Source organism: Sinohyriopsis cumingii, chromosome 2 (assembly GCF_028554795.1).
Source record: "Sinohyriopsis cumingii isolate HCF-2022 chromosome 2, ASM2855479v2, whole genome shotgun sequence".
Classification (NCBI taxonomy): domain Eukaryota; kingdom Metazoa; phylum Mollusca; class Bivalvia; order Unionida; family Unionidae; genus Sinohyriopsis; species Sinohyriopsis cumingii.
Genome location: NC_142962.1, coordinates 3,383,945 through 3,456,033, shown reverse-complemented (window position 1 = coordinate 3,456,033; position 72,089 = coordinate 3,383,945). Strand labels below are relative to the sequence as shown.

Sequence of the window (72,089 nt, the reverse complement as noted above, 5' to 3'; positions counted from 1 at the left end):
CCAAAAAGAGTCTCGTCCGAATTAACAACTCTCATGACCAGATGTGTTTAGCCCGTGCCATCGTGGTGGGACGAACCTATGCCGACAAGAACGACACGGTAGAATGGAAAAGAACCTGGAACACTATTCAACGTTCCCATCTAGCCAAACAACGAAACGAAGCAGAACTCCTGTTACAACAAGCCGGACTGTCCAAAGACACACTCTGTGGCATTCCTGAGATGCAAAAATTGCAAGATACCCTAGCTCCACGCTACACCTTGAAAGTGCACCCTCAAGAAGTACGCGGACCTCTGTTGTTTCGAGGCCAAGACTTTAAGGACGGAAAATACATTCATCTTTATCATCACGATGAACATTTCGATACCATTACCAGTATCACCGGATTCCTGAAATACGGTTATTACTGTGAGAAATGTGACCATGGTTATAACAATCGAGAGCAACACAAGCATTGTGGATCGAAATGCACAGGATGTTTGGCCTCTTCACCCTGTCTGAGCGAAGAACCAGTGCCTTGTTCCACTTGTCTGCGCACGTTTGTCAGCCCTACCTGTTACCAACAACATCTGAAAACGCAAGGTTCACAGCAGAAATGCGCTTGTCAACTGCTGAGATTGTGCTCTACGTGTGAACAAGTCATACGTACCAATAATACCAAGGCACACGTATGTCGAGGAAAGAAAAAATGTCACATTTGTCACCACATCGTGGACTTGGAACACCAATGTTACGTGCAAAAATATCAACCCCCACCAGAGAAAGAGGACGGTCACAAGAAGAAAGGCAATTTCATCTTTTTCGATTTCGAATGCATGCAAGAAACCGGCATTCACATTCCTAATTTCTGCGTGGCTCATCGAGCGTGCGAGAAGTGCATTCAAGAACCTATTTTCAGTCATTGCCCTCACTGCAGCAAGATACCCGGAGGGCGTGAAAAAATCTTTCGGGGACCGAACACGTTAGCCGATTTTGCCCAATGGGTCTTAGACCCCGTCGACAAGACGTGGAGCCAAGAGGACATCGAACGTTACCGAGATTGTCATCGCCATGCCACAGTGATGGCTCACAATTTCTCTGGATACGATGGACAGTTTCTTCTCAGATATTATACGGAACAAGGCACCGAGCGTCCTAAAGTGACTTTGAACGGAGCCAAAATCATTTTCATGCAAGTGGGACAAGTACAGTTTAAAGATTCGATGAGCTATTTGGCCATGCCTTTGAGTCGAATGCCTAAAACGTTTGGAATGACAGAAATGGCTAAAGGGTACTTTCCACACTTTTTCAATACGGAAGCCAATCAACACGCCGTTCTACCCCATTTACCTGAGGCTCACTATTACGACCCCGACAACATGCGTACCGAACAACGAGAAGCTTTCTACGCTTGGTACCAGATTCACGCCTCGGACCCTTTCGACTTTCAGGAAGAAATGCTAAAGTATTGTCGTTCCGACGTGGACATTTTACGGCGTTGCTGTGGAAAATTTCGAGAACTGTTCATGGAACACGGAGGGGTCGATCCTTTGAAAGAAGCTTGCACCATTGCCAAAGCGTGTTCCTTAGTGTATCGACAACGATTCATGCCTGAAAACACCGTGGCTGTCATCAGTCCTCAAACGACCCACTTTGTCAAACGTCAATACTCGGTCAAAGCCCTACGCTGGTTACATTACTTGTGCGACAAGGAAGACAAGTGGATTCAGCATGCTCGCAACGGAGGGGGCGAAAAGACCATCGGAACGTATTCGGTCGATGGCTGGGACTTAGAAAACCCCAAGATCGTGTACGAGTTTAACGGTTGCTTATTTCACGGATGTCCCGTCTGTTACCCTGACCGTGGCACTAAAAATCAGTTTTTACAACGAACCATGGAAGACTTGTACCAGGACACTTGTCAGCGACGCCTAAAGTTAGAACAGCAAGGATACCAAGTGGTGGAAATGTGGGAACACGAGTACGATCACCGTATGAAAACCGATCCCGAGTTTAAACGCCTCGTGGAAAGTTACCAGTTCATGGACCCGCTGAACCCGAGGGATAGTTTGTACGGAGGAAGGACCAATGCCACCTGTTTGCTGTACCAAGCCGACGAAGAGAAAGGAGAAGAAATCAAATACTTGGACGTGTGTTCGCTGTATCCCTACGTGTGCAAATATTGTCGCTTTCCTGTAGGGCACCCGCAATTGCTGACGGAACACATCGACCTGAAAAACATTCGACAATACGAAGGCTTGATCAAGTGCAAAGTTTTGCCTCCCACGAACCTATACCATCCCGTCTTACCTCACCATTGTCAAGGCAAACTGATGTTTCCCTTGTGCCGTACTTGTGCCGAAACGTGCAACCAGGACCAACCTTGCCATCACAGCCAGGAAGAACGGTCCTTGACGGGAACCTGGGTCAGCGTGGAATTGTTCAAAGCTCTGGACATGGGATACCAACTGTTAGAAGTGTACGAAATTTGCCACTTTCCCAAGACACAACAGTACCGCAAGGGTGACCCCACGCAGAAAGGCATTTTCGCCGACTACGTGGATGCCTTTTTGAAACTGAAGCAAGAAGCCAGCGGCTATCCTTCCTGGTGTCACACTCCCGAAGACCAAATACAATTCAAAGAGAAATACTACGAACAAGAAGGCATCACTTTAGACCACATCGAGAAAAACGAAGGCAGGCGATCGTTTGCCAAAGTGATGTTAAATTGCTTGTGGGGTAAAATGGCACAACGACCGTGTTTACCCAAGACGGAATATTTGACAGAACCTTCCCGCTACTTCCAGATGATTCACGACAAAACCAAATACATGAAACACGTGGACGTCGTTCGAGAGAATTTGATCTTGGTCAATTACGAAGAAGATCTGGACTTTGTACAAGACGACCCTTTTGGAAATGTCATCATTGCGGCTTACGTGACAGCCCATGCTCGCTTAAAATTGTACGAAGCTTTAGAACTGTTAGAAGAACGCGTCCTGTACTTTGACACGGACAGTTGCATTTACATCCATCACCCGATTCAACATCACCCTAACATCGAAGGAGACCGTTTAGGAGCCTGGACAGACGAGCATCCCGACGACAAGATTCTAAGTTTCGTCAGTGGCGGTCCCAAAAATTACGGCTACGAATACCGGGACAAACAAGGAGAAGTGCACACGACGTGCAAAGTGAAAGGACTGACTCTGAATTATCGTACCAGTCGAGTGGTCAACTTTGGAGTATTGAAAGAAGCCTTGCAATCGGGAGAGGATGGAAACTTTAAAGTGACCACTCACCAACCGAACAAGATTGTACGTTTACCCACTCACCACATCGTCAGTCGACCCTTGGAAAAAGTCTATCAAATCGTGTACCAGAAGCGAGTTCGACTTCCCAATCATTTCACCTTACCGTACGGTCACGTCGGTATTGGTCTGTATATAAAAAAGGAACCCTAGGCAAGACCGATAGTTCATTGTGACTACCAAGACCGAGCGAACAAGATGAATACTTTGAAAAAGACATCGTTCCAGTTTGGGGATTGTAAAAAAGTTGTATCTTCCTCTAGTGTGACTAATACTGGATGGATAAGACCCAGACATTGCGACGGAAAATGTCCGGAAGGAAACTGCGATTGTCCATGTGGTTACCATTGTAATTGCGTAACGGAGTTTGCAGACGAGTGCGATTGTGAGCCTTACGATGGGACCGATGCTGTACGTTGTGACCTGAGCGATGCCGTAAAGCATCATGGGAACTTTGTTCTCACTGCCCCTGTCATGGAAAGTGATGCTGTGCGTGTCAAACCTGAGGGATGCGAAAGCGATGCTGCTCGTCCTCTTGGACATTTTACTGGGTTTCGTTTTAAAGGGGAATGTCGACCTTCACGTTTACCTCCCTACGGATGTCATCCAGCCCTGAGCAAACTCCTGCCCATTTCACTCAACCCTCATCGAAACGAACCTGTGAAAAACGAATATTCGTTTCCTGTGCGTTCGTCGGAATACTGCGACTTTGAAAATCGTCTTCAATCGTTCAAAGGAAAATGGCCAAAGTATCTGGGAGGACCGACCCCCGAAGAATTAGCCAGAGCCGGATTTTTCTACTTGGGCGAAGGAGATAAAGTCAAGTGCTTCAGTTGCGGTGTGTCACTTCACCACTGGGAACCGCAAGATTCGGCCTACGTTGAACATGCTCGATGGTCACCGAATTGTCATTACTTACCTTTAGTGGGACCGAGACATTGAAGTAACTTTTTACCATAATCATCTGTTCATGGATACTTTACAAGAGAACATTCGTGCTTTGCCTGTGGAGTTGAGAGAACGCATTTACCGAGAGCTGGTCAAAATACAAGTGAAACGTAAAGAACAATTGCATCCGTTACGTCACCGGTGTTTGAACCACTGGTACCTGAAGGCTATACAAGGACTGATTCAATTGAAAGTGTTCCATTGGACAGACATTGATCAACGATCCTCTAGTTTTAAAAAGGATTGGTTTGGTATGAACGATTGTAGTTACATCATTGTAAACGTACTGCATCGAATTCCAGAGGAAGAGTTAACGAATTACCAACATTTTGAACACAATGTCAACTTAGTGAAAGAGGAAACTTCTGAACGAATTGTAATGTGTAGATTAGTGACTCAACGATTTAAATTCGACACTGAAGTGAAACCATGTTTGTGCAAAGAGTACATTTCTTGTGTCAGACCAAAGAGGATTTAGTATGACCTATTCATGGATACTTTACAAGAGAACATTCGTGCTTTGCCTGTGGAGTTGAGAGAACGCATTTACCGAGAGCTGGTGAAAATACAAGTCAAACGTAAAGAACAATTGCATCCGTTACGCCACCAGATCTTTAACCACTGGTACCTGAATGGTATAAGAGAACTGATTCGTCAGAAATTGTTTCAGTGGTCAGACCTTGTTCAACACTTTGAGTTAGTGAATGATCGAAATGTTCATTATTTTGGTTACTTTGAGATTCACCTACAGCAATACATTGAGGAAGACAAGTTAAAGGATTATCAACATATTTTACGTGGAATCTACTTAGAGGAAGAGGAAACTTCTAAACGAACTCTGAAGTTTCGGTTACAGTATGCAAGATTTAGATTCCCTACTGGAGAACGAAGATCTCTGGCTAGAAAGTACGTGTATTGTTTCCGAAACAAAGAGACTATAAAAACAGGCTGCCATGCCACGACTTATGTCACATGTCATCCAACAGATTCCGTGGAAGGAACTCAATGACCATATTCAAACCGTGGATCATTACCATCGATTATTACAAGAACTGTATCCATTCAATTTGGGACGACAAGTGGTGTGTGTCTTAGTGACTTGTTTTTTGGGATTTCGTTTACCAGCCGATTCTTTGTGGACTCTTTACGATCAGTACTTACCACCTCCATGGCCTTAAATGGTCACGAAAAACTCCTTTTGCTCAAAGCCTTGCGTTTTAATCTGGATACTTCTCGACCTCAACAGAAAAAAAAGATTCGTCAACTTTTAGCGACCCAAGACGTGTATGACGATGTGTGTGTAGCTTGTGACTTACACCCTCATTGGACAGATGTTCGTGATTGGAAAAAGGGGGGTTTTGAGGCTTGGACCCAAGAAGTGGCCCAGTATGCACAAGAGTTGTTCAAGGAAAAAAGTTACTTTTCAACCCGTGTTAGTGACGGTGCCAGAAGAACCCGTCACCGAGAACAACCACTCGCTTCAGGACAGGACTGTCATGGACATGCCTGAAAGGTCATTCCGGGAGGACACTTGTGTGACAATACCTCATGTAGAGACTGTAAGAACATTACACACGGTCCCTAGGACATCTTGGTTACCCAAAACATGTTGTACAGACACTTGTTTATATTTCACTTTGATCGCTTTGCTGTGTTTTATATTCCTGTACATCACTATTTGGGTTGTATGTATTTTTGTCTTTCGTGTTCATATTTGAAAAAAAAAAACATTCAATAAACGTGTTCTGAAAAAGTATATAAACTCTTGTCTTGTTTGTTTTTTCGTGTCACAAGTGACATTTCTCATACCATGGCTACCTCTGCTGTCTCTGCTCCCTCTTCCTCTACTGTCAAAGTCATCGACGAACGCTTAGATCGTGCCAGTTGGGAGGCTTTGTATCTTCGCCATCCCTTTAACATGCTCATTGCTGGACCTAGCGGTTCAGGCAAAACCGAATTCGTCAAACGTTTGATCGAACATAAACATCATTTGATCGATCGGCCCCCTCAACGAATCGTGTGGTGTTACAAAGAGTGGCAATCGGCGTACAGCCTCTTGCGTGAAAGTCAAGGCGATTCCATCGTGTTTGTGGAAGGCATTCCTAAAGAAGACGACGGCATCGTCTCTGACTCCCGTCTAACCCATTTGGTCATTTTCGACGACATGTTAGGAGAAGACGAAGAAGAAATTAAATTGTGGTTTACGCGCAAAGGGCATCACCGTAATGCCAGTGTCGTTTACATCACCCAAAATTTGTTTCAACAAAGTAAAGCCCATCGCACCATCAGTCTCAATGCGCATTACGTGGTCTTGTTTAAAAGCCCTCGAGATAAATCGCAAGTGCAAGTCTTAGCCAAACAGTTAGGAACGCCTTGGCTGACTCAGGCGTACGACGATGCCACTCAAACGCCACACGCCTATTTACTCGTCGATTTGAAACCTACGACCCCCGAGGATTTGCGATTTCGTACCCACTTGTTTCACCACTGGTGCCAAGACGGAGGGCCTGTCCTGTACACGTCTCCGTCCTCGACTTCATTTCACTCCTCCCATGAAAAAAATCTATAAAAACCTCAGACCCTTTTTCGTCTGTCTCACACAGTGTGAACATGACGTCCCTTCAGTCGCATCTTCCCGTCAAATTGATTCGTGCCTTGTATGGCATCAGTCGAGAAAAAGATCCACAAACACGAGCTCGTGTCTTAGAAGCTAGTCTCAAAGAAGTCTTACGATGGTTCACGGTGACGGCACGTCAAATACTCCAAGGAATCATTCAGATTCCTCATCAAACCCAACGCTTTTTCGATCGAAACAAAGTCGCTTTGGTCCAACTGGCCGATCCCCGCATCGACACTCAAACCAAAAAACAAATCATTTTGAAACCTGGAGGGAGCGGTACTCTAGGAGGGGTCATCATTCGCTCACTCTTAAGATGGGATCCTAATGCCCCCAAAGTTATCCCCAAGACAAAAGTTCAACGAAGCCCCAAGAAGAAAAAGAAAAAGACCAGGTCCCCAAGAAGAATAACTTCTCCAGTGGCGGGACCCTCCTCTTACCAGACACCACCCCAGAAAAAGAAAAGAAGCCCCCAGAAAAAGAAACAGAGAAAAAGTCCCCAGAAAAAGAAAAGTCCACAGAAGAAGAAAACTAGTCGCAAGAGAGGCACTTCGGCCAGGACGCAACCTTACACTCGCAAGCCACGACCTGCCACAGCGGTGACTGCGTCTCCGGCAGACTCACGTTTGTCCACTTCTCTGTTGATGTCACCAGGAACTGAAGAGTACTTGGAGACGTTGATCACACCAAGAACTTCTCCTTTGATGACCCCCAAAAGAACTTCCCCAGTGGCAGGACCTTCCCATTTAGCGGCAGTGGCTGCTGCTCACAAAGTACCTTCTCCCAAAATCAAAGTTCAAGAAAGATCGGGCATGTTACAAAGTTTACTGGATTTGTCCAAGCAAGAACTGGCTCGATTTAGTCCGTTACGTACCCCTGCACGACGTGTCATGCCTGTCCTCAAACTGATAAAACGTAAAGACAATCAGTGGCGACGCGTTCCAGTATAAAAAAGGCCTGTGACCGAGTAGGGTATCAGTGTTTTTAGGTGCTCCTAAAGACTCAAAGATGTCACCCTCCAGAAAACCCCAAGGAAAGAAAAGGAAAGGACTACCACCACGTTTAGCCAAACATGGGGACCTGTTATCTGTCCTGTCCAAAGCTTCTCCACCCCTACGAAAAAAACTCATTCAAACGGCCTCCAAAGAGGTCATCGATACCGTGTGCGAATGTTGTTTGAACGTTTTGAAAGGCACGATCCCTTTGTCCAAACACCAGAAACAATGCTTAGGCAAACATCGTCACGTTCTTCGGAAAATGGTTCAAAAGAAAATTCCCATTCGTCAAAAAAAGAAGATGTTGATCCAACGTGGAGGCATTTTACCTCTCTTGTTAGGCCCCATACTGAAAGGAGTCTTGGGAACCATGTTGGGAGGACTGGTGGGAGCAAGATAAAAAGGCCTTCGGAAGTCCCAAGATCTCAGAATTCACCCCTGACAACCCCATGGAAGGACGAAAACTAGCTTTAGTGCCTTACAAACGATGGATGGAATACCATCGGTGGCAAGAACAACGCACCCCGCATTTACCTCCCAATCCCAATTTGAGCGAGATGTCCCAGTTACAACACGAATTGCAATCCTTGCTGGATCGCCAAGATTTGTCCGAAACAGAAAAATCGCAAAAGTACGGTCAACTCTTGCAACGACTGCAACTCTTTCACCAGAAAGCTTTAGACGAAACAGCTTTACCCACTCTGAAAGATTTTAAGACCTTGATGAAAAGTCCAGCACCATCATCATCATTACCCCCACCACCACTACCATCCCCAAGGGTCACCAGAGATGCTACCCCACAAAGACCTGAGGAAGAAGAGATGCGCGAAGTGTTTCAAACACCGTCAGCAGCTCCCATTTCGAGTAAGATTTCAGCATCCTTGTTGACCCCGTCCCCCACACCCCAACGAGAAGAAATGAAAGCTTGGGTTAAAAAGATGATGTCCACGCCTCCTTCGACAGAAGTGAAAAAGAAAGAAGGGAAACCAGAAGCGAAAAAAGAAAAGAAAACCAAAGCCATTCCATTGCCACCTCCACCACCACTACCTTCTACTTCTACTCCCGTAGCCCATCGGACACGTAAATCCGTTTCCAAACCACCCTTTCGACCCACCCAAAGTAGCATCACCGAAGAGTGGGTGACTTATTAACACAGCAAAAAAATGGAAAAAGTCTTAGCTAGCATTTACTACGATCCCTCGCATCCTGCAGGTTACGCAGGAGTTCAAAAATTGTATCGTGCTGCCAAAACGCGACTGAAAAGTCTCCGTTTACCTCAAGTGCAACGATGGTTACAAGAACAAGCTACCTACACTTTACACAAACCCATTCGACGCAAGTTTGCCAGAAGTCGCACCCGAGTGGAAGGCATCGATCATCAATGGCAAGCCGATTTAGCCGATGTCTCTCATTTGGCCAGCTACAATCGTGGTTACAAATATTTGTTTTGTGTCATCAACGTCTTTTCCAAATTTGCCTGGGTCGTGCCTTTGACTTCCAAATCCAGCAGCGAGTTAGTGCGAGCCCTGCAACGGGTGTTGAAACAAAGCGGTCGTCGCCCTCTTCGATGGCAAACGGACAAAGGCACCGAATTTCTGAACCAAGCTTTCCAAAAAGAATTAAATAAACGTGACATTCATTTTTTTACCACCGAGAATCCCGAAACCAAAGCCAGCATCGTGGAACGTTTTCAACGCACTTTGAAAGAACGCATGTGGAAATATTTTACGCATCACCACACTCTGAAGTACATCGACATCTTACCGCACCTGGTGCAAGCGTACAACCAATCTTACCATCGAAGCATCGGACGTGCCCCGCAAGACGTGACTCCCGACAACGAAGTGCTGGTGTTCGAGCGCCTGTTCGGTACGTCCCCGACGAGGGCTGTCCCCAAGAAAAGTGGAGAGTTGACAATAGGAGATTGGGTGCGCATTGGCAAAACCAAACGCACTTTCGACAAAGGTTACTTACCTAACTGGACGACCGAATTGTTTCGCGTCACTGGACGAGTGCATGGCCGTCATCCTGCCGTCTATAAATTGGAAGACATGAACGGAGAAGTACTCAAAGGAACGTTTTATTTGCCCGAGTTACAACGTGTGACCAAAAAAGAAGACGACGTGTACGACATCGAAAGCATTCTCGAACGCAGAACCCGTAAAGTGGGCAAACGACGTGTCAAAGTACGTTGGAAAGGATATCCACCCAGTTTCGATTCTTGGATCGACGCTTCTCAAGTCATCGACTATAAAAAGAAGAAGTGACCATCATGCCCTTTCACACAGCAGACGCAGCTACGTCGACCAGTCCTTCTTCCCCTAGTTCTTCTGTGCAAGATTTACAAAAACAACCCTTGTGGGTGTGGTGTGGAGAACGTGTGCCTAAAACGCAAATCGTCTTTTTCTGCCAAATCTTCGTGGTGTATTGTGTCATCGGGGCAGCCATCGCCAATTTGAGTTTGCAACAAGGAGACAAACAATTGTGGACCATTTTATTGAGCAGTTGCATCGGTTACCTGCTTCCCAATCCCTCCCTGAAATTCTCCTCGAACGGGAACGTTGTGTCCAGTGCCAGTGCCAGTCACCACTCCAACAACAACAACCACAACCAGAACCCCATTTTGGGCGGAGACACGCCTCTGACATCCACTAACCCCTCGGACAGCCACAGAACTCTGGAATTATGAGTCACCAAAACCAATTTTACTTAACTTTACCCAGTGACAGTTCCATGGAGGTGTTTCCCAACAACACGTTGTGCTGTTACACGGCCAAATTACCTCAAGCCATCCCCTTAGATCACGAAGCCCATTGGGAAGTGGCTTTAGTGGAAATGATTCACCCGACCCAAGTCCTCAATGTCGTTGCCAATCAAAATAAATTTGATGTGGAAGTTTATGACGAACAACTGCAAAAGTGGATGGATGACAATAGCAAATATAAGCATAAAACCCCTAACACAAAAAATCGACATTACACCACCTATCACTTGTTCATTCCCCCAGGTTATTATTTTAGTGGTCAACATTTGGTCAACACCATAGCCACCAGGTTTAATGGCGTGTTTGGGGAAGCTTTTAAGAATGTCAGGAACAAAACTGTCACCCTGGAATACCACAAAACAGCTCGTCGCTTCCTGATAAAATTTCCTGAGGATAAAATCATGGGTTTCTATTTTTGTAATGAATTGTTTGACATGTTGGGCGGTAACATGGAGATGAGGAAGAAAGTAGAACAACAAAAAAAAACCCCCGAATTATCCATCATTTACGACAACGAGTCTTTTGGCCAGTATTTTCATACCCCGGTAGAACTGAACCAAGGACAGAATTTGATGTTCGTGTATTCCGATGTGGTGGAATACAACGTGGTGGGACACACCTCCGTGCCGTTACTGCGTGTCATTCCTTTCAAAGTGGATTCTGCCGCAAACGCTGACGAGGAAGGTGGAAACACTTACCACGTCCACCGCGAATTTGTCCATCCTCACTATTTGCCGGTCAGCAAGTCGTATTTGGACACGGTCAACATTACTATAAAAGGAGATCTGGGACAAAATATTCCATTCACCAAAGGAAAAGTCACGGTGAAACTCCATTTTCGAAAACGGTTCTCTCACGACTCGTAAGTAAGTAAGTAAGTCATGTATCCAGTGTACCGAGGGGTGGCTCGACAGCGAGGACACGGTTTAGGAGACATGTTAAAATCGGCCTTTCGTTCGGTGGCTCCAGTCTTGAAACCGATGGTGACACGAGGATTGCACGCCTTGAAAGATGCGGCACTGACACAAGGCAAAGAATTTCTCCAAAATGTCATCATCGACAAACAAAACCCTAAAGAAGCCTTCATGAGGGCAGGCAAAAATGTCTTGCTGCAAACGGGCAAAGACATTTTAGGCCGACGAGACACACCTATAAATGCCCTGCACGCTACCGAGTCAAGCATTCAGCAAGGACAAGGCAGAAAGAGACGACGAAGAAGAAAACACCCTTTCACCAGACTTCAAGCGAGAAAGGCCAAGAAAAGAAGAACCGTTCGAGACTTAGACGTTTTCGATTATTGAGACACAGCAACAACAAAAAATGATGCACCGAGAGTCTTGCGCCTGTTCCAAGACGGAACTGGATCTGTTTGCCATGCCCCCCACCATGATGACGATGCAAGAATCCCAATGGGTGGAATTTCATCCCGTCTCCTCATTGACAGCCTCAGCTCCCATCGAGTTTGAAATCAAAGGACAACCCGAAGATTACATCGATCTGAATAGCAGTTACTTGTACTTGAAAGTCCACGTTCTAGATCAGGATAATGCTGCAGTAGATACCGCTGATGTTATAGCTCCCGTCAACAATTTCATGCATTCCTTGTTCAGCTCAGTGGACTTGTACTTGAATAACAAACTGGTTAGCAGCAGCATGGATACTTACCCTTACCGTGCCTACCTGGAAAATCTCTTGACGTACGGACCAGATGCCAAGACAAGTCATCTCAATGCCTGTGTGCTGTGGGTAGATGACGAAGCGGACAAGTTTAAGATAGCTGACGCAGAAGACAATGACGGCTTTGTGGCAAGACGAAACAGAATCACAGGCAAAAAGAGTTTAGAACTGATGGATCGTTTGCATTTGGACATGTGGTTGCAAGAGAAATATTTGCTGAACGGGGTCAATGTGCGCCTGAGACTGAATCGTAGCAGTGCCGCTTTCCATTTGTTGGCTAATGAAACTGCTACTAAGACTGGCCATCCTAAAAGCCAAATCGAAGTGGCCAGACTCTACGTACGACGCGTGGAAGTGTTACCTAAAGTGGGAAATGACATCAGTCAGACGTTGAGCAGAACAACCGCCAAGTATCCCATACGACGTGTGGAAGTGAAAACGTTCACCATTTCTACTGGACTGAAATCCATAACCGAAGATCATCTGTTCCAAGGACAGTTACCCAAACGTTTGATCCTTGGTATGGTCTCGAATGCAGCCTTCAACGGAGCCTTCGCTGAAAATCCTTTCTATTTTCAACACTTCAACGTAAAGAAAATCGAAGTCAGTCGTGATGGCAAGACCTTGTGTACCCGACCTTTCGAACCTAGCTTTGAGCCCCCAAACATGAATTACTTGAGATCGTACTTGTCCTTGTACGAAGCCACCGGCCAGTTAGGAACCAACACCAGTCACGGCATTGATTACGACGAATATGCAAAAGGCTATGCTTTGTGGGCTTTCGATTTTACTCCAGACCAAGGCAGCGACGAGGGACATTTCCACCCTATAAAATCCGGCCAGATTCGTGTGGAACTTCAGTTTGCAGAAGAACTGAAACAGACAGTGAACGTCATCCTGTATGCAGAATTCGATAATACCATAGAAATCAACAGTTTGAGAGAAGTCATTCTAGATTATTAGAAAGCCATGGAAGACTGTTATCCCTCTTTACCTAGTGGAGAAACTTTGGAGATGGAATGTGAGGAGACCGTGGAAGGAGAAGAATCTCAAGACAAAGACGAAGAAGTTTTGATGAAGTCGAGATGGCCAGAACAAGAAGCCCATTTAGTCTCCTGTTTTGCCAAACACTTGGTCGACAAAATGACAGAATTGATCAAGAAAAATTGCTATGGATGTCAAAACGATCATCCCAGTCAAATTCAACACGATAAATGCCTGATGTTGAGTCAAGAAGAAAAATTGGACGAATATCTGGACGAAGCTTGGAGTCTCATCTCGAACAAAGACGTGTTGCACCAGTGGTATAAAGACTTGCGTGAACATTCTTGTCCAGCATTAACCACTCAAGAGATCCATCGTATCGAAGCTCTCCTGAATCAGAGTGAGGAAACAGAACGAATAACCGTTTATTCGTCAGACATTTTCAAGCAAAAAGTCAGGATCGAATTGACAACGTATTATTACCTGTGAAGAAGAAAAAAACAAACACAAAACAATGGATACCTGGGAACTTTATTACCTTTTGAACCACAGTTCGTATACCTCTTCTTGGAATCCTGTCGTCTGTGCTAAAGATGAACTCCCTCATCGCAAACCTAAAGACCATCAAGCTTACGTGATCAACACGGACGACAGTCATCTCCCAGGAACCCACTGGGTAGCCGTCTACTTTCCTCAAGAAGGCTGTGTGGAATATTTCGATTCGTACGGATTGCCCCCTTTGGAAGACGATATCATCGACTTTATGAGAAGAAATGCTCAGACCACCCGATTCAATAATGTGAAATTACAAGGCACAGATTCCTTGGTGTGTGTATTTTCTGCATCATCGCAGCCTGGGCTATTCCTTAGAACATTTAGTGACTCATTTCGATCCTCGTTCTTCTGCTAGAAACGATGTGAAAGTAGATCGATGGTTTTGTGACCATTATGCTTATCTTTTGTCTCAAGCTAGGAAACGTAGTGTCCATCAATGGCCTAATGATTTCCAACAGTGGAAATCACAATTTCATTCACAACGTTGTCAGCCTTGTTTAAAGTAGATTGTAATTGAAGAAAAAATGTTTGTGATTTGAAAAAAATTGTTTGATGTTATAGTGTTGGATTATTGTTAAAAATGTTGTTGTTTAGTGTTAAGTGATTTTTGAATAAAAAATGTTGTATTTAGAAAAAAAATGCCTTTGTGGTTTGTTTAGCTATAAGAATGTTGGATTGATGCTCTTTCATTTCTTACTATCCCTCTCATGAACGTTGCGGCTCGAAAACCGTGTGGGGGATGTTTTCCTTCACGTCCGCGCTTTAAGTTTAAGAACCGGGTTGTTCCCAGTCTAGCCATCCATTGTCGACTCATCCTCCTAAGAAGATGTGCTCCAAACTAGCTAAGCTCAACGAAGCCTACGTGAATCTGCATAGGGTCAGACACAGTCTGATACCGAAGCCAGAAGAAATAGAGAATGTGAGAATGTTAAAAATCACTGAAGACCTGATAGAAGAGCTCTTCAGAGAAGAAATGAACAGGGAGAAAGAAGAATGGACAGAGAAGTACAGACTTCAGAGACAGCAGCAACAGCAGCAACAACAACAACAGCAGCAGCAGCAACAACCTGAAGCTGACAGAGGCTTTGTCGATTGTCGTATCGACACCAAAGAATTCTTCTTCTCTTTCCGAAGAAGCAGACCTATCGCCAGAAAGTCTATCCTCAGAGGACATCGCATTCTTAGAAACTAAAAAAGAATGCCATAACAAAAAAAACAAAAAACAGCCCTTTTCAGGGCTACCCAATACACTAGAAAAGAAATAACTATTAATTTGCCAATGTGTGTAGGTAGAGTAGTGTGAAAATAAACACTAACTCTTTCTTAGAAAAATGTGAGGGTATGTGTTTGTGTGTTTGAGTTTGTGTTTGTAAGTGATAAAGTGGGATGGTGTGGATAGTAGATTAAAATGATGTTTGTTTTTTGGGCTGTTTGAGGTGTATATTTGGGGTTAGATTGGATTGCTTTGCGTATGTGGATAGTCTATTGAAGTGATGTGTAGCATAAAAAAGTGAGCGAGTGTTTCTTTTAGGTCCGCGCGTTGTTGTTGTTTTTTTTTTTGGTCATGATCTAGGTAAGATGAATTTTATGTTATTAGGGGGATGTTTTCCTTCACGTCCGCGCTTTCAGTATAAATTGAAACTCGTTCGGCAGTCCAGCTACCCTTGTTGATTGATCAACACCAAAAATGAACACGAGACTGGAGAAACTGTTGGAACTTCATGTGCATCTGGAATATGCCAGGCGCATATTAAATGAACTGGCCGCTGAAGCCATTGTAGAGGAGGGAAGGATAAGAGAGGAGGAAAGAAGAAAAAAAGAAGAGGAGGAGAGAAGATATAAAGAAGAGGAGGAGGAAAAGGAGAGAAGAAAAAATTTCAGAATCCCAGAGAGTGAAAATTGGGATTCTGAAGCGACATATCCTGCCTCTGCTCTCTCCCCCCAAAAGGTAAAAAGTAACTGGGGGATAAGATGTGTATGTGGTGCCAGGCCTGGAAGGTGCCACCATTAACCAGGTGTCCATGAAGTTCCAAACAAAACAGCCCTTTTCAGGGCTACCCAATACTCTAGAAAAGAAATAACGATCAATTTGCCAATGTGTGTAGGTAGAGTAGTGTGAAAATAAACACTAACTCTTTCTTAAGATATTGTGAGGGTATGTGTTTGTGTGTTTGTAAGAGCTCAGGTATGTTTGTGTGAATGGTAGATTATGGGTTTCTTAGCAAATGTGAAGAGTATAGTTAGGGTTATATTATATGAAATGAGAAAGTAGGGGGATGTTTTCCTTCACGTCCGCGCGATGTTTGGTCATCATCTAGGTAAGATCCATTTTATGTTTTAGGGGGATGTTTTCCTTCACGTTCGCGCTTTTCGTATAAGAACCCACAGTATTAGTTGTTCAAACCATTCTGCAAAGAATACAAAGAAGATGGCGTCAAACCAAATGGACAAATTACAAACCTTGCAAGACGTTTTAGACAACTTAGGAATAATGGAACAGATGTTAATAAGACTCGTTGAAGACCATTATTCCTATAGTCCCCATCGTGTAAAGATGGAAATTAACAATTTAAGGAAAGCAAAGGACAAGATTAGTGGTGTCATGAAGGAAATAAAGGAGGAGAAGGAGAATGAAGAGGAAAAGATAAGAATAAGAACATGGAACGAAAAAATTGAAAAAGAAGAGGAAAATGAGAAGAGGAAGAAAGAAGAAGAGGAGGAAGAGAAGAAAGAAGAGGAGGAGAAAAAAAAGAAGAGAAAGAGTGTTGGAGATAAAATAAGAAGTTGGTGGAGGAAAAGAAGAAATTAGAAACAGAAGAAAACCCAAAGGCCCTTTTCAGGGCCAGCCATATTTCTCGAAAAGAGATAGTCTTTGAATTGCCTACCCCTTTTTTAAATTTAAATTTAAATTTAAATTTAAAAAAAACTTTTTAAAAAAAAAAAATCCCATGTTAAATTCCCCTTGTACGTAGAGTATCCCACGATTTATTCCCATGTTAATTCCCCTTGTACGTAAAGTGTCCCACGATTTTTCTCCATGTTAATTCCCCTTGTACGTAAAGTGTCCCACGATTTTTCTCCATGTTAAATTTCCATTATACGTAAAGTGTCCCAAGGGTGTTTTTAATGCTAATTCCCATTATACGTAAAGTGTCCCCCTTCACTACTTAAGTGATTAAAGCGTCCGCCTCTGATAGGGGCGGTCACGGGTACTAACCCTGGCCGAATCATACCAAAGACTTATAAAAATGGTACTACCACTCACTTGACGCTCAGCATTAAGAGGTTAGTGTTAGGATAATGTGACTGGGTGGGACATTATGCTACATGTCTGCGGCATGATGTCCCAGTGCTAGACATCACTATAAACTGTCATACTACAGACATCGTAGCAATATGACTGAAAAATTGTTAAAACTACGTTAAAAAACCAAAACACACACACAAACACACACTTTGATGTATGCCAACTAAACCCACAACAACGTTGCTGGTATGGGAAAGGCTGATCTGAACGTTGCTGAAAAACATGATGGATGATGGGCATTCTTTGAATACCAGGCAAAACAGGAAGGATTAAATTTTCATCCCTTTTAGATATGCATTGTGCGTAGTTGATGTTACTACTCAGCCTGAATTGTTAAGTCAACAAACATCTTTTCCTTTGAATAGAAGACATGGTACGAGCTACTCAAGGTTTTACAAGATAAAGACAAAGGGTGGGTCAAAGGTGACTTTTCTTTCATTCTTTTTCTGTTAGCATGTGCAGACAGTGTCTGGACTGAAATGCTTGCTGAACCCTTCCAGGTTTGGTATTCACATAATGCCTTTCATCCATTATATTCCAAGTATTGCTCTGGTGAGGGGTCCAATTTTCAATAATGATAAAGCATAAATATCAAACCAAGGTGCATTTCGAATTGACTTAAAAATTTCTTTCAGTTTCGTTTTACCTAATTAAAATAACTATGTAGATCCAAATATTTCTTCAGAAATCAATTTTGTTTTCATAAACCACTTTAAAAAAATTAAAATGGACATCAAATCCAGGAAAACCATATATAAACAAACAAATCAGTGTAAGCGAAACTTACTTAATAACCCTTCTTTGAAAGAAGCCATAATAGCATACCTTTTAACACTGTTTTACTGCTCCGAGTAAATTGGAATGATGATTTATTCAGTATATTTTTTATATGGGGTGGAGAATTGGTAAAGCAGCCATAAAGATGAACGAGTCTGAGCACAATAAAGGATTAAACTAAAGGAACTTTTCCAATAAGGGTAAATTTCTTCTGCTCCATCCACAGAGCAAGTTTACTTTTTACTTCTTTTAAGTTGTCTGAATAAGTGACGTCTACCATATCCTATTAGCTCAAAGAGAAATCTACCCCCAGTTATCTAAAACTGAATCAATATGAACTTCTGAACATAACTGTTTTCATTGTAATTTTGCTTATTTGTTATCCAAATAGTTTTTCTTTAAGTATATTACAGTGCAAAGTATAGTCATTTAAACATCTGCATCAATGTCTTGAAGGATAATGAAGAACCATCTAGGAATAGAAAAACATCATCAGCATACAACCAATAATTGGAACACCTTGTCACTGCTGCATATGCCTGTGATAGTTGTAGTCTTTTTAAGTTCTAGTGCAATTAGTTCAATCCGGGATTCCCTATTATAACTAAATAGTGCACAGATGGGTCTTGCTGTTGACAACCTCTCTTTAAATACAAAAATGGGGAATGTACATTATTTATGACACTTTTTTTTATTGCAAAATATCTTGCACTTTTGACAAATAGCTTTTGCCAAAGTTAGTATATAGATATATCTAAGCATTTTCCAAAAAGTCCCATTTAACAGTGTCACAACTTTTGATAAATACATCAATATGGGATGATTGGACTTATTTTCTCTCATGACAGTTATTCAGGTCTTGCAAAATTGTATCTGTAGATAGCTCATTCATAAAAACCTTTTCGTAAGAAGAAGACTTTCTTGATCCTATAAGCAACTGAAACAATCTTGTGATCTACATTAATAATAGACGAGTCTATAAAATTTTAAAAATATAGTCAAAGCTACTCTGTTTTACGATATTTGCCTGTTGCCAAGTAAATAATCCATTGCCAGGATTGACTGTTTTCCATGGATCTCGTAAATCAAACTGATTCTGATGTCCTAGACTGTTTTCCATGGATCTTGTAAATCAAACTGATTCTGATGTCCTAGACTGTTTTCCATGGATCTTGTAAATCAAACTGATTCTGATGTCCTAGACTTGTTTTCCATGGATCTTGTAAATCAAACTGATTCTGATGTCCTAGACTTGTTTTCCATGGATCTTGTAAATCAAACTGATTCTGATGTTCTAGACTTGTTTTCCATGGATCTTGTAAATCAAACTGATGTCCTAGACTGCTGTTATGGTGTGTATCACGTAAAAATATAAGACTCAAGCTCCCCATTCTGAACAACATTCCAGTCACCAAAAATAACGAATGAAGAATTGACAAAATTCATAATATCCTCTTTTAAATTTCTAAAACAAAGACAACATTATTACCATTATGACTGTATAAATTCATCAGCATAAATATATGCCACTTAACTGAGAGAATGTATCTACCCTAGAAATCATGTCTAATTTTGTGAATAAATAACATAGATCTAAACAGGATGGCAACATCAGCACCATTACTAGATTGCCAAAAATACTCTTATAACCTCAATTAGCCTCCAAATTTGTTTAAATCTCAACCGTACTTTGTGTCTCCTGTAAACACATAACGGACGCATCCTTTTGTTTGATCCAGTCATAATTATTTGCAAAACTCACCTGTTTTGTTCGTATGAGAAATTTATTTCTATAGTTGGATACAACTACTGAGTTTTGCAAATAGATTTTTTTGGCTTTAGTTTTACCGTGAACAATAAACTGCTGAAAGAAAAAAAAAGCCCTATGAACTCTGTTCCGTACCTTTAATGGAATACTTGGTATTTCAAAATGTTTCATCGATGGATTGCCAACTTGACCGAACTGTCAGGTCAGACTTAACACACTAAAAATGGTCCACCTTGTTCATTGTTACTATTTACTGATATTATAGAGCCTATTGATGAAAATAGCAAATGCTGATAATGAAACCCAAAATTTTGAAGCTTCACTACTGATATAATAGGCAGGAAAACTTTGAGTGGGATACCAAAACCGTGACAAGATATTTATCAGACAGGGACAGTAAACATAAAACACACTTCAACTGTGACCTGGACCCAGGTTTAAATCTCAGTAGGGTATGATTTAAAGGTCTCTAATGGGTGCTGTAACGTATGGACCTGGGGTATGAATCTCAGATGAGTATGAATTAAAATTCTTTACCCGATATAATATTTTATATTTGTATATAGAAATTCTATTCATGTTATCAAGCATTCTCTCATAGGATACAGGAATAGCAATTTCTACTCTGATTAATGTATATTTGTACATACACACACGCATCTAAGAACTGCCTTAGAATATTTAAGACTTTTCGAGTAATGGAGTCAAACTTTCGCTTTAAACTTGATCAATAGAAATTATAGTTTCACAAGCGAAAGCTTTTAAAATTTTCATAAATCTTTTCAGAAACAAAGTCCAGACAGCAGACATATAATTCCAAGAAATTTAATGTTAAAACTGTAATTCCCATAGTTCAATGAGCTGCAGAGAATTGTTTTCAAGGACTTCAAAAAGTTTTCCAGGAATAATAATGTTTCTTGCAAAAACTAAACTTGCTAAATATCTTACTTTGTTCATCATAAACTGGTTCAAATATAGATTAAAATTCATAACAAATTAAAATGTCACATATGCAAAGGGACACTAATCTACCTGTTAACTACTTATATAAATTATCATTTGATTCACATAATCGTACCCCACTTAATGCAACTATTTATACACTGTTTTTGGAAAATACAGGAATAAGAATAATTTTTAATTGAAAAGGGTGCTCTCTTAATATTTTGTATTGCCTAAGATAAATTAAAAGAAGTATAGGAAAACAAAACCCATGGAGCTTTCAAGGACTTTTCAGGGATAAAATCAGCTTGTTCAAAATTCCAGGTATTTTCAAGGCTAGCCCTCAAATTTAGGCTAAATGAACCATGATTTCTTAGTCTCAGTTTTGAAATTTGTTATAAATTCAAGGCCTGGTGGCTTCAATATGTATGTCATTGAAGTTTACAAATATAAAATAAAACTGAATGTCAACAAATTTTTATTTGCATTTATCTCAATGTAAGAATAAAAAAAACAAACAAGTGTAAGTCATAAAAAGTTAACATGGTAAATGTAACATAATTAAATTCCTAAAATCTGGTATGTATCAGTACTCTGATAATATTAACTTCAACTAATTCTGCATCCCCTCTTTACTTTGTCAACACTTTGACAAGAAATTCATTGAAAGGTCAGACACATCTTCAATGAGAGGTAAACAGAATGAATGGAAGTACAAGACAAACTGAAGCAGTATTTGATTGAAATATTTGTAATAAACCTTGTGTCGCATACGAAAGAAAATCTAAATTCCCTAATAGAAAAATCAGACCTGAAGCAGTATTTCATAACTATTGTTATTTCCATCTTCAAATCATTGGATTTGAGATTTAATTATTTATGTCATGAAGAATAAAAAATTTAGCATTCCAACTTATTATTTCAAACAACTTAAAATATTTTTCAGTACACAGCAAAATTCTGTTGATCTGGAGAGTAAGATGGATGCACTAAATACATGTACTTGATTCAGTGATGCAAAAACAAGGCCTAGAAGGGTATGTATGACTTCTCAGGGCCACAGTAAAACAAATATAAGTACAAATGACCCAACACTAATTACCTGACCTCATACTTCTGCTCATGATTAAAGAAGGCCCCATCTCTGCCTGCCATATTGTTACGCAGCCCATTACTGGCATCATTAAAGAAGGGCCCATCTCTGTCTGCCATATTGTTACGCAGCCCATTACTGGCATCATTAAAGAAGGGCCCATCTCTGCTTGCCATATTGTTACTAGCATCAGAAGAATATTCATTATGTCTTCCTCTTTTTACAATACATATTAATAAGATCTTTATTCATGTTACATTAATTTCATGAAAGTACTTACTAGATTCAAAACCTGATACCATTTCCCAAAATATTATTTAAGTATGTTAGTTCTACTGTTGGACAAATTTCAGTGACTCAGCAGAAATTAATCCAGTCTCGCAGAAATTCTTTGACTGTTCATGAAATAAGATCTATACTGTAACAACTATAAACAAGAATTAAGTTGAAAAATCAATTCTAAATCCTTCAAACAAATGTAAATTAATTCATAGTCAAAAACCTGGTGGAACATGCAAGTATACTGGTAAAACCCAAGGTCTGAGCTTCTTTTTCTTCAGGGCAACTGAATGCTGGCTGGGTGGAGTTTGGTACATTTGGGACAGGATCCTTTCCACATCATGCACATCAAGATATACTGGTATCCTGATATTCGTCCTCACTTTCATAGGGACATTTACGTTTTAAAGCACCTGTAATAAAACAATATATTAATGCCATTACATCCACTTTTGCTTCTTGAAAGATTATGGCTGTGTTTTCTCCTGTTTTCCAAGCCCCAAGGGCCCCATGGGTCAAACTTACAGAGCACTTCAGGGACTCTGTCTATTATTTGACTGTATACATGTATTTAATACATGCTTAATATATTGCTACAATTATGAAATTACTACAGGGAATTCATACTAGTAGTTCTATTTGACACTAAATCATCATTTACTTTTTATTTTATTCTTATTAAAGACCTGAATTTTTACATTACAGATAAAGTAGAACATATGCAACAATGCATGCACATAATAATTATATCATGTGTTCTTTCTTTTAAACTGATGCAGAATTGTTAACAAAACAAAATCTTTATTTTTCACTTGGGATATTTTTAAGCCAACCTTTTTATTTTGGATATAAGCAATGTGATTATTCCATTTTCCTATGTATTCTGTATACCTAACTGGCCACACTATCACCATCTTTACTGGCAACAGATGCCGAGTCCACACATCATTAATTTTAATTCAATCATTTCCAACATCCTCTACATTTTTTGGATTTGTATTTATATCAGACCATTGGTCACTATCACCTTCAGTGACATATATTCAACCATATAAAACCACAAATACATCTTAATTGATGAGAAGCCTGCCACATGACCCATATGATAAAATCAGCATCTGTATAACTTAACTGGACTTGCCTAATGATCGGGAAACAGAGCACAAAATGGCAAATAAAACTAAGTCCAATCTATGTGACCTTTTATGACATAGTATCAATGTTTACATCCACATTTTACTGCAATAGCCTGGAGTAAGCATGTATTGCAGAGCTTCTAAAGTCAGTGGTAATCTTGGATAAGTCAGTCTCCGTTTGCAAGGAATAAATGCCATAACATTCTTATAAACAAAAAAATTTGTTGTTGAAATAAAGCTGGAGGAAATTTGGTTTAAGCAGATGCCATTATATCTCAACCCTTTACCTCATGCAAGCGCCTTTGGACGCCTCTATTCCATTCGCATGGAAGCGCCTTTTGAAGCCTCTACTCAATTCGCTGTAAACATCAGCCATTTTAAGTGGGTTTTCATAGCGCCACTTTCGGGGAAAACCCACTACATTCATTTCTGTGAATGACAATTATGTCAGATCATGTGGTCACTGTTTATGCTCTGGTCGAAATCTGCTATTTAAAGTAACTGGGTCGTAATCTCCACTCTCCAAAATGGAGGTCGTGGATTTCATTCAGTACTTACAAAGTTTTCAAGATTAGAATCACAACTATGAAAGCTTTAATAACTTAGGTAAAGGCTCTGATATTGATGTAAGCAGAAATTAGTTTTTTTTTATATAACTTATAAAATTCAGATGACTCAGTGATGTAGATGCTTACAAAAAACTTGTATATTTCGAGTATGAGAAATGGCAGCTACGGTAGGCCATTCAGCTTCACTGACTTGATGGTGAATGAGTTCTCTCAAGATTTTAAAGCACATACAAAATTCTTCCATGAAAAATAATTAACAGCTATAACAATCGGACTTTACTCTTAAATTTTTCCACAAATAATAGCTGTGTAACAACAATGTAAAATGGTTAAAATTGCTGTTAAATGTAACATACACTACATTGCTTAACAGTTAACAGGCAGGCCTATGTGTATGGAGTCAAATAGGTAACAAGTGTTCTATTTATAGTGCACTGCATTGGGTAACTTTGCTCTATGAGGTAAAGGGTTAACACCAGGAAAAGGCCAGTGGTTGGTTGTTTCTGCAACTTGTAAGTGCCAAAGTCTGTTTGTAAATAAAGTAGTGACAGACTGTTGATATTTCAGTGAACACTCTGAACTCACATTCTTTCAGACTGAGAAGAATAAAAAGAGTTGTAATAAACAAGAGTCCCTTGAAGGGACTGATGCTCTACTAATTATAGAGACTTTCCAGAAATCCAAGATTTTCAAGCTGATCAATATGGTGGCAATTTTGGATCTAAGATTGACACCATTTTCATTTAACTCCAAGTAAGCATTATATAACAGTCTTATGGTGAAAAGGCTAGGCTGATTTGATCATCCATTCAAGAATAACGTTAGTAACAAAATTTTCAAGCAGCCACAAAAATATATGCAAATATGAGCAGCATTTTTATACAGTACCAAATAGATATCATAACAAGTCTTTTGGTGAAAATGCCATAATTGTATGACCATCGATTCTGGAGAACTAGCAATGACAAGATTTTCAGAAAGTCTGCTATGGCAGCCAGATCAGTGTCCTTTTCATCTAGGATCAACTAAACATTGTAAGAAGTCTTTTAGTTAAACCATATGCTGTCATAAACATCCACCCAAGAGGAGTAGCAATACAAATTTCAAAATGGCTACTTGATGTCCAAATGACACCATTTTCCTTTACACATGTGGGATGCATGTATGTGTTAAGTTTCATGACAATCCTTTAAGCGGTTTAGAATAATGAGGAGTAGCAATCACAAGCTTGTTCTAATGGAAAGACAGGTAACTGACAACAGATGACAGCAACAGATCATCCCATAGGCTCTTCTCAGTGGAGGTAAAGAAATAAAAAATTTTATTCCTTAATTGAATTACAGTGGGGGCGCTCACCAGATAATATGTACTTTTGAGAGAGTGATGTATGTAAGGTGAAGTAGTTTGCATTTAAAACATGCACAATGGAGAGAATGTTGGCATACCTCTATGCTACATTAATGTAATGTGGATGATATTTCTTTTGGATATTGTACTTTTGGAAATTTTACATGATTTAAGCACAATGCTATCTAAAATGACTGCTCCCTTGTCTTAAAAAATCACCCTGAATTAGTCTAAAGTAAACTATACACAGCAGCTATTAAAATAGGGAAAATGAATTTTGCCAGACTACACAATACCAGCTTCTGAAAGTGCAATGAATGAATTACCAAATATATAAAATGTAAAAAAAGGTATCGGCTCTTTTTTATACAATTTACCTCTGAAGTTCAGGAAGTGAAAATGACCAAGTAGAGCTAGCACTTTTTTGAAAGGTGCACATCTGAAGTAAGGCCAAGCTGTATACTCTATAACCCATAGTACACCCAACAATCATACACCAAAATAAAGGGAATTATAGGTTCTTTGTATTATACCTAAGATATACAAGGTCTTTTTTAAATAGCCAGTATAACCAGTGAGGAAAGCCGGGGAAATTCTTTTTCTTTAAAATCCCAACCCTATGCAAAATACGAAACTGTAGAGCACTACCAGTGGAAACTGTCTTAAAAGACCACCCCTTCTGCCTGAACACAATGGTCTCTCAAGACAGGTGGTCTCTCATAGCAGGTCATAATACTATATAATCAATAAATCTGTAAATGAAGAACCTGGTATCTCAAGACAGGTGGTCTCTCAAGACAGGTTTTACTGTAATCAACATCAAAAGCTAAAGTGGGTCTCTGTCATTTTACAGAGCAGGCACTGTTTGTGTTGCATTTCAGAAACAGACTATAGCTTTGAATTGCAGTATTACATAATACCAATTCCATCCTGCACTTGGATATTAAATTTTTTTAATTATATATCTTATTATAAGTGAATCAAAGATTCATTTTTGGAACCAAACTGCCAACCACGATCGGCTGAATTATTGTTAAAATTTTAATGGAATTGTTTCCTTTATTGCAAAACAAAGTTTGAACAGACAAAAATCAGTTTGAATACACAATAAATCAGTTTGAATATGTGTGCATTTTCAAGTATTGAATAGCATTAGAAATAAGATAAGGTAAGTATAGTGAAGGTTGCATAATTTTAAAAATCTGGTCTTAATTCTGATGCTATTGAGGCAAGGGAGCCACTGTTACATGTGGTTAATGTTTGGCATAAGTACAGTATTTTATAATCAAGATATACTACAGATAATTATTTTAATAAAATCATTATTGTCTTTATCTTAGTTTTATATGCTTGTATATCCTTGATTGGATATTCACAATAAGCCTTGGTGTCATTCTGCTCAGAATGTATACTGAATATATAAACAAGAGTCCCCTTGCAAGAATTGATGCTCTGCTTGCTGAAATAAAACTTCCAGGAATCAAGATAAGATTCTTTTTTGTAACTGCAGAGTGTTGAAATCATTAGGTAGCCTTACATTAGATATGCATGACAACCCTTTAATTAAGAACCAACTAGACATCTTAAGAAGTTCTCTGGTGATAAACCCATGTCAAAATGATCATTCAATCATGAGTGACAATGATTTTCAAGAAAGACCATTGTGGAGTCCATAATGGATGTAAGATCAGCACAAATTCCATTTAAGACCAACTAGATATCACAAGAAGTCTAAACCATGTCAATATGACCATCTATTCATGACTAGAAGTTACAAGATTTTCATGATGGCTACCACTGTGGATATCTTGTATATCAGATCTGTATTATTTTCTTTGAGGACCAACCAAACATCAAATAAATCCTTCAATGAAAACCCCATGTCCATATTACCAAACTGATCTGCATTATTTTCATTGAGGACCAACCAAAAATCAGAATTAATCCTTCAATGAAAATCACATTCCATATTAAAATACATTCAGGAGTAGTGTTGTTGTTGTGTGGTTTAATGCCATTTTTCAGCATCGATAGGCTATACATGGCGGCCAGTATTAATGGTGGAGGATGAACCCGGGAAAACCCTGGAAAGAACCACCAACCCACAAGAAGCTACTGGCAAGCTTTCTCACATACCCACATTGGCTGAATTCGAGACTCAAACCCACGCAGACAGAGGTGAGATGGTAGTGATCCATAACGAAGAGTGCTTTAGACCACTTGGCCACTTGGGGACCCCAGGATTTGACAGCCACAACTGCAGCTAGAGTGGAGGTAAAATCAACACCATTTTCAGTTTGAAGCAACAAGACATCACAAGAAGTCTTTTAATGAAAACCTCATGACAATCTGACTGTTCATTAGGTGTCATGTAGAGCTGCCAACCCTCCAGACTCACAATTAGTGAAAAGAGGGATAAACATTAGTGAAGTTTGAACACAATTAGTGAAAAATTATACCACGACACTAGCTCCATCCATTTTGATGGTCAGTACTGCATTATATGAAAATTCCAAAATAAAAATAAAACATAATTTATTTGCAGCCAAATTTACTGATATACAACAAATTCACACTATTTGTCATATGATGCTGTGGTAGACTTGAACTTCTTCGAGTGGGCTATGGTAAATCTGTTTTCAAAACAGTTCAGGCTTCTTGCCTGCTGTTAAATCTTGGTGACTAAAATTGTTGCAATTTTTCAGCACCTAAAGAAGCATTCAAGTTTGTCTTATTTTTCCTCACAATTGGAAATACTCATTCACTGTCACTGCTGCTGATCTCAAACTGAGAAAGGCAGTTAAATTCAACAAGAAAACTCACAAAGAAAGCTTCAGCAGGATATGAGTTGGTGGCTTAAAGTACTCCAGAGCTGAAATATGCTGGGAGCTCTTCATTTTTCCAATATCTGTGCTTTTTGCAAGCTGTGTGCTTTTTCACATCATTCTGCCACATGCCCACAGGGGGGTCCCGAGTGGCCATGTGGACTAAAGCACTCACCGCTACGTATCACTGCCTTCTCACCTCTGTCTGCATGGGTTCAAGTCACGGGACCGATTAATGATTAGTGGTGTCAGCGCATGTGAGGACAAATATGAACTAAAGCAAATTACGATACATGTTAATCTTTCAATATCTAAAATATTCCTACACTTGAAAAAGCTGTCTTCATTTGGTGTTTGTTTTTAAAAAAAAGGTTCAGTACAAATATGTACATGTGCCATTTTAAAAAAACACAGTTGTGCCCCGGTTTTCTTCACGAGTATTTGTAAAACTTCTGTTCTAAAAATTGATCATATACTTTGCAATGCTTGCTACAGGGCAAACTATAACAATTTAATATAGTTACACTAACATCGTGACTAGCAACACAGGACCGTTATGGGTATGAGTAACCACTGCTGCTATTTTGACTTGCACTTAGCGGGCTAAAATGTATTTTATTCATAATTTAAGCTGACTAAGAATTTGGAAATTTGTGATTTTTTGGGCATGCGGCGTGAATCCACGAATCACTATCTTGAGTCGTGAAATTCATGCCAAAATCATGAGGGTTGGCAGGTCTGTGTCATGGCAATAACAAGATTTTCAGGAGGCCCAGTCATGACCATATTGGAAGCTAGATCAGCAACATTTTTATATAAGCCCAAATAGACATCTTTTTATGAAAACCCTATAGCAATACCATCATCTGTTCAGAAGGATTAGAGATAACAAGATTTTAAAAATGGCCACCATGACAGCCATGTCAGAATGGCACCGTTAAAAGCCAGCCATACATAGTAATAAGCCTTTCAGCAATCACCACATGTCAGTATGGAAGAAGTAGTGATAACAAGATTTCAAAAATGGCTATAATGTTCACCATACTGGATATCAAGGGGGCACCACTTCCAAATAGGACCTTGGGTTGAATTGTGTGTGTAAATTTTGATGACAATCCTCCCAATAGCTTAGGTGGAGTAAGGAGAGGAAACTGGTGCTAATGTACATTAAATGGTACATTAAAACTAGCACAATAAATGGTACATTAAAACTGGTACATTAAATGAAAGGCCACTGCATAAGCTCTTCTGGTTCATATCTATCAGCTAAAAATAGCACTGACCAACATTTCCACAGAACTGGACCAAACCCTGGCACATCCTTGCTTTGTACATGGGTTCATACTCCTGGAATATATGATAACAGGTCATTAGAACAGGTATTTCTTTTACTTTATTTTACATGAAAACAAATGTAATATTAGATACTTTATTATTTCTCTGACAAGAATCACATTATTATAATTCCAATTTTTTATCAATGAAACGGATTTTCCACAATATGATTGGCTGTAAACGGTCACTTGATACTGATCTGGAATTTTTTACACATCAATAAATTCTGGGACTACTTTCGGTTTTTGTACTGTTTGCAATATAAACAAACACTGCAGACATGTCATTGTGAAAGGACTGTTTCATCTTTTAAATTTTTTATTCAGCAAATAAATATAAATTATACCCTTTTTATACTTTTTCAAACATTCTTTGATTGAAATGCATAGTTTACAATTTGGCGTTTGTCTGCTACATAGTCGTGCAAAATGGCAGATTACAGTGATTTTTCACTGCAATTTTCTTCTGAGTTTTTTTTTAAGAATTAGATGACAAGGAGTTAAAAGAAATAATACCAGCGATTGAAGCAGATGAAAATGGATCTGACTATAATGTGATGGAATTAATCCTATAATAAAGTTTCTACAGTGAAATTCTGATAATTTGGCCCCTCTGTAAACCAACTTCCTCTGCAGAATGGTCACATATTTTGATCATCTTAAGGTGATTCTAGCACAGCACTCCTCTTATTGAACTCATAGTACTAATTATATAGAAGAATGGAAACCAGTCTAGAAATGGGTGAAGATATAATATATTTGGAGTTGGCTGGCTTTTATTGGTTCATAATACCAAGTAAAATTTAAGAGAAAAAAAAACTGATGAGACTTTAATATCCTATTTGTTACTGAGAAAAATAAAGACAAAATATTTTATTCATGGAATTTTAGTTCTTATGCAGATTTGTCTTTGGGACACCTACTACTTAAATTAGAATCTGATTCTGTAGATAACTAATTTTTAAATATGCTGATACAAAAAAAAAAAGCCACAGAACAGTTTTCTTCATAAAGAAGCATGTGTCAAGGATGGATCTATACTGTGGAATATAGGCTTGATCATGAGCAATCAGCAACTTAAATTTCTAATATGGTGTTTTCATGTTTACTGTCAGAGCTGAATGTGCACTAAGTCCAACAGACTTTTAGTGGTTTCATATATCATGCATGTCCAATTAAGTTACTATAGATACAATATTCTGGTTCATTTAGTGGAAAGAAAGCAAAATGAATACCTCTTGTGTACCTCAAAAGATTATCAGTGAGAAATTAACCACACTTTTACAAAGATCAACTGATGCCTTTCATTGTAGAGTGTATAGACTTGACCATGTTGCGTGGGGTGTTTTGCATATTGGTTAACATAAATACAACCAAAGTTTTAAATTTCAGGGCCTTTTCCATTAATAGAGCAACTATTGTCAAAAACTGGATATTTGCTGGCTTTGTTTTGAAACATATCGTTTCATATTTTGATCACTTAGGCATACGCCACTTATGCTTCTTAAGATGACCTAACATTTTCTAAAGTTAATGTTTTGGAACTTCATATTTTGTATTTAATTGTTTAACTGACTTATGACTACATGACTTAATTTTAAACTGCACATGTTCTGGGAGAATTGAAAGTAATTTTGTCATTTAAAAGTCCTTTTTTGAAGTAATACATATTGATGGTCACATTGACCTTTTACTCATTTGATACATAATACAACAAGGATGATAATACATTTCCATTTTGAATTAAAGAGATATAAATGGTGATAGTAAAAATTCTCTTGATTAGACTGATTTTAATATGCTTAATTATAATCTCACCTATCACAAAGGGACCAAAGTTTGTGCATGTGCAAAGGTGAAGAATGAACATCAAGTGCAGAAGCTCTCAAGGAAACAAGTTTTCTGTTTCTAAATAATTAGTTGGGTTTTTAAACACCCTCTTATATTAACCTACATCATTCTGCATGCTTTCAAACTGACACAGGTATTTTGGTTAAATAAGTATCCTTTCTTTTTGACTCTTGTCCCATTTATCTTAACAGTTAAATAAAAATTTATACTGTGCAGAGTGCATTTTTTATACGTGTTTTTTTTAACTAATTAGTTCTCATGCACCACTGCTTTTCAAGTGTGCAAATTCATAAACTTTTTGATCTCTTGAGAGTCCAGCACTCTAACCACTAAAACTCCATGGCAACATTCATAGATTTTATTGACTTTGTCTTTCTTTCACAAAAAATGGACGAGCATGACACTCAAGAATTATTCATTTTTCATTTTTATAACAGAATCAATTTTAAAACAGAAAGCTGCAAGTCTCATTGTTTGTGTATGTGTGTAGGAAGTACTGTATGTAATATGTAAATATCCTCTGAATATTATTTGTAAAATCAATTAAATCAAGATATTAAAAGACACTGTACACATACATGATGAACACAAGACTCCATATTCTCACTGGCTTTTCTTAATAGTATGCAATATACCTGCATAAAGTGTTCTTGTGAGTTAAATGGTGGAGAGATGCAGGTTTCCAAATGGTGGAGAGATTGGGCTGTCCAAATGGTGGAGAGATGGGGCTGTCCAAATGGTGGAGAGATGGGGCTGTCCAAATAGTGGAGAGATGGGGGTTTCCAAATGGTGGAGAGATGGGGCTGTCCAAATGGTGGAGAGATGGGGGTTTCCATATGGTGGAGAGATGGGGATGTCCAAGTGGTGGAGAGATGGGGCTGTCCAAATGGTGGAGAGATGGGGGTTTCCATGTGGTTGAGAGATGGGTGTGTCTAAATGGTGGAGAGATGGGGCTGTCCAAATGGTGGAGAGATGGGGGTTTCCAAATGGTGGAGAGATGGGGCTGTCCAAATGGTGGAGAGATGGGGGTTTCCATATGGGATGGGGCTGTCCAAATGGTGGAGAGATGGGGGTTTCCATATGGTGGAGAGATGGGGGTGTCCAAGTGGTGGAGAGATGGGACTGTCCAAATGGTGGAGAGATGGTGGTTTCCATGTGGTTGAGAGATGGGTGTGTCTAAATGGTGGAGAGATGGGGGGGTGTCAATGTGGAGAGATCGGGATGTTCACAACACTTACGAATAAAATTGGTTTACACAATCAATTACATCTGAAGTGTAAGAACAATGCATGTATATCTGAAATGGAAAGATTGAGGTTCTTACCATTAGCTGCTGAGCAAATCCTTCATTAGGGTTTACACAAAACCTCCTCTGCTGAACATAGCTGTAGGCCTCTCTGCAAAAGATTATTTAAACTATTCTTTACTGTAACCCCAACATTCCAAAAAACCTCCTAGTTACTGCTCATTTGAAAAGGGAAAGATAAGCTAAGAAATAAGAGGAAGCATAGCCTAACAGCCACAAGCAGAAGCAGTAGGTCCTTGGTTCAAGTCCCATATTGGTCACCGCAGTGGAATTTCCACGTCTCCCATACAACTGGTCAAATTCATGGTCTCCCAGCTGACATAACAAATCAACTGTCTTTTAATTACTTTATTTGTGAGAATTCATCACATTTTTACGTATTTACTCCAAAAATAGGCTAAGATACCAAGCAATAAGTTATCTTTTGAAACAAAGCTGATTTGATAATGGAAACTGCTGAAATGATGAGTGCTGAATAAATATGGGCTTTGGGAATTTATTTTTTTCACCAGTGATCACTCTAATATTGCTAGTCAAAGCTAAGAAACAAATATTCTCATTACCAAAGTATATTAACTATTACATAGGAATGAATGGCATTCATTTTGGCAGAGACACATGAGCCAAAAAAAGCCATTTTCTAAACTTAATTTAACACTGGGTAGTAGAGAAGCCAGGAGATCATGTTACAACAAAGTTTTTGAATTCTCCAAGCAACCTGGGATAAAAATAATGAGAGCCAGAGAATCCCAAAGAAATAAATTAACATATGTAATGTCTATTAACTGCATAAAGCTATTTATTTTAATCACATTCCTTACTCACACAAGGGATGTGATTCTTCCAATGAAATATGCTGAATAACTGACTGTTTTGGGTCATACAACTAAAAGATCATTTTAAATACATATACATCATATTAATACGTTCGAAACTGAACACAGTTTTCATGCATTAATCTGCATGTTTATTCTGTACTGTGATCTGCACACAAGTTTAATTTATAATTACTTATATGGGTACAGAAATGGACAAAGGGTGCAATATGACTCAATTAAAAAAATTACTAGCTATTCATTCATCTATTCCTTAAGGAACAGACACAAATATGTCAATGTCTTTCCTTGTTTGTTTTGGAGATGTTGTTGATATGTCAATCAAAAAAGTCTGCAATGGACTGCAAATCTCTTTGATTTGCACAATAGACTTGTCACATTATGCTACTGCCATACATGGAACTTAGAAAAACTTGTACAAGTCTTTATGAGAAAAACATGTACATTGGACTTGTCAAACATATACTATTGCAACATTCAAGAAAACGTTTATAATAATACTTCCGAATATTATGACCATGAATTTTTAACCTGTATGTCAACACCTGCTAGTGTGACACAAAACTGCATGGTGGATTTTATGCAAACAATGATGAAGACAAAAGAATCTGAAAGGGACCCACCAAATTTTCAAATTACAATAAAACTTGTCTACACACTAAATCGCTGACCAATATGTCATGACTGTTTTAGCCCTTAAGTTATGGAAAATACAGAGTATTGTCAAATTAATCTAAAATTATGCCCAATTAGCTGTTACAAAACTTAGGCAAATTTTTATTTAAAGAAAACAAATATTTCAATCAAGGTCTGTCAAGTTTTATACCTTCATCCACACATCAACATCAGTTGTCAAATATTGAAAAGCCCTTGTGTCAAGACACTTTCTGTTACAATCAATCAAATTCTGTTCAGCATCATTTTTAGATATAGCTGTGTAAATATTTTTCTATTTTTAGTAATGGTGGCCATATTTGATGGTGGATTGACATCATTTCAATGAATAAGAAAGGACTTCAAGCTAGGACACTTTCTGTATTGTGGTTTTGAAAAAGTCATTAAAAGGATTTCCCCTTTATTTAGTAACAGTTGCAATTATTTAATGATGACTGCTTCATTTATAAAATAAAAAAATTAAAATCTCTTAATGCCTATTACTTTCTACAATTTTTGTCAAATTCCACTAAGCAGTTTCTAAGAAGTCATTTAAAGTTTTTACTTTTATTTTCAGGCATGGTGGCCATATATTGATGGTGGATATCTGAAAGGTCTTTATGTCAGGATACTTTCTATAAAATTTGGTCAATTTATCCTGAGTGAGTTTAGAGAAAGTTGTACAAAGGTTTTCAGTTTTTAGTAATGGCAACTACATATATATGACTGCAGATTGGCATCATCTGCATCATACTGAAAACTCTCAATGTCAAGATGCTCTCTGTCAGATTTGTTAAATTCTATTCAGCAGTTTTTGAGCAGTCAGTTATTAGGTTTTCCATTTTTAGTAATGGTGGTCATATCTAATGGTGAACTGGCATACTTTGTAGGCATTTGGTCAAGTTTATTTCTATTTTTTGTAACAGTGGCCATATTAAATGAGTTCTGCATCATTTGAATAATCATAAAAGACCTTCCTGTCATGACATTTTCTGTTAAATTTTGCAGAGTTTTGTTATGTTTTTTAGAATTTATTTTTATAGCTTTTTTTAGTCATAGTAATTGTGGCCATATCTAAGCCAGATTGGCATCATTTGTAAAAATCTCAAAGCCATTTTGCCAGGATGCTTTTGTTTAATTTTGTAAAATTTGGCTTATTGGTTTTGGAGGTGGTCATTTAAAATCAATTTAAAGTACCAAGGACAATATTTGATATCAGATTAGGATCAAATAAGCTAATCTGAAAGATCATCATAACAGAATGTTTGCTGTTAAATTCACTCAAGCAGTTGTTGAGAAGTCATTTAAGGTTTTCTATTTTTTATCAACGATGGCCATATATGGTGTTAGATTGACATCACTGTATCAAATTGAAAGCCATCAAGGTTCTTATAAATGGGTTTGGAGAATAAATCATTTAAAGTCTTTTGTCAATATTTAGTCATGATTACCATATCTAATGGTAGATCGGCATCATTTGAAAAAATTTTAAATGTTTTCTGACCAGGACACTTCTGGAAAATTTGTGCAAATTCTGTTGAGTGCTTTTTGAGAAGTAATTTTTATGTTTTTCTACTTTTATTAAATGTGGCCGTACTTGATGGTATAACAGCATCATTTGTAAAACTTGAAAGTCATCTATGCCAGGATACTTCTTGTAAAACATGGTAAAATTATAGTTGTTTTTGAGAATTTGTTTTAAGGTCATCTTTTTTAAGTAATGATGGCCATATGTGATGGCAGATCAGAATTAACTGAATGAATCCGAAAGACCTTCATGCCAGGATGCTTTCTGACAAATTTGCTTCTGTAGATTTTTTTTGGCGATACTGTTTAAAGTGTCTCTATTTTCTTTTAGATATGCTGGCCATTTCTGACTGTAGATTTGCATCATTTAAACAACATAGACCTTCATGCAGGATGCTTTTAGTCAAGTTTGACCATTTTTTTATGCAATGGTAGCTAAATTAGAAGACTGGCATCCACTGAACCAAAAAAGAAAGACCTTAATGCCTGAATGCTTCCTGTAAAATCAAGTGCAAACTGGTCACGAAGTTGAAATAGCAATTCTGATTAGACAGCAGACTACATACAATACAAGATGAACAGAGAATGCACAATGGATGAAGGACCATACCTGTAAGATAAAATATGCAAAATACACCAAAAAAAAGAACATAATATTTGCAAGCTCTACCTTTGTTTACTTGGATAAATCCCAGCCATGTTCAGAAAATTGCTCTTTTCTCAAATGGAGAAGTGAAATACCCCCTAAATTATAAATTCTAGAAAAGATGCTATTTCATCAATGATACATCTTGCTCCATTATTTCTAACAAGAAAGCCCAGATATAGATATTGAGCCCAGATTCAAAACATTGCTGTAAGATGTGACCTACACTTCAAAGTCTGAAGGGATGAACAAGCATGTGGCTGGATGAACAGTCTTAGCTTTATAATAATTCATCCAAGCTATGAAGAAAATCCATCATGGGTTTTAGAAAATATATGCAAATGAAAAATGTTAACCAAAAGTGTAACAAAGTATTGTGACAACACTGCCACCATTGCTGCAGCCAATATCAGAAAAGTGCAATGTCTTGCTTCTGACTAAAGTGAGCTTGACAAATATGTACAATGCTGAATATGTAGTAATTTTCACATCTCAATTCAAAATAAAATAAAGTAAAAAATTTGACCTCTGGAAAAACTTTAACTGTTTCAAAAATATGTTACATATACAGTAGAATCCAGTTGTGATGTGATGTGATTTGGATTTTTAACGTAGCTTTAACAATTTTCCAGTCATATCGCTACGATGTCTGCAATGTGGCAGTTTATAGTGATGTCTAGCACTGGGGCATCATGCCGCAGACATGTAGAATGATGTCCCACCCAGTCACATTATCCTGACACCGGGCCGACCAGTCCTAACACTAACCACTTAATGCTGAGCACCAAGCGAAGCAGCTGTTAGTACCATTTTTGTAAGTCTTTGGTATGACTCGGCCGGGGATCGAACCCACAACCTCCCGCATGTAGAATCCAGTTAATTGGGCCACTGGTTAATTGGGGCAGCCGCTTATTTGGGACAAATCTTAAAGAATAAAAACAGATCAAAAAAGTAAGCAGAATTTGCTTTGCATATTTGGTACAACATGCTGCTTAATCGGGACAGGAACTGATAGATGGCATGCTTGTGGTGTGTTGCATGATGGTCGTTACTGCAGTGGCATGGTAGCCATTACTGTGTTCATTGCTGTTTCAATCAGTAACGCACTTTTACCTGGAAAATATCAGACCCTTTCCAAGATGGCATGGAAAGATTTGACATTGGCAAACAAAATTGCCTTACTCGACCAAATTAAATGCCAGCCGCCTAACAAAAGTCATCGCCAACTGACGGAGATAACTGGAGAGCCAAAGTCTACAACTGCATGTGTGATACAACAGCAAAATAAACTGAGAGTGGAATGGGTTTTACGTGAAGGACATCATGGAACAACCCAAAAATGGAACTGTGAAGGCAAGGATCCAGATGCTGAAGAGGCCCTAAATCAGTGGTACTCTATTGTAACTGGACGAGGTGTACATGTCAGTGGTCCAAAGATGAAAAGTAAGGCAGAGGAGTTAGCTAAAAAGCTGGGTCACAATGTCTCAGTGGAAATCTAGGCATGACATTAAATTCAAGAAAGCACATGGTTAATGAGTTGGGACGTGGAACTACAACGGAATTCAAGAAATATTTTGCTGTTACTTGACAACTGTGCAGCACACCCTCATTTAGACTGTTTGAAAAACATCCATCTGGAATTGTTGCCTCCCAACACTACATCCTTGGTGCAACCATTGGACACGAGAATCATAAAAATTTAAAGACTTTGTATCATGCACAGTATATTTTTACCTTTGTGTACTTACTTTGCATAATTGGGGCAGCCACTTAATTGGGCCTGATTGTTCTGGTCCCAATGTGTCCCAATTAACCGGAATCCACTGCATGTACAATGTAACTACCTGACATTTTATCTCAATTCCACAAAACCATCAGAGCATCTTCAGTAGTATATAGCTACATATTTCATGCCTGCCAGGTATATATCAGATTATCTTCAATAGTATATAGCTGCATATTTCATGCATGCCATGTATATATCAGATTATCTTCAATGGTATATAGCTGCATATTTCATGCATGCCATGTATATATCAGATTATCTTCAATGGTATATAGCTGCATATTTCATGCATGCCATGTATATATCAGATTATCTTCAATAATATATAGCTGCATATTTCATGAATGGCATGTATATATCAGATTATCTTCAATAGAATATAGCTGCATATTTCATGCATGCCATGTATATATTGGATTATCTTCAATAGTATATAGCTGCATATTTCATGCATGACATGTATATATCAGATTATCTTCAATGGTATTAAGCTACATATTTCATGCATGCCATGTATATATCGGATTATCTTCAATAGAATATAGCTACATATTTCATGCATGCCATGTATATATCGGATTATCTTCAATAGTATATAGCTACATATTTCATGCATGCCATGTATATATCAGATTATCTTCAATAGTATATAGCTACATATTTCATGCATGCCATGTATATATCAGATTATCTTCAGTGGTATATAGCTACATATTTCATGCATACCATGTATATATCAGATTATCTTCAGTAGTATATAGCTACATATTTCATGCATGCCATGTATGTATCAGATTATCTTCAGTGGTATATAGCTACATATTTCATGCATGCCATGTATATATTAGATTATCTTCAATGGTATATAGCTGCATATTTCATGCATGCCATGTATATATTGGATTATCTTCAATAGAATATAGCTGCATATTTCATGCATGCCATGTATATATCAGATTATCTTCAGTGGTATATAGCTACATATTTCATGCATGCCATGTATATATCGGATTATCTTCAATGGTATATAGCTGCATATTTCATGCATGCCATGTATATATCAGATTATCTTCAATAGTATATAGCTACATATTTCATGCATGCCATGCATATATCAGATTATCTTCAATAGTATATAGCTGCATATTTCATGCATGCCATGTATATATCGGAACATCTTCAACAGCATATTATTTCAGATTTCATGCCTGCCATCTATATATCAGATGATGGAGAAAAATCTACAAGATTATGAACGTCTTGTTATGAAGGTGTTTCATTTCACCTATGTATGAAACAGACTACACTCCCTCACCCCAAATAGAACCATAACCTAGGTTGTGGTGGGATGATATCCAGCATTTTGTGTTTCATATCTCAAGTCATTCCATCATGCTTGAATACACAAGTTTTGGTTGAGAAACACAAATGACATAGTTTTAAACATTTTAAATATATAAATATGAAGTAGTGATGGAAGCCACTGCAAATATTCCATCATTTACATACATACCCTTCGACTTCATCCAGAGTCTGAATCTTTCAGTGTTATCTTTGTATTCTATTAATTATCTTCACCCTCCCTGAGCTCATATTCCAGCAAGGTCATGCATAACCTATGAAAATGTGACTTTAGCAACCCATTCATCACTATCACCCACCCTGCTTCTTCCAAGATCTGAAACTTTTGTCATCATCTATCCATCATTTTGAAACATCATGTTACACCACTCCCTTGATAACTCGCGAACCCATTTTTAACACAGGGACAGGCATGGATTCTATTTTTAAATCATAAAATACCCCAAAACCGATCCCTATTTGTTGAACTTAAAGAAAATCATGATCAAAGTTGGCAACAGAACTTTGATATATCACTCGTTTTATCGGCGAAAACATTTTCTTTCCAAATGACATTCTTAGTACACTGTAATTAACAATATTCAAGAAATTTCGATCAATGAAAATGTCACTTACACCTAGTGGTGGCAGTACTTTAATAAATAAATACCAATTCAATATTTTTTTATTAACTGAAATTTGTGTTCTAGTTCTATCATTTAGTTCCTTTTAAGTGTAATCACCATAAGTGCAATGTGTCCTTGTGTAATTAAACATAAAACGTGTCAATCTACCATAACAGCTATGTCCGTGAGCGTTTCTCCGAGAACCTAACAGAGTGCCAACCATGTTTTGATATCGGACTAGCAGAAGCATTTGTTGTATTGTTGCACTAAATAAAAAGCAGGCCTCCTTTTCTATTATCATGTTAATTATGTCTTTTGAATCAAAGGAGGTGGAATTAACAAAAAAAGTTAAAAGGCATACAAATCCTACATTGCTTAAGAACCAGTGGCCATGGTCGTATGTCGCATAACTCATTTCAGTCGGTCAATCACACACTGTTATAAGTGTTATTGTGTAAGCAATCTACTTAAACTACTTAAACTAACCTACTCATTAAAGAGAGCAAGGCAACCAAGCAAAATGAGTACTTCATAAAATAAAGAGCTTTGTTTCACAGATACAGACAATTGTGGGGGAAAACGAGTTTCAGAGAATTTCTGAATTCGCACGTAGAGCTATCCTCAAGGAAGATAAGAAGTTTCACTGTTACTTGCAGTGGAATCACATCATTAATATTTTACTAATTGAACAATTAAAAAAAAATTCTATGTAGACATTGGTCTCAAGAAATGTTGAGTTTTTTTAAAAAAAGGAATCTTGTTTGGTAGTGTATCAACAGTTAGTCTGGTTTCCTGCCTGGAAGATCCTTTTTTCGGAAAATATTATTCTTAACACTTCTGGAACCAGACTGATCAACAAAACAAAAAGCCGTGATGTAATAGATGAATGTTTTTGCACACCATGTTGGTTGTTGAAACCAGTTGGAATCATATTATCAATCTTTCAGATGTTTGACATTTTGAAAATAAATGTAATTTATACAGAATAACAAACAACTTCATTGGAAAAAGCACTTTATTTTGACAATTATTCTCGACGCAACTGTAAAACAAGGATTCAGTCATTGAACAGCCCAGTCCCACCCCCAACCCCGTGGTTCTCTGGATGTCTAGAGGATTTTTTAGAGCTCCCTTGGTAACTCGTGCCCTTGGTTATAGTGCAGTCTATGTTTTTGGACCCTTAGTGCGTGGGTTATTGAGGGAGAGGTGTAACTATGACCCCTCTTTCTCATTTGGTGCAGGCTGGGATAAGGAAATAAGCACTTTATGGACAGATGCACAGACAAATAAATGAACAATATATCTACAAAGTAAGGAAAAAAAGATAATATACACAGATAAATGTTAATATACATGGATAAATTTTAAAATACACAGATAAATTTTAATATACATGGATACATTTTAAAATACAGAGATAAATGTTAATATACATGGATAAATGTTGACAATAACAGAAAGAACTTACTTATAGGACAATCCATGCTTTTCCATGACATATGCTATCATCAGGGCACCACTGAATAGCAAAATACACACAAAATTATTATCAACTACACAATACACTATCATAATATATATTATATTTAATTAAGCAATCTGAAAATAAAATAATGAAAACACAAATAAATCATACTTTGCATTCAACTGATTGATTGTTAAGAAAAGGTGAAGAATAAACAGATTTAAACGGATTTTCATAATGTTCCACCAGTAATTATTAGTATTAAAAAGCAAACTAAAACCAGCCTCTCTCTCACTCTCTCTGTGCACCGACTGCATTTTCAACACAACACTAGAGTGAAAGCTGTTTTTCTAATATGATCTGGCTTATCTCATTTGTTCCTTGTATGTACGCTGTCACTTCAAACAGGTCTGACTTGTTCTTACCTTCTAGATATCCCTGCATTTCCATGGATCAACACTTTTCCTCCACTTTTGATTGCTTTATCAACAAAGTCTCGCACCTGAGATAAAAAGAGAAATGTACACTTCAGAAATGTATGTGGAAAACAACCTGATCAACACAGAACACAAGGCCCAATAAATACTGTACCTACAGCCCAGTGGCCAACCTGATCAACATAGAACACAAGGCCCATTAAATCTTGCAAGTAAGGCCCAGTGGCCAACCTGATCAACACAGAACACAAGGCCCATCAAATCTTGCACCTACAGCCCAGTGGCCAACCTGATCAACACAGAACACAGGGCTCATTAAATCTTGTACCCAGAGCCCAGTGGCCAACCTGAACAACATAGAATGCAAGGCTCATTAAATCTTGCACCTACGGCCCGGCGGCCAACCTATCAACATAGAACACAAGGACCATCAAATATTGTGCCTAGAGGCCAGTGGCCTCTCAATTTTGTGCCAAGAGCCCAGTGGCTACAAGAACGCTTTGTTTGGGATTCCAAAATCAGATTCAAGTAGATTGACAAGAACAACCTGTCAAGACCTAGTCCAGCAATAAGAAAATTTTTACAGACCCTGCAAGCAAGATGAATGCAAACAATTTCTATTTTGTGAGTGGTCCAGGCCCTTATAAATACACCACTCAATGGTCAAACAATTTGTATTTTGTGGGTGGTCCAGGACCTTATAAATACTCCAATCAAAGGTCATACAATTTCTATTTTGGGACTAGTCCAGGCTTTGATAAATACTCCACTCAAAGGTCAAACAATTTCTATTTTGTGAGTGGTCTAGGCCCTGATATATACTCCACTCAAAGTTCAAACAGATAAGTCTTTCATGTCAGGCTATATCATGGCTTGTTCCACATTCCTTCAATACATAGCTAAACAAAACTTCTAACAATGCAGATTAATTATTACTGACTCAAAGCAAAGATAAAGGGAGATAAGTTTCATATTAACGTTCTTCCTCTGGGCTTCCATGTAAATTAAAATGTAGGGATCAACAATCAACTCAATGTGCTACTTTCAAATGTTTGCAAGTAAACAAGGGATGGCTTTGATCCAAAGGAAAATGATAATTGGCTAACTGCTCTTGAAGGGTACTTTTCTGGCCTATCTGATACAGAAGTGCATTTCTGTAAAGACTGTTCCTTTGTATGCATTACAATAGGTATGTAAGAGTAACCTCCCTTAGGAAATTCCTGAAAATGGTGATGATCTGATTAAATAAGTGATTTAAAGCAATGGTTAAATCCTGGTTACAAAAGATTATCAGCAATAAAAACACTATAAACAGGCAATGAGGATATTCATTTCAACCCATAAATATTTATTGTGAGGAAAATGGCAACAACACAAACTGATGGCAATCCAGAATTTGCTTGTGATGGAAACTGCACTGGGATAAATGGAATATTGGAAGATGCCTTTTTAACTATTTCTAGTTACAAAATAGACTTACTGACAGTAAGCATTTTAGTCAGATGAAGCAAGAGGATTCTGAACAAGTTGATCAGTTTGTTACTTGAATGAAACAAAAAGCTGACACTTGTAAATTTGCAGATAAAAATATGAACGTATCATCAGAGACCAATTCAATGAAAAGTGCAAGTTGCACAACTTAAGATGCAATTTTCTAGAAAATAGGAAATCTCCTTTTGCTGAAGCAACTAAAAGTAGTTACAGTTTCTTAAACTGCAGAAAGACAAGATTTTCAATCAACAGTACACTATGCAGTGATGTTCATGGAGTCAAACAAGATGGAAAGAAATAGGAAAAAAAGAGTAATAAAAAAAAAGACGAGACCTGTTATAAGTGGGGCAAAGATAAAAAATGTCCAGCATAGAGAAAATATGCAAAACATGTCATAACATCAGTCCTTTTGCTAAAGTATAAAAAAATGAAGATAGTCAGAAAAGGAATATACAAACCAAAGACTTCCACCATGGTAGATCACAGCAATGATGTATGAACAAAGAGCAAGTGGACTGCCTTGTATAAGGATAAATTGTGAGTATTCTAATAAATAGACACATATACATTGTTACAACATAATTCATAAAAGCATATTGGAAAATCTAATGAGAAAAAATGGAATCAAATGTATGTCATAAGGGTGAAAAACAGTTATTCACACATGAAGCAACAAAGTGCTCATGCTGCTTGGAAAATTCCATACAAGTACTTGCAAAGAAGACAGGAATTCCACTGTTAGGAAAAGAAACAGCAATTTCACTCAGCATTCCTTAAGTTGGCACTATTGTGACCTTCATTCAGAAAAATACAGGAGTTATTATGCAGGAGTTGGAAAGCTAAAAAAATCACCAATATTCACTTAGATGAATCTGTAAAACCAGCAGAACAGCCAGCCAGTTGAATTCCATTCTCTTTGTGAGAGAAAGTGGATGCTGATCTAACCAAACCTGAATATACGCAAGACTGTGAGAAAGAGGGATGACAATCAATGAAGTAAAATGTCTTCTATGGCTGGCAAAATGGAATTTTTGGACAGGTATTGTCAGAAAAGGGAGCTGACCCTTCTGCAGAAAAAGCTAAAGAAGTTGTACTGGATGCTATGGGACTGGAAACAGGTGGAATTGATCAATTTCAATGGAAAGTATGAACCAGATTTTGTATCATGTGATGATCCTCAAAGCTGGGGAGAAGAGCAAGTATTTTGTACATTGAAAGATAGATCTGCCAATACAGACACTGTGATACTTTGATGGAACTTCTTAAGAGTCATTGCTGATGCAAGTCCTGTATGTCCAGACTCCCTGGGTTGTACATAGACAGCCTGTTTAATCAGCCCTTAGTCCAGACTCCCAGGGTTGTTGGGTTGTACATGGACAGACTGTGTATTCATCCCTTAGTCCAGACTCCCAGGGTCATTGGGTTGTACATGAACAGACTGTATTCATCCCTTAGTCCAGACTCCCTGGATTGTACATAGACAGCCTGTATATTCACCCCTTAGTTCATACCCCCTTGGTTGTACATGGACAGCCAGTGTATTTATCCCTTAGTCCAGACTCCCTGGGTTGTTGGGTTGTACATGGACAGACTCTATTCATCCCTTAGACCAGACTCCCTGGGTTGCGCATGGACAGCCAGTGTTTTCATCCCTTAGTCCAGACCCCCTGGATTGTACATGGACAGCCTCTGTATTCAACCCTTAGTCCAGACCATCTAGGCTATACATGCGCATCATGGAGTGTAGTAACATCAAAATTAAAATAGATTATATTAATAGTTCTGGGTTCCTGCCATAAATTTAAAAAAAAATATCCCAGACATTTTTCAGAACAAAATGTAAAAATTTCCAATTATAACAATGTGAGAAGTTTGTTGACATAAATGAGGCAAAAATACTTAAAAATTGCTAGTAAAATGTGAAAAGATGAAAATGCATAATCTAAACTACAAAATTTTATCTTTATACTAAAATTTCTGGCAAACACAAATGAGCAGTCTTGTTACCAGTTTCTGTAATAACAAAACTTTAAGACTTTTTCAAGACTTTAAAGTAATTTTTAAATTTGTTCCAAAAATTTTCAAGACCTAGAAAAGCAATTTTTAAATTTCAGACCTTTCCCAGATTTCCAGACCTGTGCAGGAACCCTGAACTACAATATTATGGACAGTAACACTAAAATAAAATATACCCAAATGGATGTGCAGGATTACAACCTCTGGTCCCAAACACCTTTTGAGTATGCAAGAATTCCATAGTCTGGGGATGGTGGTGGTTCAAACAAGACACTTGTATGATCTAGGTAAAATCACAGGCTGCTAATGGCTTGCTTTTGACCCTGATTCACTCTGTCAGAATGTCAAGAAGGGCAGCATTTTCTTCAGATAAATGGCCGACACTGGTCATATAACTCCTTGAATATGCAATTAGCTTTGCCCCTGCATAATTAATTAGCCCAACTCCTTAATACAATTAGGTCAGAGGAACCCATGACTGAACTTCAAACAGAGTGTAGGTTCTGTTTTTATATAAACCACATTCAAATGAACATGCAACTAAATACACAAAAAAAAGGTTGCCACAGTGATGTTAAAACAAAAAGTGCTCTGGAATGGCAATGATTTCAAGCAGTAATTATTGATCAATACAGAAAATAGCTTTTGAGGTGAAATGTGAAAAGAAATCTGTAAAAAGAATTTTTTTACAACATATGAAGGCATGCTTCAAAAAACAGAATGGACACATTTATGCTTCAAAGTTACTGTCTAGAAAGAGACGGAATCATTTTGTAATCAACACTTAAAATTGCAGATTATAATTAAAACTAGGTCTAAAAACAAAACTAAACACAGTCAGGAAAGCAATATTTCAAAAATTTAAACTTCACCTATACGTATATAAGATTCGGAACATTTACCTTAGGAAAATACCTTATGATGTTCTCTGTCACAGTGTCAGCTACGTCCAGAACCAGGTATCTAAGAAGTAATAAAATATAAAAAGCAACAATGTGATGATCTTCGATGATTAAACAAAATACAAACATATTTTGGCCTCAAAGCTCTTCATAAGTCCTCAAAATGTCAAATTAACAAAGACATAAAATTTACACCTTGCATTTTAAACTTAACATTTAGCATAGATCATTAAAGTGCTGAGTTCCCAATCATGTCATAATGAAATCATAGTCTAATAAACTTATGTATATTTGCAAGAACAAACTGTATCATTTGCTTAATTTGTTATCAAATAACATGATGACAAACAATATACCATATTTAACATAAAAATATATGTTGGGACACAATAAAATAATTATTTTTTCCCTGTGCCAGAACTTATGGTGAAACGTTTTTTCACCTAGGTCATATGTCCCAAGACTTAAGAAATGAAATAAATTTGTATTGCATTTGTGGGGGGCACTGCACGTTTTTTTCAACATGAGCATTAAAGAATGAAATATATCCACAAAATCTGTATATGTAGTGTAGGCTTCGATAATGTAGCATGTATCACTTATGTCCAATAACACATGCCAAGTTATTCATTAATATGAACACTGAGAAACAAATTGTGTGTGGTTATGCTCAAAGGTTTGAATATGTTATCCGACTGAAAACTGGATCCAACAAAATCACAAACAAGAGGGAAATAATCAACCCATATCTTGAAGACAACTGTCATTCATGCATTACCCGGTATTAGGTACAAAATAATCAAGATTGAATTATATCCAGGTCTAATGTATGAGAGTATCTCACAAATAAAAATCATTATTTGAAAACACATTCACTTGAGTGCAAGTGACAATTTCTTTGCCAGCATGGGTTAAAAAAGTATCATTACTATTAACATGCAGACATAAATACTCCTTTGTATTAATTATTACTTCAGATGCCAAGCACACAGAATCACGGGTGGTGAATAAACACAACTGGTAGTGAGCAGTAAACTCCTTCTTTGAACTTACCAACAGGACATCAAAGACAAAGGTTATTTTTATTACAAAGCAAGCCGAACTTGAAAGCTGACTTTGGACACAATGAAGCTGGGTTGTTTTTAAGGATATCAATACAAAAGGTTAATTTATTGCAAAGCAAGCTGACCTCAGAAGCTGACTATGCATTCTTTCAAGTGTGCCGTTTTTATTGTTGAATATACAAAGACGGCTGAGATATGGAAGCTAACTTTGGTTCCTTTTCACCAGTATTCACGGGAATTTTGAAAATAAATTGAAACAATGGAACAATTTGTAAAGTGACACAATTTAGTGCTTCGTGCAAGGACACTGATGACCCAGCAGCAACCAGAAGATTTGGAGAAAATAAAATCATGTGATGAATTTATGAAGGCCAGAAGAGAAGCAGATGATTTTGCCAACAATATGATCATTTGCATGGATGAAATTCTAGTGTACTTTTGATCGCATTCCTGGATGGACTGATGATAGGGGTTCAGAAGTGTGAGAATTAGCAACATCGATGAAGATTTGAAAAAATCTGACTTTAATCCGTGCAGTTTCCACTTCAGGTGATGTGTTGCCTCTAACAATTGTTCACGGTATGAGAAAGCTAAAAGATATTAATGTACCGAAAGAATGGATCATACGTGTATAGGAGAAGGGTTGTGTTGATGAGATGCTGCTGCAATGGATTAAAGAGTTTTATCTCAAGTACAGTTTTATATTTTTTAACATAAAATTTCAGCTGGAGTACATTTTCCAAAATGTAATTTTCAAATGATTTAAAAGGTGTCCCACAACTTAGGAAATAAAAAGGACCGATGTGTCCCAGAACATACAGTGCACAAAAAAATTGCTTTTAAAATTAATTTATGGTGTCCCAACATATACGGTACATACAGTAATAATTGCTAAATTATGGATGAGAAAAAATACTTCCAAATCTCCAGTACTTTAGCTCAAGTTGATAATTTGTTTTTTGCATTTCACTGAATTTGATAAAGATAAATATTCATATTTTTATGCATTCTTAAGAACTGGATCGAAAGCAAATTACTACTGTTGCCCCTAACAATTGTTCATGGTGGAAACTGTTTCAAATCAGTTGATTGGTCTTAAAACTTTCATCATCAGTCCCATAGTTTGATAGACTGTTGGGGCACCGCACAAGACCGAACAACCTGCTTATCCCATTCCTCGTGATTTTCCATCTTTCTTAGTGAGTTGCTTAATGTCAAGCTTGTCCACTCTCGAATGTTATCTTCCCACCTCTTTCTCTGCCTGCCTCTCTTTCTTCTTCTGTGCACAGTACCTTGCAGGAATGTTTTGGCAAGTCCTGATGATCGTGAGACGTGCCCATACCACTGCAGTTTATGTTTTATCACTGTGATCAGGAGGTCTTCATGAGGCCACATGGCTCGTATAATCCTTTGCCATATTTTATTTTATTGACGACGTGGTCTTTGTATGTGACGCCGAGGATCTTTCAGAAACATCTCATCTCTGTGACCTCTAAGTCAGCTGTTATGGTCCATGATTTGCAGGTGTAGAGAAATATGGAGATCAGTGAGTGCATCAGTCTGACCTTTGAACTGAGTGCAATGTTCTTGTCCTTCCAGATGGGCTTCAGTTTTGTCAGCACAACTGTTGTCTTTGCAATCCGGGAGAGTACTTCAGGCTTTGATCCTTCATCTTTTACAGTTGCCCCCAAATACTTGAAGCTGTGGACTGTTTCTGGCTTCATACCTTGGACCCTGATGTTGAGGCTCTCTACTAACCTAGCTAATTCTTGCTCATTTCCTGCTAGTCCATCAATATCGTAGGCAAAACGTAAGCTGGCAACTGTTCTGCCTCCAATGCTGACTATCCCTTCATGCTTTTCAAGTGTGTCAGCCATGATTCTCTCCAGAAAGATGTTGAGTAGTGTGGGAGAGAGCAGACAGCCTTGTCTGACTCCGACTGTCATTCTAAACCAGTCCACTATGCTGCCGTTGAAGTATACTGCACTGGTGGCCTTGTCATAGAGGTGCTCTATTACTGTGATGAGGTTGGCATTGATGTTGTACAGTCGCATGGTCGCCCACAAGGCTGCATGCCCTACCCTGTCAAATGCCTTCCTGAAATCCGTTAAGATGTGGTACAGATCTTGCTGGTGTTGGAGGTACTTCTCACACAATATCCTGAGGTTGAAGATCTGCTCTGTTGTGCTGCACCCTGCTCTGAAACCTGCCTGTCCCTTGGCAATGATCTTATCAGCCTGTGGCTTTAGTCTGTTTAGCAGTATCCTCAACATAACTTTGCTTGGATGGCCTATAAGACTGATTGTACGGTGGTTTTGACACTGTTGCAAGTTGCCTTTCTTGGAGAGGGTGATGACCAGTGACTGGGTCCAAGGTGATGGCCATAATCCTGTTTGCCAGATCTTGTTGCAGATGTTTTGAGGGCACTGATCATTGTTTCTCCACCAGCTTGGATCAGTTCTGCTGGGATGTTGTCCACTCCTGCTGACTTTTTCTTTTTCAGCGATCTCACTTTACATTACACAATTTTTTGAAAAAGAAGGCCGAATGTTCATACTAGTAACAGTCACCTCCATTTCAGTGCCCTTGCAAAACTCTTGAAATATCCAATGTAATGATAGTAAATTAAAAAGCACAAGATAATGAACAACTCCTAAATTTTGTGTACATATCTGTAATTCACCTCTAATGAGATTTCATACAAGACCTGCATCTATTATAGACTAATAAGTTTGATGCACGGCATGAGTATCTAGTCTCTGTCATGTTGATACAGATAGAACCCCTAAACTGCATGCAGTCAAGTCTATTAAGGATGCTCAAAAAAGTTGTCCATTAGAACAAGTTTCACTGTATTAAAAATATATCTGCAATATCTAATAGACTGAAGAGAGAAATTATAAAATAAGAGTTTATGGTATATGCATATATCATGCAGAAAAATTGTTTCTTCATAGTCTTACTCAAACATATCTGGAAAATTTGGTCGAACAAAGTGAGCTTCAATAGTCTGTCTGATGCACACAATATGAGAGATTCCATTTTGTTGAAGAGACTGCAGCTGGAAAAAAAAATGTAAGCCTTTCTATAAATGAAATATCTTTGACTTGTTCAAGTTATTATTAATATCTTTATATCTATTGTATCAAAATACTGTGCTAAAAACAAGCTTGTTCATAATTAACTGTAATTTTTAAACAAATATATATTAAAAGGAAAAAGCTGAGAGGAGTAGTTCTATCAGTGTTACTGCATATTTTCAAATGAAATACTCGGGCAATTTTTAAAGTGAACACCAACAACGTAAACATGCATAAGTTTTAAATAATCTATACAACAGTAATGAACAGTTAAACAAAGAAATATGATGGTTTTGTAAGAAGACTCTCCTATTCTACCAATTTCATTTAACATATACATGCATCATATAAAATTTAACTATCATAAAAACAAGCTGCTGATTTCACAAAAGTGAGAGAAAAAAAATGAAGTATTATTCTACTCAATTCTCTCTGCTTGAATATTTACAAGTTTAACTTTACACAAGTAATGCACTCAAATTAATACAATTCCATGAATAGGTTTTCATTCTTCTCTGTGTGAATCAAATTTATTACATTTATAATGAGACTATGAATGTACTGCATTTAATAAACTTTTTTTCTCATTTTTTTTAATTGCTGAATTATTATGCATATTTATTAGGACTGATTTTATGCTCTGTAGTTCAAGTGGACAGAAAACCTTTAAAATGTGATTCATATATACTCACGTTTAAGTCAAATCAAACTGTAAATAACAAAGATCCTGATCTGCCGTAGCATAATGTGCCTTCAAATCAGGGTCTACTTTGTTTGTTCTAGTGATTACTCCTAATAAAATGCACAGACCCAGATCTGCCAGTTCATTATGCAATGGCAGATCTGGGCCTGTGCAGTTTGCAGTTGGAGCCATCTTATATGCAAGTGTATATGGTAAATTGATGGAGTAATTACTATAATTTATTGAAATCAGTCAGCACTCATTTCAAAATCACCTGTATCAGATAGTGGACAAATAGAAAAGATGACTTCAGCTTGTGACAAAATTTTCATCAATAGCAACAAAATAATTTAATTAATTATAGCTATGTGTATACAAACTGTACTGCATTATTTGCATTCTAAAAACATTAACAGGGTGTGAAAATGTGAATACAGTCCACAGTTTAAAATGGACACAACACCAAATTTGCTGCATGTTATTCTTGTTTTATTTCCTTTCCTACAGCATGTTATATGACCATGATTTTATGACAAGGTCAAAGATTCAGCAGAAAATCCATCATGTGCATTTAGGTGTATGAATAGCTTTTGGTCAATTTATGAAATAGGCACTTAATTTCATAGTTACTCATCTTGATCAGCTCATTTGTCATCATCATGTGGATATGCAAATCAGTGGACAAAATAATCCAGAGAATAAAACTCTTGTAAAATCTACCGATACAAATATCTACAACACTCTTCCACATGACCTTCGACTGTACCATCATATTGTGGTCCAACAGAAACCATGTATTTTTTCCATTTAGTTCATAGTTAATTCTTAACTAGCAATTTGTTTCTTAACAGTCTGTAACAAAACCTAGCTACTTGAACATATCTAAACAACCAGTTAAATCTTCTGATAGGCATGTACATTTGTCATAAACAGAAAAACATAAATAAAAAAATTAACAGTGCATCTCCCCTATCACTTCTGTAAAACATTCTAGCCAATACAAGTTTTTCCTCACCTTCTCAAATAGTATACTTTAAGGTCAACATACCTTAGACTTCATAGCAGCTGCGTAAGGCCCAAGATAAATTCCTGGGAGAATTTCCTGAAAATAAAATAAAATTTGCAACATCATATGCCTGTCATAGATGTCTTACTGTTAAAGGCATTATAAGCTTGTCATATATATCTGACAATTAGAGGCATTATAAGTCTGTCATATATGACTGACAATTAGATGCATTATAAGCCTGTCATTAAAAGCTTGTCATATATGTCTTACAGTTACAGGCATTTTAAGCCTGTCATATATGACTGACAATTAGAGGCATTACAAGCCTGTCATTAAAAGCCTGTCATATATGTCTTACAGTTACAGGCATTTTAAGCCTGTCATATATGTCTGACAATTAGAGGCATTACAAGCCTGTCATATATGACTGACAATTAGATGCATTATAAGCCTGTCATTTATGTCTTACAGTTACAGGCATTTTAAGCCTGTCATATATGACTGACAATTAGAAGCATTATAAGCCTGTCATATACGTCTGACAATTAGAGGCATTATAAGCATGTCATTAAAAGCCTGTCATATATGTCTTACAGTTACAGGTATTTTAAGAGAATTTTGTCCAATAGAGATTGTGTCCGGGGGGGATTCTGTCTATACCCCCACCCCACCCGACAGTTAGAGGCATTGTAAGCCAGTTTTATATATCTGACTGTAATATGACTCTTACTTTGGATTCAATAAAAATGAAGTATTTATGAAAGTGAGCATCCTGGACTTAACTTTTAAAACCAAAGGAGGCCAGAACATAAAAAATTAAAGAGCCAATTTCATGAAGGGCCAGAAATAAAGTTCTTGAAGCTGGGATTCTCATTAATGCGAGTTCAAAACGGTCCAACAGGAAGAAAAAATTGACATTTGAGATGTATTCATGGACAAAATAAATCATTCTTCAAAAACAATTTATTTCACTGTGATTTCTCCAGGATTTTGATGCCAAAGGAAAATTTCTCCTACACCATTTCAGTAAAGGGATGGGGGACATTTTTAAAGGAGAGCAGTTTTAATGGAGAACAGTATATATCAACAGACTATCCTATACTATGTTTCACGAAACATTTGTGTGATAAAAAACTTTTAATAAATAAAGATAAAACTTAACTGTGTATTTTTATCATCACCACAAGGGCAGCAATCATGGTTTACAAGAATGGCACTATGTTACACATCATGGTTTACAAGAACGGCACTATGTTATACATCATGGTTTACAAGAATGGCATTAAAACTGCATAACAGAGAGGAAGACATTGTTTTGATAAAGGAAGACATTATTTAGATAAAGGTAGGCATTATTTAGATACAGGAAGGCTTTGTTTTGATAAAGGAAGGCACTGTTTGGATCAAGGAAGACAGTTTAGATGAAAGAAGGCAATGTTCAGATCAAGGAAGGCAATGTTTAGATGAAGGAAGGCGCTGTTTAGATAAAGGAAGGCATTATTTAGATAAAGGGAGGTATACAGGAAGGCTTTGTTTTGATAAAGGAAGGCACTGTTTGGATCAAGGAAGGCAGTTTAGATGAAAGAAGGCAATGTTTAGATCAAGGAAGGCAATGTTTAGATCAAGGAAGTCAATGTTTAGATAAAGGAAGGCATTATTTAGATAAAGGAAGGCATTGTTTTAATAAAGGTACATCATGAAACTCGATTCATGAGGAATGCATAGTTTAGATAAAGGTATAATTTGAGAATCGATGTGCAGACATTTCTTACCTAGCATGTATTCCAGTCACACAGTCAGAATAACAAAAGAGTGGCAATAGGTCAAATTCAAAAGCATGGTGATCTTACCATAGGAGGAGAGTGTCAAATCAATTTGTTTGCTTAAAAGTGTAAAAAGCAGTCATAGTCAAAACATTTTGTACCAGTAATGCAGGTATCATCATCTTTTATTGCATCATGCTCCATTTTATTCTACATTAAATGCTTTTCTTGACTTTTCCCGTTTGATAGGATAAATATGTAAATTGCTATTTTTAAACTTTTAATCAAAAAGCTATCTCTGATAAAAACTCACATAAGAGTGACATGCCTTTTCATTAGAATCAGGGCTCATTCCATATTTAAAAACATGAGTAAAGACAACTGAATTTTCAGTTTATTTATTACTAACAGTTGCCCCAAAAATTTTTTCTCATTCCATATTTATCACAGGCTTCTCATAAAAAAAATATCTTTTGATCTCAGTCAGTTAAGCAACTGGTTAATCCTGGCATTATTTTGAAGTGTGAACAGCTATTTCTAAGCCTAACTATAAAAGTTGACCTGACAAAGATTCATCTCTGTTTCACAGTCTTTATTAGAGATCTCGCTAGGATTTTAAAACTAGAAGTCCAGGACACCCATTTTGGTAAAAATAGGAGTCCCACCATCAAAAGTTGCAGTCCCTTCTTTCCTACAGAATCAACATGAACATGAGTGCATCTATTTTTAGATGGAGAGGTTTTCATAATGTAATCACTCACTATAATATAGCTTCATTACAAATAGTCCATTGACAGGATCGCAAATTTTTGTTTTATTTATTTGTATACGTATTTGTAGTAATTTTCGGCAAATAAATAGTATCTGATGTGCTGTTTTTGTCCCATATTTTCGCAAATACTTGTCAATTCAGAAAACAGGTTAGACCTTAAAGCGCATCTCGCGAATTCTACAATAAGCACTGTCCCATATGTTTCTGACTTACATAATTTGCATTTTAAAGTTAAATCTTTAATAAAATAATACCTAGGCTTTGGTTTCAGTGATCTGCATATTTTTTTTCTGAATATATTTGCCTGATAATTTAAGAAAATAGACAATCTAATGAACTGGTACATCCCAGACTTAGCAAAGTCCACCATTATTTCCCATTAGGCCTACTGGTTCACTTACAGTTTCAAACTAATTTTATGATGAAATAGTGTATAAGAGGCAGTTAATATATATCCAAATCACCGATTCTGATCTTAAAACACAAGTTTGTATGTTTCATCATCAAAGGATATCATGCAGGAAATTGATAGTTGCTACCTTACTTGGAAAAGGGTTAATGGTCAATCAGCTATCAAAACATAATGCTTGTGAATGGGCAAGATTTTGTTTGTCAACGTAATTGATATAAAAATTATGCCTATCTACAGATGCCTTGATGAATACATTTTGCTACAACAACCGGGCTAAGGTGAGGGGCATTTAAAAAAAATATGGTATGGTCAATCAATGTACCTCTTAAATAATCACAGGGCGAAGTCATTTTCACTTTCCTAATAGAAAAAGGTGAAGTTTACATTTTTAGGCGACTTGTCACCCACTTACGAATGGCATTTTGTCTAAGTCTCAACATGTCTTGATTCTGAGGCCACGTGCACTGCTTATTCTGCTACATTCGGAAATGAACACAACAACAAAAGCTAAAGTTGTTTATTTTATGTACTTGTATAAATGACCACATGTACATCTCTGGGTCTTTCTGTCTCTGAATTCAATCACCGTAAATATCAGTACATTTTCATACCCTGCCACCAGTCAAAGCCTTTGAACTTGCCGCCCAGCTATTGCATCATGTTGTTTTTTATGTACTCTTATAAAATGGCAACATGTACATCAGGGGGTCTTTCAGTCACTGAATTCTGTCATTCTAAATATCAGTACAGCTAATTCATCAACACATTTTGCCACAAAGCAGGTGGCTGAAGCAGGACTGGCAAGTCTTTGATTTTTCCGCACACCTATTATCTATTACATGCGCTCACGCCTCAGTGATTTTCTGCACCATCCAAATATGCATAATTAAGCATTACAGAGATCGCTGTTAATGTAACCATTACTAAGAAGTAAATATAGTGCTTTGTCATGGCACACATAACAAAACTATGGTCAGAAATCTTGTTTCAAAATCAGTGACAATTTTTAATCTATAGGATGGATTAAAGCGGGCAGAATAATTGTGCATTTTACTAAGTCTGCTGATGTCATAATATGTGTAATAATAATAATAATAATAATGGTATTTGGTACATGGTATTTACTCAAAAACAAAGTTTGAATGGTGAACCTGCACTCACAGGTCACCTATGAACAGTGACCATTTGCGTCTTTTCATATAGACAACTCTTATTGACAGGTCTGACTGTACAGTTATAAGATAAACTTGCCTGCATATCCCTGCGCATATTGTATGACCAGTCCTGAAAAAAAAGCAGAAACAATTGAAAAGTAATATATTACTAAAAAGTACTGAATGTGCATTAAAACACCTTATGGGACATATGCAGTGAACTACTGAAGAACACTACTTTACTTTATAGGGGCCCCGAGTGGCCGAGTGGTCTAAAGCGCACTCCGTTACGGATCATTGCCAGCTCACCTCTGTCTGCATAGGTTCAAGTCTTGGATTCAGCCAATGTGGGTATGTGAGAAAGCCTGCCAGTAGCTTCTTGTGGATCAGTGGATCGTGTGCTGAAAAATGGCGTTAAACCCTACAACTTCACTTTATATTGAAACTTGGCCAATGTATAAAACTGAAATGAAGTGCAGAAAAGTAAAACCTATGTTGCCACTAAATAACATCTGGTAATAACCAAAATTATGTCAATAAATCTAAATTTTGCTGGCAATGACAACATATCACTTTTCTACTATTGACAAACAAGGAAACATCAATAGATGCTTCCCAATAAGGTCACTAGCAGACGATATTCTGCCCATTTTAAATGGACTACGGGCAGCCTGGTAGTTTCTCTTACATGCGATCACCAAAATTTACCATTTTTAACAAGGCACACTGAAGCAAAATCAGCTTATAAATCATAAATATAGAGATTCAATGAATTTATTTCAATTTCCAAATGCCATATAAAGTCAATAGTCAATATGCCAGCTGACCACAAATATGGTGGCTGATGACATCATTTGAGAACTATCTATAATCAAAATAGAATATTTTCTCAGATTTAGTAACCATCAAGAAATATAGCAGCCAATGGCTACTAATAATGGAATCATAGAAAATCTTTGATGATACTGATATATATATATCAGTTTTTTTATTTATGTCTGATATGCCTGAGAATCTACATCTACAGTGGTATATCCTGATACACCTCCTAAAAAAGTATTTCAGAAGGCTCACAACTGATAAATTCAGTTTCTTAGATTGATCTTTGTATCCATATGGTATTCTAAGTCTAATCCCTCTGCTATCAATCCACTGCTTGAAATCTTTCCAAACACTTCTTTTAAATGCAATTCTTTTAGAACCAACCCCAAATCAGTTGAGGCACTGATGAACTCCAATTTATTCTGATGTTACATGCATAAAGAGAATTAAATATAAGTAACCAGCATGGGACAACTGTTTATGTGCAGGAAATGGTGCAGACCTTCTACTTATAAGATATGTGGATAAATAAAGTGAGGACTGGTAGAAGTTCTCACCATAAGTGTTAAGTATAGAAGGAATATTTTGCATAATTCCCATTTGTTCAACATAGAACTGTTTCACCTGATGTTCCAAAGCCAAACTTATTATTAATTTCGTACAAACTGGTGTGCCAGAAGAACATACAAAGATGATTTTTTAAATTAGTTTTTATTGTTTTAATGCTTGTTGAATGGTTTAGACAGTATATAGTCACAAAATGAACACGCAAAGGGTACATTTTTTTACACTATAAATAGGCTCAAGTTGTCGATGCTGTAAATATCTTAACTGACAAACGGTCATCAGTTTTAAAATATGTTCAACCTTATATTCATTATGTTTTTACATTTATTTAAATTTTGTAATGGGACTTTGTCTGATGAAATAATGATTAAAAGTCGCATCACTATCAGACAAATGCAAAGTTTCGATATGACAATTTTTTTTATTACATTGACGAGCGTAGCAAAGTAAAGTTCTACACGCACACTTCTAGTGGGTTCTTAAATTCAAAATGCATTGATAAAATTTGATAGGATCAATGTTTTCAAAATAAAAAACAAAAAAATGCAAAGTCTGAAACTGATAAATTATTCTGCAGGTATATGATATTGAAACGTTAGTTCTAAGTGAAAGATGGCAGCATTCCCTGGTCCATTCTGCAAGGAGCTAAATATAACATCACAGGATTTAGAAGATGAAACCAACTTTAAATCCTATTCATAAAATTAAGTCTTGCAACATTGTTTCAATGACAATTATGAATAAACATTGCATTTGATTTGTTTTTGAAGTTGTTTTACATACAAATGAACTATTTACAGGGATGGTCCTGGCTTTTAAAAAGCTGTCGCCAAAAAAATCGCCAACCTCAATATTTTGTCGCCAATTTTCAAAAAGTGTCGCCAAAAAAAGGAGTGTACATTTTTCCAAGTATTAATTTAGTCTATTAATGTAACAGGCAATGAAAATTACAAAAGATGGATTAGTTAATACTTTAATTACAACAAGCATTAACAAAATGTTACAAAGTGTTACATGAAGATCCGTCGCGATTTTAGGGCTGCCCACTTGTTGAATGCAGTTTCAAAGTCTAATTTTTCACATCTGTACATGCTAATTCTCATTAAATTCTCGAGAGATGAGATGCAGAGCTTATTTCTGATGTCAGTTTTTATGAGGTTCATCTTACTGAATCCACGTTCACAGTCCTCAGTGCTGACATGTGACACCAGTAGCCTCTCAGCAGCCCCCCCCCCCCCTTTTATGGCTAGCTTCACAAAGCTTGTAGCGAATTGCTTCCTAAATCCCAAGAATGATCACTGAATGCTGTATAAATTTTCTCGGCAAGAAAAAAAGGATCTCCATTCCCACGAATGAAACTTACACGAGTCAACACCTGGCAATATTGGACCGTATATATAAGCGTAAATTCACACCCAATTTAGGGATTCTTTCACTCCTGTATTTTGAGAAATAAATAATTATTATTATGCAAAACTGGCTTTTTTTTGCTATTTCTTGTTGCGGAGTTTAAGTCTCTGCAGCCGTAACACGGGACTGATGGCAAAAGGAAAAGATCAATGAGTAAAATGCTGCACTGGCGACAGATATAATTGTGATTGAGATTTTTTCCATTTGCTTTGTATTTATACACAGTAGTCGGTACTTCAAAGGTTATCAGTTTTCTATGAAGGTTCAGCAAAACTATTGTATTGTTATATGTATAAAAAAAACAGAAGGATTAGCCATACAATTAATTGTATCTGTTCTATTCGCGTCTTCAGAAGTCAGTCAGTTGTAGGTATAGTGCGGTAGCATGATTGACTGTATCGCAGCATACAGTACTCAGCCCAGATGTCAGCATAAGCAGATTATGATGTAACAATGCACTGTAAAGATAGGGTTGTCAATAAGAACAAAGGATCGTTTGTGTAACAGACTGATTCCAATGCATTGCTTAGTCAAGTTTGTGGCTTCCTTTTGTTCTGGCTTTAAATTTATTCAGTCCAAATCCATGATTGTATGTACAAATTAAATAACCAAAAAGTATGTCGCCAAAAAAATCGCCAGATGGGATATTTTTGTCGCCAATAAGGAAAAAAAATCGCAATTTGCGACATTGGCGAAGCCCAGGACGATCCCTGATTTATAATGTGAAAATTTGTATTAAGTTAAATGTCATAAAAGCTGAAGTGTTTATATGCTTTTCAATTATATGCTTTCATTTCTATTTCATTATTCCACCAGACTCACAATTCATAAGCAAATCAATGAAGCCGCTAAGAAGAATGACACAAATATAGACCATGCAGCGAAATCAGCCCACTACACAACTAAGATCATGGAAAGTTCCAGCTGCAAAGAGCTCTTCAAGATTACTAACAAGCTAATGTCAAGGAACAAATCTACACCACTTCCAACTACCTTCTCTCCAGTCGACCTTCCGGACATGTTTGCAAATTTCTTCCGTGACAAAGTACAAACCATTAAAGACAAGCTTGACACCATAATTTCAATTGACTCGTCGTCACCATACAGTTGGGATACAGAATTTGAGCAGCAACCATTAGCAGCATTTGAACCTGTCTCTATGGATTTCGTACGTACAATCGTGATGAAGAGTGCACCAAAGTCATGTGAACCTGATCCAATTCCAACATCACTGCTGATTGAGTGCTTAGGTCCAGTATTGCCTTCACTAACTGATGTTATTAATACCTCTCTCTCATCAGGGGAATTTCCATCATTTTTAAAAACTGTCATTATAAAGCCTCTGCTGAAGAAACCATCACTAGACCATAATGATCTAAAGAACTGCCTCCCAGTTTCTAATCTCCCATTCATATCAAAAATCTTAGGAAAGGTTGTTCTATCCCAGCTTGTGTCTCATCTGAATTCAAACACTCTTTTCAGCAATGTACAATCTGCATATCGCTCTTGGCAAAGTACTGAAACTACTCTTCTAAAAGTAGTTAATGACATTCTCTCTGCTTTGGATAGTGGAAAGGTTACAGCCCTCACCCTCCCTGATTTGTCTGCAGCATTTGACACAATAGACCATGTTATATTACTTCACCGTCTCCAGCATGTATTTGGCATTCATGATACAGCCTTATTGTGGTTCAAATCCAATTTGGTCAACAGGACACAAGTTGTGTCTGCAAATGGAATACACTCAAGCCCAGTTGATCTATGTTGTGGTGTTCCACAGGGGGTCTGTTCTTGGACATTTTCTCTTCATTCTATACACTATGTCGCTCTCAAGTGTCATAGATCATCATCCAGTGTCTCACCAATTGTATGCTGAGGACACCCAAATATACAAATCTAGCCACCCAACTGAAGTTGATGCTACCATCCAAGGTATAGAGAGGTGCATTTCTGATGTGAAATCATGGATGACATGTAACAAGCTGCAGGTGAATGATGATAAAACTGAGGCCATTCTGATTACAACACAAAGACTTTCTCATTCACATCCTTTGCCTCATACAATAAATATCAGCAACACAATCAATATGAAACCTAGGTGTTACTCTGCACTGTACTCTCACATTGTACCAACATGTCATCAACATATGCAAGGAGGCTGCATATCTTGAGCTGAGACACATCAGCTCCATTCACAAATATCCTTCAGTTGACGCCACTAAAACACTTGTGTGTACATTAGTACTTTCAAGACTGGGCTATTGTAACTCAATTCTGTTTGGTTCATCTCAATATCTACTCCAAAAACTTCAAAATGTTGAAAACTAGCTACTCGGATCATGCTTAGAGTACCACAATCAGAGCACACCTCCCCACTGCTCTGTACCCTACACTGGCTATCCATTCGATCCAGAATCAAACACAAAATTTGTTCTCTGTGCTACATTTCACTGTCGGACTCTAGTCCAACATACCTATCCAACCTCATCCATGTGTACACACCAGCAAGATACTTACACTCCTCTTCTGACAATCGTATACTCATTATTCCCACTATGAAAACAAAGTCATATGGACAGCATTCTTTTGCATACCAGGGCCCAGCAACATGGAATGAATTGCCAACTTAACTTAGACACAAAGTCACAGGGATCCCATTCAAGAGTGCTCTAAAAACGCACTTTTTTTGACTGCAAGAAAAAACTTAAAGACCTAATAATGTTTCCTACCTTAAATATTCTCAGCATGTTTTTTTTATGTTTTCTAATTTCATGGTGTTTGTGTTTGAAATCATATCCTTATATATGTAATTTGTTATTGGTGGTGTCTAATGTTGTAAAGCGCTTAAAGCTTCTAAGGGGCCCCGAGTGGCCGAGTGGTCTAATGCGCTCTCCGTTATGGATCACTGCCATCTCACCTCTGTCTGCGTAGGTTCGAGTCTCGGATTCGGCCAATGTGGATATGTGAGAAAGCTTGCCAGTAGCTTCTCGAGGGTCGGTGGTTCTTTCCGGCGTTTTCCCGGGTTCTTCCTCCACCATTAATACTGGCCACCATGTATAGCCTATCGTGTGCTGAAAAATGGCGTTAAACCCAACAACAACAACAACATAAAGCTTCTAAAGATTAGGCACTATACAAAGTCCTCATTACTATTATTATTATTATAAATGAAAATACTGAAGTTGTACAACATATTTAATGAGAGCAATGAATTCAGCAGGAAAAATGCAATCAGAACATCAAATTTTATAATAATATCTCAACAAAAAAGAAAGTGATACCATTTTTTATAGAAAGAACATTTTACTTCAGTTCCATGACTGCCACATCAACTGAATACATTTATATAAGACACAAATTCTAGAAATCTGTAAACATTTTGGAACTTAAAATCTGCGTAACTTTTATCTAATAGAGATATTTTTAAAAAGTAAACTGTTTTGGAATGCTGTTAAACAGATTAATATGAAAAAATCAAGTGTTTGCAGTTATTTCAATATCAGAAAAACGACTAGGGTTGCTAAGAATATACAAGTCAAATTTTGATTTCAATCTCTAATTACGTTTTCCACAAATACATAAAATTAAACTTTATATCGTGCTAAATGAATTTATTTTCTGTGGTTTCAAATATGAGCATATGAGAAGAAAAACAAACTGTTTAATTTAAAAAATCTAAGGCTTTCGCCTAGGAAATTATTCCAAAATGGAAATAATTACATGCAATAAGGGCAGTTCTAAACTTTGTTTAGAGATACCTTGCTTATTGTTAACATCTCCATGAAGTTGCTATGAACTAAGTTGTCACATAAATCCCTGCAACATTACAAAATTAAAAGTGTGACTTTATGTCCTGTAAATTTTTGTCCTACGTGTCTCATAATAGCTAAAATTAAAATTGTGACTTTTCGTCTTGCGACTACAGTGTATGTATGTCAGTTTTAAAACATTAAAACAATGCAATACATTCTCTGATGGATCTTGGAACGAAATAAACGCGCAACCATTAATTCTAAATTGACATGATACAAACCACCCCTTGTGCATCTTTAACGGGGACTGGTGGAAACTGTAAACTTGTCATTCGTTTCTATCTTTTTTCAACTTCCAAATCATCTTAAGGCAGTTTCCGTAGAGTAGCACCCTCTGGACAAAGCAGTCAGAGTCATTTTAGTACTTCTTCATTTTGTAAGTTATTGTTCAAGCGTCTCTATAATTGAGATCCCAATCGGTATACACTTGCCTTTATCAATGGCAACAAGCAGCTGATGAACGAGCATGAACACTATACAGAATTGTACCGTCAGACCAGGATAGCGGGGCATATCTTTATCTGTGTGAATAAAACTTCAACCCTGAGATGTTCTCTATTCATATTCAATATTGTATTCATGCAATTCAGGGGAGAAAACATAATAATTACGACAGAAAATATCAGAGAGCAGCAGAGATGATGAACAGACCGTTTGCTGTTATTAAAAATTTGTAGGGCATCTACAATGTACACTATGTACTAGAATTGTTCTAATTGTTAGGACGTAGGAAAATTTTACGACTTGTTTTGATTTGACCCAATTGCCTAACACATTATTGGCATTTTTTATTGTCCATTAGTACAACTAGACTAAATTTGACTAAGTACGGACTGGCGTTCTTGGGAGTGCATGACATCCATGGTTGGCTTGCCGAGTTCCTTGCCCTCTTGTCTCTCTCGGACATCGTATAGGTGGCGCTCACCAGATGATATGTACTTTTGAGAGAGTGACATATGTAAGGTGAAGTAGTTAGCATTTAAAACATGCACAGTGGAGAGAATGTTTGCATATCTATGCTACATTAATGTAATGTGGATGATATTTCTTTTGGATATTGTACTTTTGGAAATTTTACATGATTTAAGCACACTGCTATCTAAAATGACTGCTCCCTTGTGTTAAAAAATCAGCCTGAATTAGTCTAAAGTACACTATACATAGCAGCTATTAAAATAGGGAAAATGAATTTTGCCAGACTAGACAATATTAGCTTCTGAAAGTGCAATGAATGAATGACCAAATATATAAAATGTAAAAAAAGTTATCGGCTCTTTTTTTTACAATTTACCTCTGAAGTTCAGGAAGTGAAAATGACCAAGTAGAGCTAGAACTTTTTTGAAAGGTAAACATTTGAAGTAAGGCCAAGCTGTATACTCTATAACCCATAGTACACCCATCAATCATACGCCAAAATAAAGGGAATTAAAGGTTCTTTGCATTATACCTAAGATATACAAGGTCTTTTTTAAATAGCCAGTATAACCAGTGAGGAAAGCCGGGGAAATTCTTTTTCTTTAAAATCCTAACCCTATGGAAAATACGAAACTGTAGAGCGCCACCATAACAGCAGAGATAAGGGGCCCTGAGTGGTCTGACACGCTCTCCGTTACGGATCACTGCCATCTCACCTCTGCGTGGGTTCGAGTCTCAGATTCGGCCAATGTGGGTATGTGAGAAAGCTTGCCAGTAGCTTCTCGTGGGTCGCTGGTTCTTTCTGGGGGTTTTCCCGGGTTCTTCCTTCACCATTAATACTGGCCGCCGTGTATAGCCTATCGTGTGCTGAAAAATGGCGTTAAACCCTACAACAACAACGACAGAGACGTAAAGCTAGGTGTCCCAATGTGACATCACCATTGCGACCAATTGCAATGGGCGTAACCTGGGGCGGATTAAGGCTCACTGGTGCCCTAAGCACTGACAAATCTTGGTGCCCCCCTCCTTTCCACGTACACCTGGGAAGATAACCCTAGGGTGCACCATGATCAAGAAACAGAACATTATGATCAATTTGCACTAGTTTTATCAATTTTTTTTACAAATCTTCATTCGTTTTTTTTTTTTGTCTTTTCACCCTTTTCTCAACTTTGTGATGCCCCCTTTGGCCCTGGTGCCATAAGCACGTGCTTTGTCTGCTTAATGTTTAATACGCCCCTGGGCGTAACATACTGCTTGGGTCCACAGGCGCTCGACACGAGCTTGATGTTAAGAAAAAAACAAACAACCATCTAAAGGAACAAATCATACAGAGTGACAAAAATACCTTAGATTACCCCCATAACCCGTTTTGACATAGGACCCTCTCTATCATAATATATATTAATATAATAATATATATTATGATAGAGAGGGTCCTATGTGAGAACGGGTCATGCAGGTAATCTAAGGTATTTTTGTCACTGTATGATTTTTCCCTTTAGATGATTGTTTTTTTTTTTCTTAGCATCAAACTCGCGTCGAGCACCTGTGCTTGGGTCAACACCTAGTACAGTCAATAACGGACTGAGATCAACTTGTCTTAACATAAGTGTGTGTTGGGTCCATTCCCACTCGTGAAAGCCCTTCATTCAGGTCGTTGGGGACATATAGTCCTATGACCTGACGGCTAAATTAGCAGTGCTCCTTGAGCACATAAACGCATGTGGGACGTGGCATTAATTCCTTCCCCCATGAACATTTATCATCCCAATGTGCGGGAATAAACCCGTTGCACATGCCCTTTTGGGTGCACGCGACCTAAATCCAAGTAATCAATCAATCAAAAACCTTTTGCTGAAACGTCATTTTGGAAAAAATAAAACCTCATACGAAAAAAAATAAATATAAAAAACATAAGCGTAATAAAACCAAACCAAAACCTCTAACTTACCGAGAGTTTCTCTAATTGGGATTGTTTATTTTGTTACTTTATTTTTGTCGTCAGTGTTTTTCTAAATTTGTATATGTGTTTTCGCTTACCTACCAGACGTTTCATTGAGGTCGCACCCTCTCTGCTGCTATAATTAAATCATTATTATATGAATAATGGCATCAGCTATGGAGTCTTATACTGCTAAGTTATCTAGAAAAAGATTAGAAGCAGTCAAAAAGTGTTTAGCCTGTTCGTGATTCTCTTAGACAAAACTTCAAGAACGTAAAGAATCTCGGGTTGATTTTACAGAAGGTACAGAAAAATTATTTAAACTAATTGTCGAACCAACCAAGAAAATTGTTACAGCAACTGAAGCAACATAAAAAAGCTCTTGAAACATTGCCTGTTAATACTGCTAGCCGTCTTCAAGCAGTTAAACCACCACCCCAGTAACCTCCTCAACCACAACCTGAAGTTTAAGCCAAGAATTAAAACTAACGTTATGGATAAATTCACGCCTGAAGGTATTGCCGTTATCAAAGACCCAAACAAAATACTTGATGTTGCCGCGTATGGATATCATGATAGAGAAAAGTATGTAAAATGCGAATATATAAATACTGTAAAATATGTTGATTGGATTAGGAATGTATATCGCGTCGCTACTAATACTCAACAAATCAGATCTGAGGAAGATGTTAATAATTTTAACATTTTTAACTAGGCAGTAGATGAACGTCTTAGATGATCAAGGCTGGAAAGGAGACAAAAAGAAGAAGAAATGAAGTTGCAACTTGAAGAAGCTAAACAACCAAGGAAACAAAGAGAAAAAGAAATGAAGTCGAGAATTAAAGAGATTGAACGAGAAAGGAAACAGAGAGAAACAGAAGATTTGGAATTTGTTGAAATTAGACGAAGGAAGGAACTATGTTCTTCACCAAGTAAGAAAGAACCAAAATGGAAATCAGTCTAAGGAAAATGGGAAGCAGATATAAAAGTAAGTGAGGAAGAAGGAAGTGGTTTTTCTACTCAAGGAAGTGGTTTAAGAACTTGTCCTGACAGTGTTCTTGCCGATATTGACCGATTAGAAAATCTGATCAGAGGAAAACGTGCAGGAAATAATTCTTCAGAAATTATTAATGAGTTATCTGATATTTGTCGAAGGTTGTTTACAGGAGGTGTTATGGATCACAACATTTATCATTCTTTTATTAATTAAATCACTGATGATTATCACAGCGACTGAAACAAATAATTAATCAGCATGTAAATTAACAATGATTATACACACTGCTCAACGTGGGCCTGTAATAGGGTAGTAAATTCACGATTGCCAACTTACAAAGCGATTTACGGAGATGGACTCGGTGATGTTGTTATGGGTTTATTCAGAAGGATGGCGCCAAAAGTAATACCGATTGCAGAACAATTAAGGATGAAGGCTATTGATAAAGGTATTAGTGCTATTGGTAATGTTACCAGTAAAGCTTTTTCATCGATCAAAGAACGATTAACTCGATTATTAAGAAGAAAACTACAACCAGTAAAATTACCCAGTGCCGAAGTTATGCCTGCAAATATCAGTAAAATAATAAATCAAGCTGTAAATCATAAATATACAGAGTTGGCTGATATACCACAGTCACAAAAAGAAAAAATATAACAGCAAGTTTAAAAGCAGGAAGTGGTCTGCGTGTTAGACGATAACAATTATAATAAAATGTTCAAACGTGTATCTGATTCAGCATTTGACATGGATGCGCCAGTTCTCAGAGATGAATCCGTACACGATTATCAGCATTATTCTTATGACGCACGACAACCAGATCAGCGTGGTCAAATTGAATTACAAGTTCAAGATACAAGCATATATTTCTTACCTGCTGAAGAGTCTACTGAAGTAGAACGGGAACTTTTGAAAGTTGATAATACAGAATATAATGCCAATGATAGAATCAGTTTCGTTAATAACGGCATCATAGCGTTGTTTGACAGTGCTACATACATGATTGATGGAAAAAATATTGAAAATATTCAAAAAGACGTCGATATTGGTATCAAGATATGCTGATGATTATACAAGATCAGCTGGCCCGTCAATGATGTTTGCTAAAGACACTTCTGACATTCCTGACAAAAGATAGTATAATATAGGACAACCAAGAAAGTCTAACAACACCGGTGATGTTGATTCACAAAATGTAATGACCAACGTTAATGCACGTTTCAACTTGGGTTTTACAACATGTCAATCAATGTTAAAAGGTGATAGAAGATTTTCATCCGTAATTCCACTGTCACATATTTTTGGATTTTGCAGAAATGTTAGAAAGGCTATTTTTGGGGCCAAGCATACAGTTGCACTTGTAAGAAAGACTACTGACGATGATGCTATTTGGCGAGAAGGTGTTGGCATTGATGCTGGTAAAGCATTACTAACAAAACTTTCGTTGTGGATGCCAATAATGACTCCAACGATTGCCAAAGAACAAAAACTTGCTCTCTTTTATGGAACAAGGTGGTAAATAATTATTATCATAGTTAACAACAACTACAGACAGTGTTCAAAGTACCGATCACGGTTTATTCACGTGGCATATATCATCTCAGCAAGGTGTTTCTGTCCCAAGGCATATTTTCATTGTTTTTCAAAATACTGAACGAGTAAAATCGCAAGAAGAAAATCCAATGATATTTGACAAGCTTTCTGAAGTTTCACTGAAGATTAATGGACATCAAGAAGATATATTATTAAAGTTTTAATTAAATCTTGTAGCACGTGCATATCGTCGGTTATTGACATTTATGGGACGTGATCAAAATATAGATACTGGTTTACAAATCTGTATCTGATTTATTAATTTTCGCCTGGACATCTTGATTTATCTTGAGAATCTGTCGTTGATATTCACTTCCGAGCTCGAGTAAATAGAGATGCTAGAGCTGTTCCGAATTACAGAGCAGTTGCTTTTATAGTCAGTGACAAATCAATGTTACTTGAAGGTGTTGGTGGACGAATGAGAGTTATTGATGTTCCCGTAGAAAACATCTAATTAAATCACTCATGATATTTATAAATATCATATCATCATGCTAGTGTCAGTCTGACTCTCGGTCAGATTAAAAGCTTCAATCAAGTTCAGCAAAGAACTATGGAATAAAAATAGCACTAAAAAAGCCCAATTGCAGGTGGTCCGAATAAATTATCGCTGACTGAACGTCAATTTGAACATCTCAATAGTGCCAAACAATCTGGATTAGGAGTTAAAACTCAATATTTCTGCTGACACTATTAAAATTCAATTAAAAAAGGTGGTATATTTCCACTTTTTGCAGCTTTACTGGCATTAATAGCCTCTAAAGCTCCAACCATTGCAAAAACACCTGCACTTGATATTGTAAGCGCTGTTGCTGGACATGTTGGTAAAAAGCTAACTGAAAAAATAACAGGAGGGAGAATAAAAAATGGGAAGGGGTCTAAGATTATCAGGAATCCCCTATCGATACGGAAAGGTCTGAGACTTCCAGAAACAATTCGTTAATCCATCCAATGTTAAATTATGATATAATTGATGCTGCTAAAATTAAATATAAAAGATTTTAGAGGAGTTTTTATGCGCGATCAAATACCAAAACAACCAAATAATATTAAAACTGAAATTATTAATCTTGATAATAGTTCTGGGCCTGGTACTCATTGGGTTGCATACGCGTTTGATCCGTGAGGCTCTATTTATTCAGATTCATATGGGCTTCCTCCGCCAATAGAATTTTTAAAATACGCCAGAAACATTTATTTTGGTATTCAACATTACTAACACAAACACTAACTGATCAGCCGATATGTTGTCGTGAAGTGTGTGATTAGGATATTTTAAATTAGCTTTAACAATTTTTCAGTCACATCGCTACAATGTCTGCAGTGTGGCAGTTTATGGTGACATCTAGCACTGGGGCATCATGCCACAGACACGTAGCATGATGGCCAACCCAGTCACATTATCCTGACACTAGGCCGACCAGTCCTAACACTAACCTCTTAATTCTGAGCGCCAAGAGAGGTAGCTGTTAGTACCATTTTTGTAAGTCTTTGGTATGACTGGGCTGGGGATTGAACCGATGACATCCCACTTCCGAGGCGGACGCTCTAACCACTAGGCCACGGGAGTGGTTTTCTCGTGAAGTAATTAATGTATTAAATGCTATATCTTCATCAACATTATCACCTCATAAAGTCGTGCACGAGTATACAAGTAACCGTTAATAGTTTTAAACAGATCTTAAAGTATAATGGTTGATATTTACGAAAGATCTTCTATCAAATACAAGTCATAAAAGATGATATTGATTTGTCAAATTACGCGACTAAAGATAAACTCACTGATAGTGTGAATCTCTTTGGAGTTGATAAAGATGAAGTTATTTTTTCAGAATAAATACGGTGTTTTAAAGACGAATAATATCAAATGGAATAACATAATTCGTAGAGTTCTCGGTGCTACTATGGATAACATTCCAGTATTTACCAATGACGGAAAAATCAGAGACTCAAGTATGCCAATCGCAACTATTAGAAATGAAATTGCAAAAAGTGTTGCTAATCCTTTGCGATCTACAGGTGATATAATGACATGTGAACTCAGCATGAATAGAAATAAAATAATTCTTTTAAGAGATCCAACATCTGATGAAGATGCCGCAACAAAAAATATTTGTAGACAATAACTATAATACAGTAGATACTAAATTAAACACACGATACGAGCTGTGTATGACGTTCTTATAAGTATGTTCACAAATATTCTAAGAAATTTTAGAAAAATTAATGAAATTGCAGAGGGATTCTTTGGAAGTCCGTTGACTGTTGACGTAACACTCGTTGGTATTAACACAAAACTCGGCGATATTAAAACAGCTATGTCAGACATTGAAACGATTAATAAACGATTAGGTGTTATCAGAGATCCTAAATCATTTTCAGAGTTAATCACGATAGCGCAGAGTAATATTGATGATATTAGAAAAAGACTAGATGATGTTATAAATGGAATTTCTGATATCGTTAAAAAATTAATCTGATTAAAAGTCCCCACAAGCAGATTATCTGCTTGGTATATACAGTTGCGTCTGACCAAGCATTATGGTCACCACTCATTAAAACCATTAATCCTCGCGCTGAGGTTACCGTTATATACAGGCACTCAGTACTTGGTGTTGTAACATTTATAATATCTACCACGATTTAACGGCGTTATCCACTGACTCCACCAGTTGGATCTCCTGGATCTATGTTAGTGATATTAGATCAATACGATGAAGAAACATTTACTGTGAAACCCGAAGAAAAAACTCGGCTTGATTTATTATTGGTGCCTTGAATTAGTAGCAAACTACCCACCTAATTAAAATATAATGAGTATTCCCATCAACGTTCAACGTTCTAGATACAATCAAGCACGTGAATGGCAAACAAAATGAAAAAATATTATTGACGAATATACAGTAAAAGTAAAAAAAAATATCGCAGACAGGTAGTTATCGTTGTTATAATTGTGTATTCAGCATCTGCTGTTGTTGCTAAAGCCAGCGTATTATTATCAACAATAACGCTAGTGATAGTAACAGCAGTTGTAACAATTTGTATTTCAGCTGCGACAACAATTGCCGGTATGTATTCTTAATATCATTGCAAAAAGATATGCACGTACACAAACTCACAATTACATAATTATATAATAAAATTACATTCAGCGAGGTTAGCATACTCAAAATTATCCTCATTATTATCAGCAAGTCTTAGTGATGGAAAAATGTCAGATTTTGAGTTCAAGGAGATGATTAAAATCTACAAGGCAGCAGTGACTGTGATTGTATTAGATAGTCAGTATTTAAAAATGTCAACTCCGAACGATTCAACAGATTGTAATGAACACAGGTTGTTGGAATTCCAACAGGCAGTTATCAAATCAAACAAATCAATGATTAATTCCAGTGCAGAATATAATCTATAAACGAAAGAGAATCCAAAATAGCTATAACAGTTCACAAACCATCTTTATCATCTGCAGTTGAAATATATTCTCCAGATAACGTTGTAGATATTTATCAGTCATCAATAATGTCTGTTTTAGGTTGGCTTGAAATAGCACCTGAGTATAAGGGACAGACAGAACCAAAGTTAAATGAATTTCTAACAGACAAAATATATATATAACAACTTCACAATATCTAAAAGGATATCCGTGGAGATACTATGTACATTATAATTATCCTGCTTTAATTTGTTCTGATGGTGAAAGATTTCCTGAAATACTGGGGCAATTGTATACCCATAATGATAAACTTAATCGAATCATCGATGAAACATTTATCAAATCATTTTCCGACCCTATTAATTCTGAGTTTAAACAATCAACCAACAAACTACAAAATGTACTTTCCAGCATCATATAACATTACAATGATGATGTAAAACAACAAATCCTTGAAATAATACAACATTTAAATCATGTTATGTCAGATCTCAAATATATGAATGAAACAGTTATTCGAAATAAGAACTGCCTTGGTGATGAGTCCGTTGATCATTATACAAAACCC

General features: G+C 37.3%; 1 protein-coding gene across 1 annotated transcript; it reads right to left on the bottom strand.

Moving 5' to 3' along the window:
* Positions 1–21,089: 21,089 nt before the first annotated feature.
* On the bottom strand, positions 21,090–62,983 carry LOC149804252 (serine/threonine/tyrosine-interacting protein A-like). Its single transcript, XM_089938125.1, has 10 exons — positions 62,860–62,983; positions 56,125–56,157; positions 51,966–52,019; positions 50,119–50,216; positions 46,092–46,152; positions 41,671–41,747; positions 41,249–41,299; positions 32,383–32,455; positions 29,157–29,220; positions 21,090–22,409 (listed from the first exon to the last, which is right to left on the bottom strand). Exons 1-10 carry the CDS (start codon positions 62,908–62,910, stop codon positions 22,345–22,347), a joined length of 627 nt encoding a protein of 208 aa, XP_089794251.1. The 5' UTR covers positions 62,911–62,983; the 3' UTR covers positions 21,090–22,344.
* Between the last annotated feature and the right edge of the window lie 9,106 nt (positions 62,984–72,089).

Coding starts and splice junctions, on each gene's coding strand:
- LOC149804252 (XM_089938125.1), bottom strand. CDS start 62,910: ATGACAAGTTTACAGTTTCCACCAGTCCCCGTTAAAGATGCACAAGGG. Junction 52,020..56,124: donor ATATGCGCAGGGATATGCAG/GCAAGTTTATCT, acceptor TTTTATTTTCAG/GAAATTCTCCCAGGAATTTA. Junction 29,221..32,382: donor GATTTGCTCAGCAGCTAATG/GTAAGAACCTCA, acceptor CATATATTCCAG/GAGTATGAACCCATGTACAA.